At 29.1% G+C, this 72089-nt stretch overlaps 2 protein-coding genes across 2 annotated transcripts; both read right to left on the bottom strand.

Moving 5' to 3' along the window:
• Positions 1-35468: 35468 nt before the first annotated feature.
• Positions 35469-56734, bottom strand: LOC105846268 (lens fiber membrane intrinsic protein). The gene is made up of 3 exons (XM_065801829.1): positions 56404-56734; positions 36027-36158; positions 35469-35937 (listed from the first exon to the last, which is right to left on the bottom strand). The coding sequence occupies exons 1-3, from the start codon at positions 56588-56590 to the stop codon at positions 35765-35767; spliced, it is 492 nt and encodes a 163-aa protein (XP_065657901.1). The 5' UTR covers positions 56591-56734; the 3' UTR covers positions 35469-35764.
• On the bottom strand, positions 48548-49630 carry LOC136082462 (uncharacterized). Its single transcript, XM_065801828.1, has 2 exons — positions 49312-49630; positions 48548-49232 (listed from the first exon to the last, which is right to left on the bottom strand). Exon 2 carries the CDS (start codon positions 49182-49184, stop codon positions 48657-48659), a length of 528 nt encoding a protein of 175 aa, XP_065657900.1. The 5' UTR covers positions 49185-49232; positions 49312-49630; the 3' UTR covers positions 48548-48656.
• Positions 56735-72089: the final 15355 nt, after the last annotated feature.

Here is a 72089-nt window from a genome sequence, read left to right as displayed (position 1 = left end):
CTTTAATGAAACTTTCAGATGCTTCCAAGAAAAAATTGATAGCTTAGAAAGAGATGTTGAAGACCTTAAACGTGGCCTAAATTTTAACGGTGATCAACTTGAGACAAAGATAAGCAAAGTTGACAAAAAAATGGACGAAACTAAAACTTCGTTAATCGGAATCAAATCTTTTCAAGGAAAATTAGTCAGCGAATCTACCGAGAATAAAAGAAAAACAGTTGACTTAGAAGATCGAAATCGCCGAAACAATTTGCGAATTGTGGGTGTTGAAGAGGGACCCAATGAGACAAGCGAGGAGGTTTTAAAAAAACTGAAAACGCTGATTAAAGAGGATCTTCAAATAAATGAACCAATAACCATAGAAAGAACCCATTGGGTTGGAAAATTTGAAAACAAGCCGAGGACAATTAATTGCAAATTATTAAACTGGCAGGAAAAAGAAAACGTTCTGGCTAGGGCAAGAAATCTTAAGGGAAAAAATATTTTTATTAATGAAGACTTTAGTGAAGAAACTATGAGAATCCGCAAAGAATTATTTGCACAAGCAAAAGTGCATCGAATTCAAGGAAAATATGCGAAGGTAGTATACAACCGCCTGATCGTAAGAGAAATGCCGAGTGTAAGCAATGCGACGTCAAACAAAGATAAGTGAAAACAAAATTATTTTTATTGTTTTTATTTATTGACTTTATTATTACTTATTGACTTTGATTAAAAATTATTAAACGATCTAATAAGAAATGAGTTTAACTAACAAGAATAATATAACAATTAATATTGAAAACTTAGAGTCTCCAGTTTTAAACTTTTTGAGAGCTAACAAAAATGAATATAGTTTTTTGACTGAAATAAGTATTAGTTGTCTCGACAACTCATACTATAAACCTGACGAGTTTAATAGAGAAAAAAATAATAAAGATTTTAGTATCCTAAGGGGTCGTCCATAAAGTACGTACGCTCATCGGGGGGAGGGGGGAGGTCTTCAAAAAGCGTACGAAAGCGTATGGGAGGGGGGGGGGGGAGGGTTCAATTTAAAAGTACGTACTTCAATTTTCTAATTTATCACAATTAACCAGCTAATCAATAGAAAAGTTACATTCTGACTAAAGATTCTAGTTTGCCAACATAAAAAGATGTATGGTATATCGAGTAGAGGGTATAGTTTTCCTCTATGCACACACATGTATGGGCGCCCTCAGAATTTTTTGATGTTCCAGATAGGACACTTTCACAGATCGTGCAAACTCCTAACTTAAGTTTGTTTATACCTATGCCAAATGAGGAGGCCTTGCAAAATATCGGGATGGCAGAGGTTTGTGAATAAAAAGCCTTAAAATGCTTACCCTCCCGACCCCCAAAATAAGAGGGATGTAAATTTTGCATGGTCATAACTTTTTTGTAATTTACAATATTTTTCTACAAAAATTAAAATCTGTCGATAAATTTAAATTTAGTTTTAGATGTTAAAGTTAAAAATTTTGCTACATATTTCCCTCACGTTTGGGCAGGGAAGGGGGGAGGCAAACACTTTAGGGCTTATTGTTCCCAGGCCTCCGCCATCCAAATTTTTTGCAAGGCCACCTCATTTAGCATATTAACAAACTTAAGTTTGCACGATGTGTATAAGTCTTCTATCTGGAACATCAAAAAATTCTGAGGGGGCCCTTGCACACATGCCACCCCTTATATACTGGCCCTGAGTAAGACCTGAGGGCCGTAATTGATGCGACGGAGTCACCCCAAAAAAAACGTGTCAATGGCGTCTCAAAATCTTCCAAATTTGACCGCTAGGTTTTGCTAAAATAAAAAGCTTCTTTAATTAGCAAAAGGGCACAAAATTTGCTGTTGCCCTCTCCCACTGGGTTTTACCTTTTGTTTTCAATATTACTGATCTCACCTTAGACTCGTTTTTTACTTACTAAAGAGGGGTGCCTGAAAAAAACGTCCACCTTAAGTATAGTTTATTTACATTTGATTCGTTATTAAAACAAAAAAAGTTTTACATGGATTTCACCAGGAATCGAACTTGAATCTCCGACGACTATATCCGCTGCATTAACCTCTCGCCCAAATACGCAATTATCTTTATAAAATTTTAAATTTATATAACATATTATTTGCATATATACTTAAAGACGTTTTTAAAATGCGCAAACAAAGAGCTTTGGGGTCGTATAAAGTATCTAAGGTACCCTCCGTCTTTTTTTTTTTTAATTAAACTTTTTTATTAGGAAAAAAAAAATAAAAAAGGGAGGGGGGGATATTTGAAGGGGGGGGGGGTATTTGAGAAACGTACGTACTTTTAAGGGGGGGTGGGGACATAAAAGTACGCATGGCAACAGGGGGAGGGGGGGTCAAATTTCAAAATTTTTGGCGTACGTACTTTATGGACGACCCCTAAGTATAAACATAAGATCAATGAATAAAACCTTTGAGGCTTTTAAACATTTTTATTACTCTATAAACTATCTTTTTGATGTTATATGTATCTCAGAAACTTGGGAAGATGCAAAAATGCCTTTGTCAGAAAATTCTTTGTACAATTTATCATCATACAAAATAATAAGTCAACCACGTGTTGGAAGCAAGGGAGGCGGCGTTGCAGTCTTTATTCTTGACAAGTTTGTTTTTAAAGCAAAAAAAACTTTTTGTAAAGCAAACAAACATATTGAAACTTTGTGTATTGAAATTATAAATAAAACTGGTAAGCCTTTTTTAATCTCCTCGCTTTATCGACCACCATGCGGTAAGCAAATTAACTTTCATAATAGCCTTAGAGCAATTTTATCGCAAATGAGCATTCAGAATAAGCATATTTTTTTCGCTGGTGATTTAAACTTGGATGCTATGTGTTATGAAAAGTTTGTAAATACAAAAAACTTTTTCAATTTACTACTTGAATTTAACATTATATCTACCATTTTTAAGCCAACGCGTATTACAAAAACTATATCGCCCTCAATTGATAATATTTCAACTAATAACTTTTTAGATACTTATTTCGAATCTGGCATTTTTATTTCAGATTTCTCTGATCATTTTCCTATCTATCACGTTGCGCACGGAGTTTTATGTAACGACGGCAATAAAAAAGTATTTGTTACTAAAAGAAATCTTTGTATTAAAAGCCTAGATAAACTTAAAAAGAAGTTGTACGAAGAGCGATGGGAAGTTGTCTATTCCTCTGCAGACCCCGTTTGACAATTTTTTGAATACTTTTCAAAATGTTTATGACAATGTCTGCCCAAAATTAACCACTGAAATAAAAAATAAACAACTTAAAAACCCATGGATGACAAATAATTTTATATAAAATTTCTAAAATCTAAAAAGGAAATTGACGAAAATGCGTACAAATCATATAAAAAGTTTTATCAAAATAATTTAAAACAAGCGAAAATAAAGTACTATTCTAACCAGCTGGATAAAAACAAGTTTGATATCAAGAAAACTTGGACTATTATAAATGAAGTAACTGGAAGAGAGAAAAAGAAACTCTCTTGCTTACCAAAACTAGTAATTATTAACAACAAAACTATAACAAGTGAAAAAAATATATGTCAAGAATTTAACAAATATTTTGTTAATGTAGGCGCCTCTCTTGCATCTAATATTGTTCAGTCGACAGGTTTATCTCCCAAGTATTCATCAAACAAGTGTTTGATGAATACTTGGGAGATAAACCCGCGACTAGCATATCTAATGAAAAAATAAATAAACATGAGTTTAACAAAGCACTATTTGAACTAAAGCGTAACAAATCATGTGGATATGACGACATTACTAGTAATGTAGCTATCCATGTTATGGATAGTATAATAAAACCATTATTTTATTTAATAGCATTTTCATTTGAGATTAGTATATTTCCTGATAAATTAAAATTAGCTAAAATTCACCCAGTTTTTAAAAATGGTGATTGTTCTTCTGTTTCCAATTACCGCCTTACATCACTACTCCCTGTCTTTTCAAAAATATTTGAAAGGGTAATTTTTAATAGAATTTATGATTACATGACATTAAATACGCTTTTATACAAAAATTAATTTGGATTTCAGAGATACTGCTCTACTGAACACGCGATTATTGAACTTTCCAATAAAATATCTATGTGCTTTGATAAAGGGGAACAAGTACTTGGAGTATTTATTGATCTCTCTAAGGCATTCGATACCGTTGATCACGGAATTTTGCTTTCAAAGTTAAAGCATTACGGCATTAAAGGCCTAACATATAAGTGGGTTAAAAGTTATCTTTTTAATAAAAAACAGTTTGTTGTCCTGGAGGAGTCAGGAGCTCTTGATATTGATTGTGGAGTCCCACAGGGATCGATCTTGGGACCTTTATTATTTTTAATATATGTTAATGATATGAAAAAAGCTTCTCATAAAATATCGTCAATTATGTATGCAGACGATACAAATTTATTCTACAGCAATTCTGATGTAAAAATATTGTTCGAAACAATGAACACTGAACTGGAAAGCTTTAACCAATGGTTTATAGCTAATAAGGTATCATTAAATTGTGAAAAAACAAGTTTTACTCTCTTCCATAAAATAAGACAATCAACTAATCTTCCGTTAAAGTTGCCAAAACTGTCAATTAATAAAAAAAAAAAAAATCGAGTAAATTATACAAGATTTTTGGGAGTAATTTTTGATGAGAACCTATCATGGAAAAAACATATTAGTCTTATTGAAGCAAAAATATCTTCTGCTATAAGTGTATTATATAAATCTAGGGCCTTTCTTGATTATAAATCACGCAAAATGCTTTACTTCAGTCTTGTTCATTGTCATCTTTCTTACGCTAATATTGTTTGGGCTAATACACACAAAACTAAATTAATAAGATTACAGAGGCTACAAAACCACGCATGTAAAGCGGTTAACTATTTAAAAAGATTAGAAAACCTTTCCCCTGTAATAAATACATGAATGTGTTAAATATATCAAAACTTAATTCGCTTCAAATATTAAAATTTATGCATAAATATAAGAATAACTTGCTGCCAAAAGTATTTTCTGATATTTTTACATTGGCGTTTTCACAAAAATACAATCTTCGATCAAGTAGCAACCATAACTATCAATTGAGCAGAGTAAAATCGCAAGTGTCAAAATTCTCAATTATTAACCAAGGTCCGTCATTATGGAATCAATTAAAAAATAACAATATAAAAGATTTGAAAAGCACTTCCTCTTTTAAACGACAAATGAAATTGCATCTCCTTAACTTCTTATATATATACGAGTATGTTTATATATGTGTGTGAAAGTATGTTTGTATATGTGTTTGTGTATGTGTATGTATATATATGAGGATGTATATATAAGTTTTTATTCTTCACCTTGTATTTTTCAGAAAAAATATTTTATAGTAAATTTACTAAAGGCATGTGGGCTTTAAATGTTATTAAATGTTATTGTAAATCATGTTATTGAGTTTTATTCTTCACGTAGTATTTTTCAGAAAAAATGTTTTATTGTAAATTTACTAAAGCCATGTGGGCTTTAAATGTTATTGTAAAGGGGCTCTATGAAAAGATTGTGGTGACACCAGTCATCCGTATCTCCTTTGAGCCCCTGTCTGTTTTATATATATTCTTTGTGTAACGTAAAAGTTTCATCTCACATCCATTCTCTTAATGAGTCAGCAAGATTTGTTCCATGCGCAGCTCACACTTTAAATCTTGTTGGTGTTCATGCTGCTGAGGTTTCCCCACTCGTGATTACGTTTTTTGGAAAGGTTCAAGCCATCTTTAACTTTTTTTCAAGTTTCACGTCAAGATGGGAAAAACTGATGAAAACGTTGACCATCTCATTAAAGGGAACAGTGACACAAGATGGTCTGCCAAAAAAGAAGCAATCACACCATTGCACAGACAAATCAAAGACGTTCTTCAAGTTTTGGAATCCATAATCCACAATCCCATGACAAATGCTGTCACAGTTAGCAGTGCAAAAGAACTTCTCATTCAGATTGATTTTAGTTTTTTGTGTTTGTTGGGTTTCTGGTGTCAAATTCTTTCTCTAATTGACCGGGAAAACAAACTGCTTCAGTCAAAAACCCTTTCAATTGTCATTGCCGCAAATGGTTGAAGGCTTCCATTCAAAATTTTTGAGATGTTGGGGTGGATAACATTATCAAAGATGCCACAGAAAGAGCTAACCAGAGCGGAATTGATGGTGACTTTCCAATTAAGAGGAAGCGCAAAGTGAAGCGAATAGCACTTTATGAAGCTGAAGATGACTCTCACCTTCTCACAGCAGAAACAGAATTCGGATCTCAGTGCAACCTTGTGTTTGACAGCATTATTACACAAATGGAGTGGCGTTTTGAGGCTGATGTCTGCTGTATCCTCTGATTTTGGCTACCTCAGGGGGCATTCACTCTCTAAAAGTTCAGTGGATGAACTCAAGAAAAAAGCTGCAAATTTATCTCAAATTTACAAGGCAGATTTAGCTTCTTCCGATTTCCAGTCAGAAATGGCAAGCTTTAAAGATCAAGCTGCCGCAATGATGGACAACTTTGAAAAATCTAGCCCGATCGACATTTTACAGCTCATTCATAAATATTCTTTGACCGATGCTTATCCCAACACAACAATTGCTATTCGCATCTTCCTCACCATACCAGTCACAGTTGCTACGTGTGAGAGAAGTTTCAGTAAACTTAAGCTCATAAAACACTATATGAGGTCAACAATGGGCCAAGAACGTTTGTCTAGTTTGGCTAAAATTTCAATTGAAAATGAATTGGCAAACAACATTGATTTTGATGATGTCATTAGTGAATTTGCCTCAAGAAAAGCCAGAAAAGTGGCATTGAACTAAAGTTTGTGCTACCTTAATGACAAATTTTACTTATAACTTGATGTGATAAATTTTGTGATCAATAAATCATTTTTTTCGTTTAACTTTCTTCTTTTTTTTTCTTTAAGGAGGAGGAGGGGAAAGGGAGGGGAAGAGGAGGGGCGCAATTTTATTTTCTTGCCCGAAGCGCAAAATTGGCTCGGTACGGCCCTGCTGATATATATTTTTCTTATTAATGACTGATATATATTTTTCTTATTAGTGACTGATATATATATTTCTTATTAGTGACTAATATATATTTTTCTTATTAGTGACTGATATATATTTCACTTATTAGTGACTAATATATATTTTTCTTATTAATGACTGATATATATTTTTCTTATTAGTGACTGATATATATATTTCTTATTAGTGACTAATATATATTTTTCTTATTAGTGACTGATATATATTTTTCTTATTAGTAACTGATATATATTTTTCTTATTAATGACTGATATATATTTTTCTTATTAGTGACTGATATACATTTTTCTTATTAGTGACTGATATATATTTTTCTTATTAGTGACTGATATACATTTTTCTTATTAGTGACTGATATATATTTTTCTTATTAGTGACTGATATATATATTTTTGAATTTTTTTAAAAAGAAGTTATATAATAATTTTTTTTGTTGATAACAAATAAAAATTAACAAACGTCCTCAATTAAAACTCAAAAGCAATAAGAGGGTGGAGGGGGGGGAGGAGAGGGGAGGGGAGAGGGAGTTGGAAAAAAGATATTAGTTTTAGGCGTCTAACCCTGGTGTTTTATTAAAGATATAAAGTCAATTTAAAGTTATAAAGTGATAATCGTTAACTCAAAGCCATGATGAATTATTTTCTGTCCTAATTGAAATAAATAGACTAAACATATATATAAAAAAGTATATAAATGGTAGGTGTGAAACAGACCTGACGTGACCCGATTTTCGGGTCCAGACAGGTAGTTAAAATTAAAGAAAGAATGGTAAAAGTTTCAATTTCAAAATAATTATTCCAATTTAAAAAAACATCATCTGTTCAAAAAATAACTTGAGCCTTTCATAAAATGTACCATTTTTAATGTTTGTTTATTCGAAATTTCTTTGTTTTAAAACTTTCAGGAATATCGAAAAACCGCGTATTGCTCTGTTTACAAAACTTTATAGTTTATACTTTTTGGGTTGAATTTGGAGCGCCGCACAGTGACGTCACACAGTGGAAAATAATACAAAAACGTACCATAAATATTTTTGCTCAAATTTCAATTTCACTGCAGAAATTATATTTTAATTTTTTTTTATAATTTAATAGTTAATCTTTACTATAATGTAGAAATTTCAGCAAATTTTATGTAAAAAGATAATTTTTGAAGCCCAAGTGTTTCATATTTATGTAAATCTTCAATTGAAACTCATTTACTTCATCACTTTAAAAGTTTGCTTCATCGCTTTAAAAGTTATTTTCTATAAACCTTTTTATGAATAAATATAAAGTGTTATACATTTTTGAAAGCATCATGTTATGGAGATTTTAGAACAAATTCGTATTTTTAATTATATGGTTTTGTTTACTAATAATTAATTAAACTACAAAATAAGCTAGAAAATAAAAAATCTTAAAGTTTTCCAATATTTTTAGTAGTCACCCACGCTTCTCCACGTTTTATTTTTGTAATTGATTTGTGGCTTAGATGTCTATAAAATTAGTTTATTAAAAATCAGGTGCGGATACGTGCGGTTTCTAAAATTATAGATAAAAAAACGTTAAAGAAAACAGAAAACCGCTTTTTATCGTGGTTTCAGACTATATCTGTTTATAACAATAGTTTTGCGTAAGTTATTATGTCTATTTTTTATTGAGAATTAATTTTGATGGACATACATTCTATTATTGGTATTATTATTGGTAGTTGTAGATGAAATTAAAATCCAAATATACTCTTCACGGCCATCTATATAATTAACAATGATAGATGGAAAAGTGGCTTAGGTATTATCGGATACACCTTCTGCGTCTACATGTACAGTAGGTGGAGCTACACGACAAATGAACGATTTTACTAAAGTGTCTGTAGGCTCGAAAATGAAAGTTCGTATTAATACGGACTGTCCACACTACATGCCTGGATTCGGTGTATGGAAAAATACTACGTAGGGTTAACCGTCAACAAACCGAAACAAGAAATTGGTTATACCAATGATGGTTTCGTTGCAATAATGTTGCAATGATGGTAATACTGCTATACATTCTTTTATTATAATAATTTATTATTCCATCAGAGCCATACTGCTAAACATCTTCAACAGAGTAATTATAGACTGGCATTTTAATTATATAATTTAATTATATTATTTAAAAAAATTTAAAAATAAGATTATTTTTGTTTTTGAGTTTATACCTAACAAAGCTAAACAAGGCTACTTATTTAACGAACCTAACGGAAGCTTTACACCGTATGTGCGCATGCACGACGCTTGCGCAGAACTGACTGTCTACTTATTTAACGCGACACTAGGCCCAATTGACGCTCTTGAAAGCCGTGTAAAAAGTTTCAATGTTAGAAAAGATAAGAAAAATAGTTAAAAAAAGTCACTTTTCTAACTTAAACTAACTTTTTTTAACTCTATAAAGGAAATTTTTTTTGTTTAACTGTAACAAATTTCTAACGTACTCTGTAGAGGAGTTAATGCAGGTCAAAAAGGTCAAGAAAAGCTGAAGTAAAGACAGAAAGATCTAGAGAAGTTAAGCAAATGTTTATAAATAGATTTTTCAAATTTTATCAGAATATTCAGTACTGTATAATAATGAATGCAAAATACTGAATGCCGGTACTATTTATCAGAAAGATCACAGTAAGTGTTAAATCCTAAGGTTGGTAGCTGTTATTTTTATTTCAAGTTCTTTCGAAGTATTTCTAATAATATTATCTTTCTTATAAGGATCTCGTTAGGCTTTTCTTATTAAAGCTGATGCCAATGCTTCTGCGTAAAGTTAAACTTGACAACCTTTAACTAGACTTTTTAAATTAGTATAAATTTATTTTTTAAGTATTTTTTTCTTAGCGAGAAGAAAAAAATAAGGTCTTTACAATGAAATTCATTGTCAAGATCTCCGTTTACTAAACTAAAGTAAATTAAAAGGTGTTTAACTTATTTAAAATATTTTGATTTAATTTATGAAAACCTTTATAAAGTAAAAAATTATATTTTTAAAAGTTTTGAAATTTTAGGTGTTAATGTTTGGCTGTTGGCTCAATTTTTTTTTAAGGTAATATTAACATATTTTTGTATTGTACACCAAGATATATGGAAACTTTGTAGAATGTAACTTAAAATAAACTAATATCTGAATTATTATTCTGCAAAACAAAGCACATTTAAGCAAGAAAGTTATTTAACTTACCTATAAGAGTTGTCTTGCAAAATTCCTGCAACACACATATTTTTCAACTCATGAAAATCAAAAAAAAGACTTTTAGATGTAGCAAAATATAATTTTTTTTTGACATTTCTGCCTCTCCACAGTGGTTTGAAATAATCAAAAAGTGGCATTAATTCCAGATTTAATTTAGAATCCGATTATGCAATTCTGATTATGCAAGGTTGTTTCAAATAAGTCATATTCTCATGTTCTAAAAGAATTTTTCTTTTATGACCACTTGGTGCCTCCTAGCAGATGCTCAAAGTTGACATCTTTTAAAGAACAATTATTTAGTAAAAAAGCAATAATTTGGAATTTTTTTTTAATTCTTAAACCACACTTGTGAACTTCCATATATTATATATCAATTGGATGAATATTATACAGGCTTTCAGAGTTTAATGTAAAATATTTTTTATTTCAGAGTTTATATAAATTTTTATAAATTACATTTCATGTCACAAAAATGCAGAGAAAGACTTCTTAGATTAGGAAATATTAGCATACTTGAATGTGACTTGTATTAAATTCTGTATGTTTCTGTAAAAATCTGAATACATATGGATAAACTTTGACCCTTCTTCTTTTAATCCAATAGGCTTCGATGCTGTCCGGACCCGTCCAAGAACAAATATTTTCAGTCTAAAAATGTTTCTACTTAAATTGTTGTTTTGTTTTGTTTGTTTTTTACATAAAACATGACAGTCTTTTATTATTCCTGACAGTCCTTTATTATTCATGACAGTCAATATTATTCAGTCCTTAAAATCATGCTCCAATTTTATTTTTAATATATTTCTTAACATACATAAAATAATATTAGCAGATTAAAATAAAATCAAAAAAATTGATTTTTTTAAAAAGATACAAAAGAGGTTTTCCCCAAGTAAGGAGACTTGCGTAATAAGGAAAAATGTGCAAAATAGAAGCACTGATATCATTTAATAATAATAGTTTCGAATTATTTTAATTAAAAAGTAAATTTCATAGCTAAAGCTGAGCATTTATTTGCTATCGGATAAACTGATATCTGATATTGCTATCGGATAAACTGATATAAGCTTCTATATAAACAGGATCTGATTTTTGATAAACATCAATTTGGTCATGTAAAACCTTTCATTAACATCCTTACTTCTTGTGGAATTTTCAACCAGCAAAAGTTGCAACACCTCTTCTGGTAGTACTGATTTACACACAGATTTTAAACAACTTTTCAAAATAATCCTGGAAATATAAGGGTCTCATTTTTCTAAACCTTGGCAAAAACATCAGTTAAGTTGTTTATTCTTGAGGTTTTTCTTGCATGATCCTATTGTCTTTTCTATGACATTTGTGAAGACTTTCTCCAGCATTTTTGCCGAAAGTTCCAACTGGCAAAATTAATTCAGCCATGATTTGAGCTCCATAAGCTAAAACTTTATGAACTCAAGTAGGAATATTATACTATAAATATTTCTCATTGATAATTAAATCTGTTTGTGGAAAACAATATTCAAATTTGATTGGATTAATCAGAGTGTGACAAGACAAGCATGTAAATATTGTTCTTAAATGGGCAATAAGATTTATATCTATATCCATAATTTCTGAAAACAGTATTGGATCAGAAAAAGCTCGCTGTGCAGTATTGCCTTTATTAGATGGACCAGTGCCACCTGGATGGGGTTTGTCTATGTGTAAATTTAATTTTTCCCAAAATCTTTTTTGTATAAAACTTTTTTGAGCTTATACATAACCTTTATCTATTTTTCCTTATGCTTGTCATTGCCTAATATCAAATTTGTACGACAAATGAAGAAGATATTCCATGAAACGGATCCAGCAATGAAGTGGAATTACTCCAAAGAGTAAAAATACTTTCTCAGTGTTAAATAATTTGCTTGTGTAGTTTTCAATGAGACTCATTTCAGTAGGTGTTGCTTTACAAAGCGGACACAATTAATTAGACAGTGTTTCATGGGTTTCCGCTAAAACTTTTCTATGGATGGCTGTTAAAAATAAAGAGCTTTTGATATAAAGAACTTTTCCATTTTGTAGCCATATTATAATATCAGAAAGTTCATTCATTTATTGTTCAACAAAAAATTTTGTTTTGAGAATAATTCTTTACTTTCTTTGGCATACTTGGTCTGCAAAATTTAACAGAATTAGGAGTTAGGTTTGCCTATAACACATCCTAGTCATATGTTTGAAGTCTTTAGGGTACAATTGTAACAGAAAAAAGCAATCATCTGATGAACTTTCAAATAACTCATTGAACTTTTGATTGAATTGGGAAAAATTACTAGCTCTATCAAATCCCCAATTTACAACAAAAATCAACTCAATTAAGTCCTTTTCTTTATTAGTAATTTCAGATTATATTTTAACCTCATTGTATTTAAGGTTATATTAATAGTGGTCTTTAGGTTACCACAAATATATCTTTTTATGACAATAACATGCAATTTGATTGAAAATGACTGTCATGTTTATGTAAAAAACAAACAAAACAAAACAACAATTTAAGTAGAAACATTTTTAGACTGAAAATGTTTGTTATTGGGCGGGTCCGGGCGGCATCAAAACCTATATTGGATTAAAAGAAGAAGGGTCAAAGTTTATCCATATGTATTCAGATTTTTACAGAAACATACAGAATTTAATACAAGTCACATTCAAGTATGCTAATATCTCCTAGTCTAAAAAGTCTTTCTGCATTTTTATGACATGAAATGTAATTTATAAAAATTTACATAAACTCTAAGATATTTTACATTAAACTCTGAAAGCCTGTATAATATTCATCCAATTGATATATAATTTATGGAAGTTCATAAGTGTGGTTTACGAAATAAAATAAAACTTCCAAATTATTGCTTTTTTACTCAATAATTGTTCTTTAAAAGATGTCAACTTTAAGCATCTGGGAGGAAGTGCCAAGTGGTCTAAAAAGAAGAATTTTTTCAGAGCATGAAGATATGACTAATTTACAACAATCTTGCATAATCAGAACTTTTTATAGCAGATTTTCGCAAATCTGGAATTAATGGCACATGGATTATTTCAAACCACTGTGCACTCACACTATTCTTGAAACCTACTAGAAGAGGGCAACAAATCATTGTTAATTTTTCAGTAAAAATGATTAATGGTTGAATTTACTCTGTTAGTCAGATTTACTCTGGTAGGGAGGGTGGTCTATGTTATGCTGGTGTTGGTTCTTGGGCTGTGATGACCAAAAAAATTTGAAAAATTTTAACCAGAAATGTGACTTTTAGCATTATTTTGGTGAAGGAAAAATGGTTTATTTAAAAAGATAAGGAATGCCTGGAGCTGCTTACACTAGGTTGTAAAAGAGTGACTCACTTTTACTCATCTGTAACAGACAGGAAATTTTATTTAATTTAACACATTTTCAGTCCAGTTTTTTAAACCAGCAAAAAATAGTTTTTATGATTAAACGGTTTGAGGTAAAACAGTTGTCAGGCTACATAGTTAACAACTATTATTAGTACAACAATTATTGTTACATAATGATTATTTGTTATGTTATTTATTACATTATTGTTACATAATGATTTACATAAAACTATTGCTTAGTTATCATTTTTTAATAGTTTTAAAAGCTTTAGATTTGAACTTTGTAACAAAACAAATTAAATAATCAACAAAACTAAATGATCAACAAATAAATACAATCTTTTGTTAAGATTTTAACACATTTTAGGATTTTTATTTAAACACTTGAGAATTTATCACTTTTTGTTTTATCATTAACAAATAAGGTAAATTAATGTCGTTGTTTGTTTTTTTTGGCATTCAAAAAAGTGATTTTTTTTGAAGTAATATTTAAATATTTTTTGAAGTAATATTTAAAAAGATTTATGTGTCATTAATATAAATTTTTTTTCTTTAGTTTGCGGGGTTTTCCAGAAGAACAACTTCATAAAATTTATTATTTTTCGCAAGTTGTAATAAAAGTCAATCTTTGTATTATATGAAATGTTGCAAAGACCCAAATTACCAAGATAATTTAAAAGTCTGAGCAAATTTATTTGTGCGCTCTTATTTAAATGAGAGCGCAAAAATAAATTTGCATAGGATTATCTGAAGGATTACCAAAAAGTATGTTATTTGAAATATTTGCATAGATTAAAATGTTTGGAAAATTACTTACATTGATGAATTTTGTATCGTCACCATTTATCAGGTAATATTGTTTAATATTTGAAATATCACCAATTATTTATTATTGCTTAATATTTAAAATAATAAAGTACAGGTTACTAAAAAAGTTATTTTTAGAAAATGAATAGATTTTGTTTATTTTTGTCAATGATGAAGATAAAATTGTTCAAAATTGTGATAACAGTATTACGAGAAAATCTGTTTGTTTACTTTGATTAACTCTTAATGAAGATATACTTTATATTCAATATATAACATGCAATATTCAATACAATAACAATAATAATATAGTAAATTCTAATTCAATATTTAAAAGAAATCTTAAATTTGTTTTGACTATCCATAAATTTGACATTTTTTATTTTTTATTTTAGTACTTTTTTGTGTATTTTCAGCCCATTATCAATGGGTTATAACTAAACAATGACATTAAACCGTTAAGTTTCAATAGCAAAATTCAAAATCTTTGCATGAGAATACTTAGGAGGGTTCCAAGTGCTGTTTTTTCAGATTTGAAAAAATCAACTTTAAAGTTTTGTCTACTCATGAAAACTAATAAGAAGTTCCTGACAATATTTTGCCATAATGGTTGTTTATAATTTCTTATAATATAAATAAGTTTCAAAGGAAAAAGGTTAAATATTTTTTAATAGAAACAATACTTTTGGTTTCAGTTAGATCATTTAGTAAAATTTTTTCTTCTTGCTTTTCTTGTTGGCTTTCTTGTTGGAATTAAAAGATTCTATAAAAAATATTTGCGTTATATATACCAAAATTAAAAAAATGTTATATATACCAAATTAAAAATTATATATACCAAATTTATATACCAAATTATACCAAATTTAAAAAAAATTTATATATACCGTTATAATTTTATATATACCGTTATATTTTATATATACCGTTAATTTTATATAACCGTTATATAAAATTATATCGTTAATTTTATATATACCGTTAATTTTATACATAAATACCGTTAATTTTATATATACCGTTATATTTTATATATACCGTTAATTTTATATAACCGTTATATAAAATTATACCGTTAATTTTATATATACCGTTAATTTTATACATAAATACCGTTAATTTTATACATAAATACCGTTAATTTTATATATACCGTTATATATACCAAATTTAAAAAATAAGTAACACAAAAGACAAATTTAGAACGTTGCTGTTCTCAAGGGGAGTTGAATAGAATTTTAGTTTTTAACTTTTTTCATAATCTATTAATTTATATAAATCCCTTATTTGTATTCATTCTATATGAAGATAAAAATGTGATTTTTAAAATAAACTAATAATTTTGAACGTTATATTACGTTAAAGACTATAAATACTGAGTAGCCTATTGCTCTCCACCCCACCCCCCTCCTTTATCAACTTTTTTCCGCAACAAAAATCCCTACTACTTTACTTTTACTACTACTTTGACTATTTTAATAATGATGAGCAAAAATAAGAAAAATATTTGAAAAATGTTTAAAAATCTCTTTTAATTCATTCTTATTTTTTTCTGTCATGGCACTTGAACTTGTAAAAAATGTTTAGGCCTTACTTAGTATTTATTTTGATATCCTTGATTGTTTATTTTTCTATAATTTTCAGGTGGCTTTTCATTGGCTGTATGAAATATTTTTATTACTAACAAGAGGTGTGCATTTAATTTGGAGTGATGTTTTTTTTTAAATTGTATTTTTCTTAAAAATTTGTTAGCAACTTTTTAAAAATCTTTTAAGTCCTGCTTATACATTTAATTTCTGTTTACAGTGAACATTCGAGCATCCCTATCTCATTAATGAGTAAATTTTAGATAATTGCATTTATTTCTATTTGACACTGCGTGTTATCAACATTCTGAACTGATAAATGTCCTGGTACACTGTACTTCATTGTAATATCTTCAGCTAACCGCTGTTGAGTCAGAAAACCGATGGCAATTGTCATAATTGAGTTGCAGTTTTAAGAAACACAGCTACCACTCCAAGTAAATTAATGTTTAGCTTTAGGAAAGCTTTCTAAAACATCAACAAATTTTCAAGCCCACTTGCAAGGTTCTTACCTGTTTTATTTCTGGCCACACTACACAGTTCCACTTAACTGTTTTATTAAATTTAACATGTGCTGTCAGATTGTAAACAATTAGTTTTCTTTTGTAAAAAAAGGGCTACTAATTTCAGCCTTCGGAAACTGAATAACGATTTGCTGATTAAATCTAATGACATTATCCAGCTGATTGTTACGATCACATGCTTTTTTGTTGCGCATTACTATTTTTACCTGTAAATAGACTCGATGTATCTCTTCAATGCTTTTTTCAAGTCAATTTTTATTTAAGTTTTTTTAAGTATTTTTTATTTAAGTTTCACAAGCATCACATAATTTTTTGTTTTTTTGGTTTTTACTTAAATTAAAGTGAGAATTAAATGTGAAATGTTTTCTTGCTCACTACCACTACTGTGAATCAAAGTCTTTAAATTTTCGTGCTTACTACTTTTTTCGATATAGGGGTGATATATATTTTATGTTTAAATTTGAGGTATGGTACTTCTTGGTGAATAAATACTTACAATAGCAATTATCAACTGTCGGAAATAAACTTATTATATATATAAAATAAGTTAGTGAATTACCTTATTTTTAAATTCATATGAAACCTCTTGTTTAGCATATTCTCCTCTCATGTCTGCTTTTGAAGTCATGCTTTTTTTCATGCACATTGTAAATATCTTTTGACTAATACATAGTGTTGGTATAAAAAAAGTTTTGCAAACTCTGATTTCTTTATTTGCTAAAGCAAAAAAAAAATATTGAAAGGAATATTATCTTTTTGAAAAACCTATTTAGTCTGATAAGCAGTTATATTACGTCTTCTGTATCTTGAAATAAAAAACCTACTTAGTCTGACGAGAGTTACATATTACATCTTCTATATCTTGAAATAAAAAACCTTTTTAGTCTGACGAGCAGTTAAATTACATCTTCTATATCTTGAAATAAAAAACCTTTTTAGTCTGACGAGCAGTTTACGCCTTCTATATCTTGAAATAAAAAAGTTTTATCTATTATTGTTCATATTATAGTAAGAATGTTTAACAAAATTTCTCTGCTCAAAGGTAAGTTTTGCGTGGCATTTACACTTGCAGTCTTCTTTACACATTTCAGAAATTGTTTTAAGTGGAACTATATTTTGAGGATTGCTAACACAAGAATCACTATACTAGCATAATTTCCTACGCTTGTTCTCATTTTCTAACTTTCTGACTGTTTAGATCTTTTTTAGTTTTTTATTGCTTGTTTCAATAGGACCATCTTTAAAATCTATTAAAAAACATAAAATACTAAAGGTTGAATATTGATAAAATATGACCTTAACCATCATTGTCATAAATTAACTGATAGTAATAATTTATTATTGTTTATTAAATTAAATGTGATTTAAAAGTTTTTGAAGATGAAAAATAAACAAAAGATCCAAAATTAGAATTTTTCACCATAACTAAAATTTAGCTTTCTGTTGTTTATTCTTGTAGTTGAATTTTTAGTTTTTTATTTCTACAAATTTTATATTTTATATATAGGCCTATATCAGGGCCTATTGTAAGAAAAAAGCTTGGGTGGCAGTATCCCCTCGTTCCAGCGATCTTTAAAGTAAATAGGGGTTTTTTTCGCGAAAAAAAAACAATATTTGTCGTAAAAAACGTTAAAAAAAAAGAAAGAAATGGCCCTCCAATTTTAATTTTGGCGGCGCCCAAATACGGTCGACGCAGTCGAAAACGGTCTAGGATAACTGATATAGGCCATTTTAGTCATTTTTTCAGTCAATTTCTTAAAAATTATTTATTTGAAAAATTATTAAGGAAGGGGAAGTGCAATTGCCTTTCTGCCACTCTAGCCCACGGTTGCTATGGGCCTGCATTATGTTAAAATAATCACTATTTGTTTTTTTTTACAACTTTAATAAATTTACACATCGTTACGTTACAACTACATAATATAATGCAATGTAATAAATATAACATAATAATACTGCGTATAACGTAACATAATAAAAAGTGGTTTAAAAAGTTTAAATAAGTATATTTTATAAGTAAATTTTTTGTTACTCCACATATATACATGTTGTTGTAAAGAAAAACTCATAGAAGTCTATGTTGACTTATCATCGAGTACCTCTTTAATTAGTTAAATAAAGTCTATTTCATTTTTATCTATAGTCAAAAGTGGTTAAACAATATACAAGTTTTGTTTTTAAATTTAATACATGTCGATATAAATTTTTATATTAAGTATGAGTTGTTTTAATTTATTTTTCAAGGTGGCAGGATTATTTAATACTTCAAGTTCTCTATTTTTAAATATTATTTTGTTATATAGGTACGGACCCCTGTAGAAAATAGAGAGCCGTGAGAAATTTGTTGTTCTTTAGGCAATGTTAAGTTGCCTGTTGCTCTTGTTATGTATCTATTAGAGATCTAAAAAATGCGATGGGATTAGATCAAGTTTGTATTTAAGCATGATTAATACATTTTGGTAGATGTTGATTGATAAACTTTTAGTGCATTCAGGGTTTTTAGTAAAGGTGTTCAGCATTGGTGAGTTTATCTTTATTATAAACTAATCTTGATGCATGTTTTAGACTTATATAAATAGTACCCAATTTGGATTTGTGTGTACTTTTCCATATCATATTAAGATAACTTTGGATGTAAGAAAAATAAAGCGATTTGAGATTATGTTGGGACAACAGAGGATTAACTTTGTAGAGTACCCCAATTTTTTTTGAAATTTGGTTTGGTGTTCATTGTACTTATATGAGCTCTCCAAGATTTTCGTCAATAAGTATCCCAAGAAATTTAGTTGTTTCTGTTCTTTCAATGTTTACCTTATCTATTTTTAGTGAAGGATAGTTGGTATAATTTTTTTTGTTTTTTGAAATGAAACAATAGGTATTTTTTTTTTTTCTGTGTTTAGTGATAACTTATTTAATTTCAACCATATATTTAATCTTTTAATCTCTTCGTTCATTCATAAAGGTCTATGATTAAGTTGGAGGAATAAAATAAGTTTGTATCATCGGCAAACATAATTACATCAAGTTTTTTTCGAGGCTTTCGTAAAGTTGTTTATATATTGAAAAAGCAGAAGAGGTCCAAGAATGGAACCTTGGGGGACACCGTACTTAACTCTTTATATTTTGTAATAATATATTTAGATACCATACTCAACTCTTTATAATAATACTCTATTTATAATATTATATGTAAATAATGATGCTTAAATTGTGGGTTCACACATAATATAAAATATATATAATGATATTTACGATATAAATACCGGCATACAAATACATTATTATATTTTTATGCTGGTAATTATATCGGCAAAGAGTATATTAAATAATTATTATAGTAATATAACTTTTGAAAAAAGTCTGAAAATGCGGATGACTAAATAAGCGCAAAATTCATAAATGCGAACTGGCATATGTGCGCCAAAAAAATTTGCAAACATTGACATAAGTGCGTACTGGCAGAAGTGCAAAGCACTTGCAAAAACTGGTACAAGTGCGAATTGGCAAAAGTGCGAACTGGGATAAGTGCGCAGCAGTTACAGAAACTGCCATAAATGCCAATGTGCATAAATGCGCCAAAAAGAATTTACAAACATTCAAATTGGCATAAGTGCAAACGGGCTTCAGTCCGAAATTGGCATAAGTGTGCCGAATAAAGTTACAAATATTAGCATAGGTGCGAACTGTCATAGATGCGAAACAGTTGCAAAAACTTGCGTAAGTGTGAATTGCCATAAACGCGCCAAATAAAACTTCAAGCATGGTATAGGTACGAATTGGTATATGTGCAAAATTCCAACTTGCACTTTTGTTAAAATTTGAAATTTTATTCGGCCCACTTATAATAATTCGCGCTTATGCCATATCGGACTTATGTCGGTTTTTGTAACTGCTTCGCACTTATGCCAATGTTTACAAATTCTTTTTCTGCACTTATGCTAGTTCGCAACTGTGCCAGTTTTACCAACTGCTTTGCATTTATATCAGTTCGCACTTATGCAAATTGGCACTTATGTCAATGTTTGCAAATTCTTTTGGCGCACTAATGCCGATTTGCACAAATGCTAGTTCACACTTATGCCAGTTTTTACAATGCTTTGGAGTTATGCCAGTTCGCGCAAATTCGCGCTTAGTTAGCCTCCCGAGAAAATGTTCTTCATAAAATTCTCATGAATAAAGAAGCTTCCATTTCGAAATCAACCATTTTGATTTTTTGTGCAGGGGGGAACGCCAAGTACGCGGTATGGAGATACCTGTAGTGGATACCTGTTATGGAGCAGCAGGTAACTGGTATGGAGCAGCAGGTACCTGGTATGTGGATAGCTGGTATGGATACCTGGTGTGAATGCTTTTTATGAATACTTTGTATGGATACCTGACGCGATAGCTGGTATGGATACCTGTTAAAATACCTTGTCTGATGGCTGGTATGGAAAGATCATGCATGATCTTGTTGAAAGCATGGTTAGCTGTTATGGAAACCTGGCAAATTAAATGTTTTTTTTATTTATAACTTATAAAGTTTTATTACATATTTTTATCAAGTTTCCATTTATAAATTTTCTTTATTATTTGTCTTAATTATAATTAACTGTCTTTATTATTTGCCCAGCATTTCTTATTATTTGCCCAGCATTTATTACTTGTCTTTATTATAAATAAATTGTCTTTATTATTTGCCCAGCATTTCAAATGTTTGCGCGGCTTTGTAAATGTTTGTGTGAGTGTAAACCCTTTATTTATGCGTTTATTTGCGCAGCGTCTCAAAAGTTTGCTAGGTTGCTCGACGCTAAACAAAGAAAAAAATCTAGGAGGTTTACAAATTAAAAAGTAGCCGATGAGACAACGCAGGTGTATTAGCGTTAGACTTTAATTTTTGATTACAAATCAGTGTTTAGAAAAATATTGCGTTGGATGATAGGAAAAAATTATGAGTTCAAGAGTTTATCATGAGGAGGTCGTAGTGAAGGTAAACAGTGTAGAATTTGTAACATTAATGAAATTTAATGTCGAGTATAAATATTCGTTCAATCAAACGGTAGAAGGTGATTTGAAGGACTCATGCAGTTAAACGAGTCAAGAAAAAGAAGTGAAGCTAGAGGATAAAAGTGTTGAAACTGATAAGAACAATGTTGAAAGCGTAGTTTGTTAAACGAAAGTCGTCGATGCGGAAAAAACAAAGTCGATTGTCAAATCGATCAAATGACCGTCGACAGCACCTTGATTCAAAGCGATTGTAGCGATTGTAACGATCTGTTTCGACGACTAAAGTTTATAGAAACAAACAAGTGAAGCAAAATGAAAAGACACATTGTCAGTTTCAACAAATTTATTTCTAGACAAATTTAAAATCCCTGCTTTCAAAATGGTGCATATTTTTAAAAGATATTTTTTTCTGAGTTGGATTTTGCAAAAAACTCTTCCCTTCTTATGTCAGGTCATGTTATCCTGCTACTGGTAACATGTAACCCAGTACAATCTGCTTCATGTCCTTCTGCCTTGTATGATAGACCTTTTTAGGCAAAGGCTAGGAGATGCCAACTCCGATTTAAAACACCCCCTGCCTTGGGGCTCTTGATTGAGTAAAGGCTAGAGATGATGTCTCAATAAAAATACTCATCTTGGGTAGATGCTAAATGCATACTGTCTTGTAGAAGGCCTCCTAGGCAAAAACTTAAGGGGTAAACATATTCTATCTGTTGACCAGCCTCGCACACCTTCTTCATCTATTAGGCTGGCGCATATGTATTTTTATTGAATGATGATTTATGTTGAATGATGGATCTTCTTGACTCAATGCATGGGTTTTGCTTGTGTCTCTGTTTTTAAGACTAGACAACTTATTCTCTTATCTCCTAGAGATGATACAGCTTTAAAACTCAGTTTTATGGTTCTGATGCCGGCTGGTAGTCAGGTTTCCCGATCTCTGTGGTAGCTCTCAGAGAGGTTGATTCCATCAAAAGTTGAAAAATATCAAAGTATTAACAGTGCCATGTTGCGCATGGATGGTGTCCCTGTTTGTACTTTTGGTGTGCATTGCGAAGGCTACATTTGGAGCCCTTTGTTACGGCTTAGGATTTAATAATAGTAATGAGGCATTTGCTTGGGCTATTAAACAGTATTATCTATGCTTTGAGCCAAGTTCTTCAACAAATTTAAAAATGAATAAAGTACCAAAAACTATAAAACACAAAAAACCATCATCATCACCAAGTTCTCTAAACCATTCACTAATATTCGTTGTCTTCGAAGTAACTTTTCTTCTGTTGAGTCTTCTCTCTTGCAAAGTTTACGATACCTTCTTGCCCTTTGTGAGACTAATTTGAGTTCAGCTGCCTCATCTTGCGATCTTAGTGTTGATGGCTATCTTCCTTTAATTCGTAAAGACTCCAATAGTCACATGCTTGGCCTGGGCATTTACATTCGTGAGAATTCACCCATTAGTTGTAAAACTAGATTTGAATCCACAGACTATTCTTTCATATGCTTTTGTTTAGCATCACTTCACTCTATTGCCTTTTTCTTTATTCTATATTGCTCTCCTTCATCTCAAGACTGCACTCTTTTTGATGTTATTTCTGATTACATTGACCAAGCTCTCTCTCTTTATCCATCAGCTAATATAGTTGCTGTATGCTCACTTTAATGCTCACCACTCTGAATGGCTTGAGTCTAGTGTCAGTGATTCTGCAGGCATTAAAACCCACAACTTTTGCCTTTCCCAATCTCAAACTCAAATAGTCAACTTTCCAACTCGCTTTCCAGACAACCCGAATCATTTACCTTCTCTACTCGACTTATGTCTTGTTTCTGATCCTAGTCAGTGCTCAGTTTCTTTACATTCACCCTTAGGTGCTTCTGATCACAGTTTGATCTCTCTATAACTAATATCACATTCTTCTTCATCACCTGAATCCCCCTATTATCGTGCCTCTTACAACTACCTTATTTCTGGCCCTTGTGTAGTAATCTTTTGTCTTCCTGTCGACAAATGTGCTTCTTACATAACTTCGTGGATTCAGGCTGGCATGGAATCTTTTGTTCCCTCTCGACGATTCCAGGTCAAGCCTCACTCTTCTCCATGGTTTTCCTCACACTGTGCTGCTGCGATTGCCAATCGAAGCCGCTACTTCTATATCTATCAGCAAAACAATTTTCCAGAAAACAGACGTCTGTTTATTACTGCTTAAAACGATTGTAAAAAGGTTTTACCTAATGTTTTAGCCCACTATTCCCAGGTCATGAAATTTCGTTTCTCATCTCAAAAATTAGGCTCTTGTGACTTCTGTTTTCCAGCCTGCTGGAAAGCGGCATCTGTTATCCCTATTTTCAAAAATTCTGGAGAGCGATCTGATTCGTCCACCTACCGTCCTATTAGTCTTCTTCGTATCATAAGCAAGGTTTTTGAATCTGTATTTTACAAACACTTACTTTCTCATCTTGAATCTAATAACTTATTTTCTGACCATCAATATGGATTTCGATCTTCTCGTTCTACAGTTGATTTGCTAACAGTAATAACCGATAGGTTTTATCGTGCATTAGATAAAGGTGGAGAGGTTAAAGCCATCGCTCTTGACATTTCAAAAGCTTTTGACAAAGTTTGGCATGGTGGTCTTTTCCATAAGCTTTCTTCTTATGGTGTATCTGACAACATCTTTAAGATTATCGAATCCTTCCTTTCCAATCGTAGTATAGAAGTTGTCCTCGATGGACAGAAACGAGATTTCAGCACTCTTCTTCTTATTCTGTAACTTCAGGGGTTCCTCAAGGTTCTATCTTTGGCCCTATGCTCTTTTTAATTTACATTAACGATCTTCCAGATATTCTCACATCTAAGGTGGCATTGTTTGCTGATAATACTACCGTCTATTCTTGCCGTGATAAGAAACCAACACTCTCTGATTACTTGGTGGGGGCATTTGAGCTCGAAAAGGATCTCCCTTCTGCTACAGCATTTAGCTCAAAGTGGCTGGTAAACTTTAATTCAGATAAAACTCAATTTTTTTCAACCAATCGTTATCGCAATAAGCTAGTTTTTCCTATATTTATGAACGGTGATGTACTCGATGAGTCATTTACTCTTCATCTTCTAGGATTAACTCTTACTTCCGATCTTTCTTGGAAACCATATATCAAATCAGTTGCAAAATTAGCATCTGCTAAGGCTGCATCTATTTCTTACTTCAGATTCTATTCTCTATCTCTATAAATCCTAAATCCGGCTTGTATCGAATACTGTTGCCATATCTGGGGCGGATCTTCTAACGATGCCCTTTCTCTTTTAGACAAGGTGCAAAAACGCATTGTAAACATAGTTGGACCTGCTTTTGCAGCCAACCAATTATCACATCGTCGCAATGTTGCTTCTCTTTCTTTTTTCTACAAATACTATAATGGGCACTGCTCTAAAGAGCTAGCATTTCTTGTGCCATCTACTAAAATTCATTCTTGTGTTACTCATAGTTCAATTAAGTCTCATCCTTTTTCTGTAACTGCTCCTAAGTGCTCCAAAAACTCTTATTCGTCTAGTTTTTTTCCTCGAACATCAGCTCTTTGGAATTCGCTTCCTTCATCTTGCTTTCCTGATTCATATAATTTGCAATCCTTTAAGTCGTCTGTCAATCGTTATCTTGCTCTACATCTTGATCTTTTCTCTTCCAGTAATTTTTAACTTTAATTAATGGCAGAGTATTGTAGAGCTACAAAATGAGGTCTTCTAAAGCTTATATACATGACCACATACATATATATACATATGAAGACCACACGGGTAAAACCACAGATGTCACATTTTTCTCATTTTGAGAAAAATGAAATTTAGTGTTTATTGACATTAGATATCTGTTTATTAATAATATATTTAACTAAAAGTATATTTTTATGACATTGTAGTCCTAAAACAATAGAGGGGAGACCGCGGCTAGTTGGCCGCAGGGGTAAGTTGACGTACTGCGTTTATCTTCTGAGCCTTTAATCAGAAAGTGACAAAAATTACACAGAACCTTCCTAATAGACCATTTCATCATTCATTATAGTATTGTCAGGATTCGCGCATGTGCATGGAAGATATGAAGATTTATGCTCTTTTTGGACAAAAACGTAACTTTTGGAACTTCGCTTCCTATTTACTTTACAAAGAAAATAGTAAGTCGTATGAAAAATAAATTATTGTAAAAGTTCCAGTTACAATTGGTTTACTATATCCAGTCAGACTTTTTTCAAAGTTGCCGTTTTTTAGGATCTATAGACTATGTATTGAAAAAAAGGCTTTCGGGCTAAGTTGACAAAATTTTCACGAGGTAATTTGGCTCATAGCATTTAATATGGAAAAAAAAAATTTTTTTTATAAAATTAATTTTTTTTTTAATTTTTAACAATATTCAAAAAATTAATTCTTACAATCTAATTAAAAAAAAAAAAATTTTAGGTTTTTTTTTCATAGATAAAAAGTGGGCCACTGTTTTGGCTGTTATACGGACTAATATTCGGTACCATCTAAAAGTAATATTAAATTTTGGGATAAAATTGTAGCCAAAATTATTAGTAAAAAAATTTCTGTTAACTTTGCACTCAAAGTACAGTAATAATCATTTTTATAGTTTGCGCCAACTTACCCCGTGGTGGGGCAAGTTGGGGCAATTTTATTTTTATTTTTGAGAGCCCGGAAAGGCCCCAAAAATTTGTTTTTGCAAATGAATGCAAATTTTATAAGTTACCCACATTATACTCTTTAAGACTACACTTTATTATTTTCAAAAAAATGTACTACTAGGGCTACAAATATTATAGAGCAAAAACCGAGCCAACTTGCCCCGGTCTCCCCTATAAATGCAGTCTTACTACTAAATACGGGAATAATTTATTCACAGTGTTCTTTAGAAAACAAGACTCCCATTTTGGACATCTGTGATTATTCTGTTGTAAATTCATCAACACATAAACCACGTTAGCGAGTAACCTTTGAGAGCACTTATTTTTTTAAAGGTAGATAGTAGCACATTGTAATATACAACCACAACGTACTAAGTGTGTGATGGGATGTTAAAGCCTTCCCCCCTCCCTTCTTTTCATCAAAAAAAAATTCAAATAAAATAGTATATGAAAGATTTTTTTCACTTTATACAAAATAGCATTGCAACGTTATCTCATCCCCAGCCTCATCTATTTACCATAGATGATTCCATGATGTTTGTATTCCATCACTTTATATCAAGTTTGTATAAACCATACAAAAACCACTTGTAGACAAAGCATTTGTATAAACCATACAAAAAACAATTGTAGACAAAGCGTTTGTATAAACCATACAAAAACAATTGTAAACAAACCGTTAATAAGAATGTGTTTCTTTAGTTTCAAAGAAAAATAAAATGAATTGTTCAAAAATAAAATAGTATCAAATAGTATCAAATAATATCAAATAATGTTTTATTTTGTCCACTTAGAAAATGTTTGACTTCAATAAGTCTTTAAATTTTTAACAAAAAAGAGGCAACAGAGCTATGTATGCTTGTTTCAGGTACTTCGATCTTTGATCAAAAAATATGGGATGTAAGACACATAAAATTAAATATTTCTAGTTTTCCATATAATTAAATTTTAACTAGCCTTCAATAATTCAATTTCTCTTAGAGAAATGTCTTTTAGAGAAAATGTCTTAAATAAACAAACAACCAAGAAGTTTGGCTTTGAAACTCTGCAAATTTCAGAAATCTTTCTTGTATCATGTTTATATATAGTATTACAATTGTTCTGGTTTTTTATAAAATCGTCTATTGTTTCTGTCAGAAACTTTTTATTCGCAATGGCAATTTTTCTGTCACATTCTATAGATGTGTCTTACCTATTCAGAACATGACAGAGCTGGTCATGAAACAGTAATGCTGTCAAGTTTTTCAGTTTTATGAACTAGATAATAAAATCAATCTAAGACTTTTCATTTTTTATTTTGCCTAGCTCATAAATTGCAAATCAATTTGATATTCTCTGCATTTGAGATAATTGGTAATTTAAAATCATGCAGCATAGAGCATACATCGTCAGACCATCTGTTTCTAACAGTTTCATCAATAAAAAAAAATAATTTTTGAATTGAAACAGCAGAATCAAAATCAGAATGTTATTGAGTCTATTTTTTACTTTGTGAGAATACATAAGGTAAATCTAATGAATTAAAAAAAAGAGTTAGAATATTCTATAGAAATATAGAATAAAAGAAAAGAATTCTTCTATAGAAATTTTTTGTCATTATAAAAAAAACTTTTTCCTAAAGATAAAAGTTCATGTGACTTTCGTTTTTCTTATCATCGGTTCAGTTATAAATAACTTGGACAACTGTGTTTTTTATCCGGTAAACGTTGGACAATAGTGGTTGTTTCAAAGTTGCCCTTTTTTTAAATGACCGGAGAACTTTAAAACCAGGCTTGTGGAGCCGATCCAGAGCCGTGGAGCCTAGGAGCGGCTGTTTTTTGGTGAAGCCGGAGCCGCAACAATTGAGCGGCTCTCGGCGCTCAAGATAAACATAATAAAAATGAATATTTTAGCGATTTTTTACTCAACAAAATACAATCCTTTATTAGCATTTCTAAATATGCTTTATTAAAAAAAAAAAAAAGTAAATTATATATGGAAACATTTTTACAGTATTACATACATTCCCTTATATTATATTTTTATATTTATATTATGCTGTTAAATATTTGATGAGCGATTTAATGATCAAAGATTATTTTTATCTTAAAAATACTAAACCATGCGATCGTTGACGAATTTCGTTTTAAAACTTATCACTAACACATTTTGAAACTTTTTTCTTTGTGGCGTAATTACATTAAGTAATGATAGTATTAATTAAAAACATCAACAAACGAGTCAAAGTATTTCTCTTAACTAAAATATCATCGAAACAGTTAGAAAAACGGAAAAAAAAACTGCACAAATATCTACAAAATCCTTGTGCATTGTTACTTTCAATTGCTAAAGCTTCTGAATCTAGAAAAACTACTGTTTATACGGTCATAAAATAATACAAGAACTCTCTATTTATCAAACGAGCATAAAGATCGGTAAGAAAGAGTGGTTTTAATGATAACAAAGTAGCAATTAATATTTGACGATCACTTACGCTAAATCTCAGCTTGTCGAACGGAAAACGAGCTCAAAGGTATAAATATTATAGTTTTTTGCTCAGGAAAGTTAAGAACTTCAACAATTTTAAGTCTTATTGAGCCATTAAATATCCAAACTGACAGATAAGCTTAGAAAATTTAGTGCCCAGGATGATAGTATATTTATGGCAAAGGTAAATTTCTTTTATAAACAATGTAACTCTTATGTTGAACTGTGGGGAAATAGTTTTGGTTGGGCTGAGACATTTCCATTGATTGGACTTGATCACGTACTGAAATGGGGGGATATTGAACATTCTGTTAAAAATTAATATTTATAATATATTTGCATCAAAAAAAGAAAAGTAGAGTTCATTGAAAATCCAAATCGCTTATGTTAACAAATGGATTTAATTATTCAAGCATGTTTTATCTCTGATTCCTACAATTTTTTCAAGAAAGAAACAACTCATGAATCAAAAAAAATCAAAAAGAAAAGTTCAAAAAAGTGAACTTCTCACCTCTTCTCCTTATGTTAAGTAACATCTATGATTAGCATGAAAAGTTTTTTAAACTCACTCTATTAATAAAAGAAATAAATCCGAAAAAAAGTTTAAAAAAAATATAATATACATATATGAAACAATTTCTTTGTAAAGGCGAATTAGCTCAAAACTTCTTAAGGAAATTCACTCTTTTAAAAAGCACTGATTCATATATATATATATATATATATATATATATATATATATATATATATATATATATATATATATATATATATATATATATATATATATATATATATATATATATATATATTCTTTGTTGTCAATCACAGCCTTGCATCTTCGAGGCATAGATTCGATCAGGTGATCAATGAAACTTTGTGGAATCGCTGCCCAGGCCTTTTGGATTTGTTCAAACAGTTGATCCTTATTACGAACACCTTCACGATTAATTCTGCGTTTGACAATCTCCCACAGGTTCTAGATAGGGTTGAGATCCGGAGATTGAGGCGGCCAATCCATCACCGATAGGTGGTTGTCTTCAAATTACTGCTTGACTACTTTTGCAGTGTGTTTCGGATCGTTGTCTTGCTAAAAAAACCAATTTTATTGGCATATTCCATTCAGCATGAGGTAACATAACATCTTTCAGGCTCTAATTGCTTTTGTATCTCGACTGATAATATCCAGGGATCCTTCTTGACGGATCTGATGATCATATAATCCTCTCTAGAAGTGGTGGAACGCGGTCTTCCACCTTTGTTATCTGCTGCCAACTTCCCCGTAGAACGATATTTGGAACATAGTCTTGATAGGGTCCATTGTTTCACGCGATATTTATCAAAAATACTTTTTTGTGACATTTCACTTACGTAATCGCCAATGATTTTCTCTCTTAGTTCCAATTCAAGACTGTTGGGAGCCATTTTTGCACTTGAAGTCATAAAAATAATAAAAATAAATAATCACGCTTCTCAAGGCTTACCGTGTTACATTTACCTTGTGATAATACTATAATGCTCTTTGTAACACAACGTCTTGGTTGATGTTCTTCGATAAAACACTTTGATAAAACTCACTTCAATAAACTGTCTTGATAATACTGACTGATTGACTTCCATATACTGACTGAATTACATGTTGATTTACATGTCTCTTATATAGTAAAATGAACATGTGTGAACCTGTTGTGGAAGATTCTATATGCTTCTTTCCGATGCTTCTGGAAGCTTCTGAATGCGTCTGGATGCTTCTGAATATTTCTGGATATTTCTGGATGCTACTGGATGCTTCCAGATGCTATTTCTGGAAACTTCTGGAAGCTTCTGCATGCTTCTGGAAACTTCTGGAAACTTCTGGATACTTCCTTTAATTATTAAAAAACTTCCGTGACGTTGACACGGACCAGACTTAAGAAAATGAAACAAACCAAAAAAGTTGCTCTTGCTTTGTCCGCTGCAAAATGGCACTTGTCAACGAAATTCTGCCTGTGTGCTGTCACCTGTCAGCTGATTGCTCATGTTATGGCTTGCTATGACTCCAGACTCCTGAACTGTTTGCTGTGGTAGTATAGTTCGTTTCGTTTTTAAAACATGTAAAATTAGGAACACTTTTTAGCATTGTTCGATGTTGGTTGCAAATGTTTTGTCCAATACTGTATATATATATATATATATATATATATATATATATATATATATATATATATATATATATATATATATATATATATATATATATATATATATATATATATATATATATATATATATATATATATATATATATACTTATATTACATATATATATATACATATTTTATATCACACATGTATATATATATATATATATATATATATATATATATATAATATATATATATATATATATACATTTTGTAAAAGTCTAATTTTGTAAAATAATTCTTTATGGCGAAATACATACATACATACATACAATATATATACTTATATCATTTATATACACGTATATATATATATATATATATATATATATATATATATATATATATATACAAAACAAATATTAATATTATTGTAATGTTTGGTCATTTAAAAATATGTTTATATTATATTTATTACTGAGAGCATGCATTAGGGAAAAAATTTACTTTCCTCTTAGTTTTTAGAAATTTTTTCTGCGAAATATCATTTCCAACGGGTACAGAACATTCCTTGGAGGTCTTAAGAACATCGTATTAATTTGCGACGTATATAAGACGTTATATAGACGTCTTACGGGTGTTTGTGCCCGATAGGAAGCAAAATGATTTATTGATAGTTTCAAGTCAATGCTGTCAGCAAGCTCACATTTAATAAAAATTATTGTCAATACAAAAAGGTATTGTTTTGTCATTGTTGATCACAAATAGTTTTTGATCTTTAGTCTACTGAAACTTTCTTTTAGCAGATGTTAAAGAAAAATCCAAGTAGATTTTGTAGAGTATAGACAAGTTCGGAAAACATGGTGTCATCTATTTCTTGATTAAGAATGGATGTACTTCTTTCATTTGTAGTTCCATCATCATTGCTGGAAATATTGTTGCATACACATCTTTAAAAGTAGGGCCGGCGCGAGTAGGTTTTAAGTGGGAAAGCGATGTCATATGTGTTTTTACTAAAAGAATTTTGTAATGAGAAACATTTTATGGGGGCGCCAGTTTAGCAGCTTAGGGGTATTTAAATATATTTATAGCAAGATTTGATTGGGAAAAGCACTGTTCAGCTAACTGAAATAAAAATGCTTATTTAAGTAATTTTTAGTAATTTTAAGATTTTTTTTCCGATGAGCAATATATAAAATTTTGAAAAACTTAGATATAAAGTTTTCCAAATTAAATTTTTTTACATCTAAAATTAAAACCTGGCTTTGTATAAACACTTTGTATAATATCGATTTTGTAAAACATGTTATGATGGAAACGCACTATGTTGGAGACATGTTATGATGAAAACATCCTATGATTGAAAATCTTAAACTCTTTCTTAGATCAAAAGTCTGAAAAACTTGATGGGATCAAATAATTTCGCCATAAAATTTAAAATATAAATTGGTAGAGGATTGGATTCGAACAACTTTTATTCATGTTTTTTTTTACCCCACCTAATCTCCATGACAACTGGCTTATTTATATAGCAACAAGATTTTTTGTTAAAAAATAAATATATATTAATCAATCAAAAGCTTACTTCAAATGAAGTAAAAATACAAAAACACTTTTATTTTTTACAATTTCTGTGTTTTAATAATGGAAATTATGAAACGATTTTTTTCAAAAGTATTTATTAGTTAGCTTTATGTTAATTGTATTGTTTAAAAGTACATTATTTTCATAAAATTAATTGCACATTAAAAAAAAAATGCGGTCAAAGAGATTTCCAACTCAACATTTTTGTTTAAATAATAAATTTAACTCTTACAATCATCTCAGAAAATAAAATAATAATTTATATATTTTTCCTTGACAACAGTCTCAACAAACTTTGTTTACATCGAGGTTGAATAAGTTTATTACAGTTTTCTGATAATGGAAAAGTTGTCAATAAATTTCTTTAATAAAGTTCTGCGTATTTTGAGCCCTGTTACACGCACTCAGATATATATCGATGATGTTAACACAAAAGAACCAACCTCTAAAAAGTTTGTATTAAGAAAAACCACAAAATTGTTTGGTTCTCAGCGGCAGTTCTAGGATTTTTTGTGGGTGATGCGAAATTTTTATTTAACCTTCACCGCGCAGTAAGACGTTAAAGTTTTGTTTATTTTAAAAGAGGAAGTGGAGGAAGTTGCTGTCTTGATGTAATAAATAATAAACTTACGTATTTTTGTATGGATGTTTTTGAGCCGAGATAACATTTTATTTCTGTATACAATGTGATATATTATAACAATTTTTAAATTTTGCAAATAATATAAAACTATAACTACGAAAATTAAAAAAAGAATTTTTGTATCAGAGAACTTGTTTGCTTTTCAACAACATTTTTTGTTGTTATTGAGCCATCTATTGAATACTGAAAAATTACAAAAGTTGTCTAGGTAGTTCCTTATATTTTGGCAGTTTCTTATATTATGGAGCAACTGATGCTGCTTTGATTAGCACATTTCTACTATCAACAATTTTGATTGGTTACAAAAAAACTTATTAATGTTAAATCAAACGTCTTTATATATTTTAGAAAAATCATTCGAAAGCGCAGTGGGCCAGAATTCACTTTTATTGGACAAAACCAGTAAAAAACAGTAGTCAACTGTTTTTTTTTTAATTTTTCTAAAAACCAATTTTAGTTATATATACAAAAAACTTAAGTATTTAAGAGGGTTACATTGATTATGTTGCTACTGTAACAGGAAATGAAGGTGATTTCAAATCCAGTAATGCAACATACTATTTGAGCATTCTCAAAAAACTCGGTCCCAGTGTTTCCATCCCTCGATGTACCTAAAACAACCAACTTAGGGACATCAATAACAAGTCCAATTTGTTCTTTGATTTGTTCTTGTATTGTTTTCTTTTTTAATTTAACAGAAATCTTGTGCTCTACTGATCTAGCTTGATGTTTGCTAATACCGAGTTTGTACGATATGTGTAGGACACATTCCATGCAACGTATCCAAGCATTTAATGTTGATAGACCATACTTTAAACCATCGCCAGGCAGTAAACGCGTCTTAGTAAGAAGGTCAATTTTATTCATTTCAGTAGTCATGGCACCACACAAAAAAAGAGATTTTAAAAATAGTAATTATTTGATGCTTAGAGAAACACAAAGAAATTTATTGAATTAAAAGAAATTTTGTTTTTATTGAAAAAAAAAAAATACTTCCTTGTTAACAGTTTAAAATGCCGACCGCATAATATTTATACCAAAATATATACATTTTATAAAACATGGATGTTTAAACTATAAGAATGTCATTTTTTTTTACTTTTGTCCACCACCTGGCCCACTGTGGAAAGGTTTAATTATCTTTGAATATTTCTAATTATCTACATGAAAATATTAAAAGATAATAATCTTTAAATATTTGATTAATCAAGTCTAGCTAATCATTTAATGATTAAGAAATTCATTCATTCATTCATTCATTGCTATGAATCATCTAAAAGTTTAAACAATTGAATCAGTTGCTCTAAAACATTGGTAATGCTGGATTAAGAGGGTGGGGTGGGGTAGGGGCTATAGCCCTGGGTCTCGCTGCTTTGGTGGTCCCGATTCGAAATAAAAGATTTTTTAAAATAAACTCTGAAAAACAAATACTTTCATTAATGACATGGAAAAGAGCCTCCTGCTTTAAAATAGTCCCGATCTTTAAAAAGCCTTAATCCGCCACTGAACATACAAGACATTCATAAAGTACGTAAAGTTTGAAGTTAAATAATATTCTACTTCTGTTTTTACAACTTGAATAAAAGTACAACGTAGCAAAAACGTAGATAACGTAAAGGTTAAATAGGGATGCACTTAAATTCAGTGATACAAAGAGATCACTAAATTTAATTCAAGGTAATGCCACTGATGCTAGAGGTATTTGTTGTCTGAATCAAACAAATGATAATAATATATGTATGTATGTATGTATGTATGTATGTATGTATGTATGTATATATGTATGTATGTATGTATGTATGTATGTATGTATGTATGTATGTATGTATGTATGTATGTATGTATGTATGTATGTATGTATGTATGTATGTATGTATGTATGCATGTATGTATGTATGTATGTATGTATGTATGTATGTATGTATGTATGTATGTATGTATGTATGTATGTATGTATGTATGTATGTATGTATGTATGTATGTATGTATGTATGTATGTATGTATGTATGTATGTATGTATGTATGTATGTATGTATGTATGTATGTATGTATGTATGTATGTATGTATGTATGTATGTATGTATGTATGTCTTTGTACGTTTTGGTCATTAAGTCTCTAAAATTTTTAAAAAATCTTGCATTAAAATGTTTTCAATGATTATCAGTAATCTTTATTTCCTTTTGATGCTTGGACTAACACATCAAAAAAATTAAGGACACTTTTGTGTTTTTAGTTAGAATTCAAAACATTATGTAAAATTATATTTTATAACTTTTTTCAAAAAACATCTTAAAGATGTTAACAAATAGAAATCTTATGACGAACTTCAAACGTATACACTTACGTTATCAATTAAAACGTCTTATTGAGGTTTTAATTGCTAACATAAGTACAAAATTATTATTTACCATTATTATTTAACAGACGTTACCATTATTATTTAATACCATTATTATTTAACAGACGTTTAGTAAGCGTTTTTTACAGGCAAGATAATCAAATAGCCAAATAATCGTAAGTTTACCTCTCTATAATTTTGAAAAATGTTTTCTCATTTTCTCATTTTTATTTTCAAGGTTTAAAACTTTTCTGTTTATAAATGTTTTTAAATCTATCTATATATTTATCAATAGATAGATTAATGTCTTTTTCAATATTTTTCTTTAGATTAATGTTGTCTTAGCTTCCTTCAATATTCTTCGTTAAAAGCAAAATCTTTATCATGTAATACCATCTTATATCGAGGTATTTTCCAAATTAATAATTGTTAACTAATTCAAACGGGTTCAAACTCTCTGAAAAACAAAGAAGTCCAGCTGCAAATGCTAAAATTACTGAAATCCACCCAACGGCGTAAGACCAACCAAAGGTATATTCTCGAGCGCTTACTTGATTTGTATACAAACTTATTCCAATAAGTAAACAAAAAGCTGTCAAAGCAAAAATGAAACAACTAAATTTAAAAAAAAGAACAAAAAAAACTAAATACAAAAACTTTGCATTAAAATACATTAAGCACCTGAAGTATTAAGAATTCCTCCTAGTAACTTCATAGTGAACATTTTATTAACATGTAGTACGTAAAATATAAAAGCCAGCGAATACCCCAAACAGCCCAAAGTCATAAAAGTTTGCGTTGTTTTTAAGGTACCTAAAACGGTAAAATATATTTTAAAAAGTTTGTTGTTTTACGAACCAGCATATTAGTTTAATGTATTATGTGCCAGCTTATAGTTTCATAACATAAATAATAATCATTACTATAACATAATACAGTTGGAGAACAATAAAGTTGGCAAACATTTTTTCACAATATATGATTTTAAAACAAATATCAAAATCTTCTATTTTGGGTAGAAGTCATTTAAAATAAGATTTTTTTTAACAGCCAGTAAATTTTTTTGACTGAATGCATTCAGGGCCGTCCCAAAGAGGTCTTCCATGAAAGGACGGGGTGGTGTTGTACGCGTGTTTTGCCAACTAGAGACACCTAAATAAAAAGGTCTTTAATATTTGCAATTTGCCAACTATAGTTCAAAACTTGTTCAATGTGCCAACTCAAATGCTAAAATGACAGCTTGGGGGCCGGGGGGGGCGGAGTTAGGACACCCTCTACACCCCCCACTCTCGAACGGCTCTGAATGCGTTTGAGTACTAGATTAACTCAAACCAAAACTTATTACAAATAACTCAAACTACATTTACCAACAAACAACTCAAATTACAGTTGCCTACAAACAACTCAAGTTACAGTTACCATCAGTAACTCAAGTTACAGTTACCATCAAACAACTCAAACTACAGTTGCCTACAAACGACTCAAATTACAGTTTACCATAAAACAAAAAAAGCATCCTACAAACAACTCAAACTAAAAAAAGCTTTTTACAAACAACATCAACAAATAGTTATAGAGTTATCAATACAGCTTTGTATATGTACTTTACCGGTCAATTTTTTTTACCTTTTTTATTAAAAAATTATTCTTTAATTTATACAGTGAATGGAATAGGAGATAGTTATATAAATAACTCCATAAGTTTAAATTGTAGGCAATTTTGAAAAGCCCTATTGTTATATTTTTGTTTGTTTGTCTTACATTATTTAATTTACTATTTATATATATATATATATATATATATATATATATATATATATATATATATATATAATTTAATTTTATATATATATATATACTATTTTTAATTTGTCATACTTAACCTTTCTCGATGCTTAGTACATGACCTAAAACATCGCTAAATATAAAAAAGATTTCTACATAACAAAAACAAACAAACAATAAAAGATCATTCACTGATTATATAAAAAAAAATCAAAATATTGCCAACATGGGTTGCTGCCCCAGGTTTTGGGTAGACACCCCTGGTTGGAAGAGCTAGTAAACCTTGGCTGGTAATCTTTTTATTGGTGGTATTACAGTTAGAAAAAAACTCTTGGTCTGCAATACAGTTTAATTTCAATAATGGAATCCTGTTTAAAGAAATTGCTACAACTCTGTCATAATACTATATTTGAATAAAAAAATCGGCATTAAAACTGCCTGTCCCAAAATAATGCGTGGAACAATGGACCTGAATGAAAAAATGGTACTGAAATTGATTATGCCTTTGAATCTTAAAACTTTCCGCCTATATAACTGTCAATGATTACTTTATAATTTGATATTACAATGTTCTAGCATATATATAGTAAACTTAAGCATAAATATTACAAGGCTAGGTTATTAGGTTTTTATGGCAATGAGTGTAGCAAAAAACCAGTATATTTATTGCAATGAACAATGTTTTTTATTTTATATTTTTTATTTTAAATAACACATTTTAAATAACACATTTTAAATAACACATTTTATATGACATTTTTTTTATATGCGTATTATGCTGGTAATATTTTATTATTTATAAAAAAAGATTTATTGATCTTATTTCAAATACCGTTCGTGAAACATGTTGGCATCTTTCTTATAATCTTTACTATGATGACGAAAATATTAGTGTAATTTACGAAAGGAAAATAAGCTCACATTTCAAACTCCACGTCCTGGAAGTGATTAGCAAAGTGTTTTCGCTTATCACTTCCTTATAATTCAACTGCATTATTCTCTTAACTAACTCCTCTTTCATTTAACTACCTCCTCTTTCATTCAACTACCTCTTTCATTCAACTACCTCATCTTTCATTCAACTACCTCCTTTTTCATTTATTTACCTCCTCTTTCATTTAACTACCTTAGTTTATATGAAAAGTTAATTCCAAAAGATTCGTCTGCTGCTGAATTTTTACATTTTAATTATAGCTGGTGAATAACATCAAACAAAAAAATCAAAACATTAAAATAGCACCATTGGTTTTGCAATTGAAGGATAAAAAACTTGAGTTCTAACTCTACTTTTTGCAAATTAATAGTAGGCAAAAAATGCAGTTGAAGACATGTTACTTTTCGAAAACACTTTGTTAAAACATTATAAAAATCTATTATGGCTCTTTAATAGACAGAATGCCTTCTTATGACTACCCGGTGGGCACGCGTCATTCGGAGGATGTCCACGGGACGTCCGTAAGACCGGGTACTATAAAGAGCGAGGCAAGACAACGAATGTCTTAAATTTTTGGTTTTCTACTTAGTGGGAGCATCAACTGGCATTTACCCAACATCAACCAAACTACTGGCTCTCCAAACCGTTTGAACGAACGTTTTTAATTAGGCAGAATATGGCAAGATTACAGTTTCTTCATTTTGCACCGTGTAGATGAACTATGATTATGATGCTGGAGATGTTGCGCTGGATTAGTTAAGTATTCTTTACTGTTATTTGCAATTTAAGAAGAAAAGCAACTATCGCAAAGCAGATTCGAAAGTGGTCAATTTAAGATAAATAGTTGAGAATAAATGAAGTAAAAGAACAAAATTCGATTTTCCATGTTACAATATAAGTATTTTTTATAAAAAATTTATAAATCCAAATTAAAATCCAAGAAAAAAATCCAAACATAAAACTGTTTAACTCTAGCGTGGCTTACTGTAAAATGCGCATTTTCTAACAGCTGTTTTTTCATAATTTCAATAGAATTTAATATGCTGATATAAGTTTTTTACTAAGATAAAAAATAAACCGTAAGCTTATTTCCGGTGTCATGAAATAAATTAACCCCCATAATAAATTAACTCCCGTTGCGTAAAAAATTACCAGGGGAGTTAATCTATTTCGAAATAGATTAACTCCCGTTGAAATAAATTAACCCCTGTCGGCAAAACAAATCAACTCCCCATAATATATTAACTTCCTTGGAATAACTTATACGAATTACAAAAAAAGTTTTAACTTGATGTTTTCCAAATGTGTTGTTTTTAAATCTGTTAATTAGTTATTGATATGGATATAAATTATATTTCTACTATTATAATATCATATATCAATAGTGGCAATGAATATATATATATATATATATATATATATATATATATATATATATATATATATATATATATATATACATAGGGGAAGTGGGGGCATAACAGCCCTCGTAACGTTTAGATTAATGGACTATGAAAATAAAAACGGCATGCGTTTTTTTAACAGTGTATTTCGATAAACACATCATTAAGCTTTAAATTGCTGCTGTAATAAAGAAAAAAATAAAACGGTTTTTGAAAACGTTATAACACAAAAATTACACTTAGTAAAAAAAACGGTTGTGCCCCTATAGAGAGGCACAACTGCACCCTAAAAAAAAAATATATATATATATATAATTAATTAGTAAAAAACACTTATCTAAATTTTAACTTATACTCGGAGTTTAACAATTGCTGTATAATCAGGATTAGTTCTCTTCATCAGGAAGATAACTCTTCCTTATTATCCAGCATTGGTGAAACTCCGAGTAGAAGATAAAAGTTAGATAAGTGTTTTTTACTAATTAATTAATTATTGCTCTGTTCTTTAAGAACATTGAGCACTCTATTTGTAAAATACACTAACATAATTTACATTATATATATATATATATATATATATATATATATATGTATATATATATATATATGTATGTATATGTATATGTATATATATATATATATATATATATATATATATATATATATATATATATATATATATATATATATATATATATATATATATATATATATATATATATATATATATATGTATGTATATATATTTAGGGAAGTGGGGTCATAACAGCCCCCATAAGCTTTAGATTAATGAAATATGAAAATTAAAACGACCTGTGTTTTTTTATCAGTGTTTTTCAACAAACAACAACAAAAAAAAAGCTTTTAATTTTAGCAATATAGAAAAAAACACAACAGTTTTTGAAAATGTTATTAAACAAAAATCCCAAAAATAGCTGGGGTATACTTTTCGTGGTACAATTTCTGCAGGTGTATCATTTTTTGTTTCTACAGTCTTGTTGACTGTTTTTTTTAGTTTTTATAACCATCTTTTTTGCCAGTTCCTCTTTATATGGTGAACTGGTGAGTATAGCTGTTTTACCCTTTGGCATCGTTTGCGAGTTTGCTGAGTTTTCTTATTTGAAATACTTACAATTTTTGCAGATGAAGCAATTGTGAAAGAAGCCATAGATGTCGAAGACGAAGTTTCTGATTCAGAGCAAGATGTCAGGGATAATTCTTGCAGTGAAATAGTTTGTGTTTGAGACTTGATAGTTAGATTTGGTGTTGCTGAATCCATCTCAGGAAATGACCTGTTGGTTGCTTCTGAAGGCTCAAACATCCAATCATCAAAAACTTCAGGATTAAGTGGACTTATTCCAGTCTTTCTAAAACAATTTACAGCTGTCAACATGTTTGCAGATTTCATAAAAGCTATTCCAAATAGTTCTGGAATCTGATATTTGGTCACAACTCTAGGATAATGTGTACGCAGCCAAATTCGAACTTCGTTAGAATAGTTGCTCCTAAATGGTGCCATGAAGGAGATATCTAGTGGCTGCAGATGGTGTGAACAATGTGGTGGAAAGCAAATAACAGTAACACAATTTTCACATGCTTTCATTATGAACTCCATATTTTTTGTATGTGTTGCATGACCATCTAATAATAGCAGTACAGGTCTTTTTTTGGATGGCATTACAAAGGACAGAAAATGGTCAAACCACTTCAAAAATATATCTGTTTGCATCCAACCACTAGGGTGATATGATGCAATAATACCCGGAGGAGCTTTTTGATAATATTAACATTCTTGGGAGCTCTAACATGGGGGGAAATAATCAAGGGGGCACGTATATAACAGAGGCACTCATACACATTTTGATTGTTATGATTTTCCCTCGTTCAGCTGATGTTAGAGTTCCAACTTGTTTTTTCCCATCTTAGCAACTACTTTTGACACTTTTTTTGGTTCTGAAGAAATTAACGTTAACATTATATATATTATTTGGAGTTATGTTATTTTCATCTATGCTTTTAGTCAATAGTTCAAAAATTTTATTCACAGCAGGTCGGTTAAATCCTATTGCTCTAGCTCCAGAATTTCCCTCTGGCATACGCAAAGAAATAACAGGATTGCGTTTTAAAAAGCTTTCTGCCCACTGGTAGCCTGCCATTCCTGTTTTTTTGTTAAAGCTATGTGACATCTTGTTCTTTTCAGCTAGCTGAAATGCCAAATCTCTCAAATCTTTCATTGTAACTGGAAACAAGCAACTTTCTAGAAAAATTAGGTGTTTAGCTAACTCTTACTCTTGTTCAAGGTTAGAAACTGATTTAAAATTTCCAAGTTTTTTTACTGAACAACTACTTAGTTCTAAACTCCCTTGCTGAAGTCTTTTTATTCTGTCTCGCAGTGTCGTTGTTGGGATATAAAACATTAACGATGCCTTCTTATGCCCCATTTCCTTCTTTATTACTGATTCAATAGCTGCTTTCATTAAATTTTCTTCCCAGGATTGTCGATGAGTTAGACGTTTGTATTTTCTAACCATATTAGGTAACTGTATGCACAAAATAATAATTTCTCTATCAAAGAAAAAATATAATAACAATATATAAATATACAATATGTATCTATTTATCTATCTATATATATATATATATATATATATATATATATAGAGAGAGAGAGAGAGAGAGAGAGAGAGAGAGAGAGAGAGAGAGTGGGGGGAGAGAAAGAGAGAGAGAGAGAGAGAGAGAGAGAGAGAGAGAGAGAGAGAGAGAGAGAGAGAGAGAGAGAGAGAGAGAGAGAGAGAGAGAGAGAGAGAGAGAGAGAGAGAGAGAGAGTATATACTATAGTATAGATATAAACTCTATAACCTTAGACATTATTATTAGCAAAAGAGAATGGTTTTGAAGTATTAGTATTAAAACAATAGTAATAGTAGATCAAAACAATAGTTATAGTATTGCACGAACTTCTATTAATACTATTATTCTACTAATATTATTATTCTACTAATACTATTGTTTTGATCTCCTTTTTATATATAATATAAAGGCTTGTCAAAAATAAACTTTGTTATAAAGTAATTTTATTCAACGCTCACTAAATATTTATATATTATATATTTTAATATATATATAATACGAAATATATTTTAAGAAAATTTTAAAATAGAATACTTACACAATATTGTAGATATAATTGTAAGTTAAATTATTTAAAACGCGTATTATAGGGGGTTAATTTATTTCAGTGGGGGTGAGAAATACTTAAGCCCCCGGTTAATCCATTTCGCTATATTTTAAAATAATTTAACTCCCGGGGTTCATTTATTTCGAAATAGATTAACCGGGGAGTTAAAATGTTTTAACCGGAAGTTAACTTTTTGGGGAGTTAATCTATTTTGCGTCACCGGCATAGCAAGATTTACTTATTCGACGGTTTTTAAAGCCCATTTACACTAAAGGTTTTTTGATTTTATCCGTGATGAAATAATTATTTCCTAATTTTTAAGGCCGATTTTCACTGATTTTTTTTTAAGATTTGAGATTTAAACCTTTTGTTAATAACAAGTAAAAGTTAACAAACGTCCTAATACGCTTAAGGTGGGAAAATTTTCCAAAAATTAATTCAACAATCCCCCCCCCCCCCTCCTCCTTGTATTAAGGACTCAAGAATAGAGTTTTTAAAACTTCAATGATCTGAGTATGTGCTATTTTAAAGGAGTATATTTTCATATAAAAGAAAGCTATTTTCAAATTAAGGATTATCCCCTTCCCCTCATTTTTTTCTTACAACCACCCCTGAGACTGGAGGAGGAAGTTTTTATGAGAGAAAGAGAGGGAGAGGGGGTTTAGATGGTTCAAATTGTAAATAATATATTGAGATGAAAAATTACTTCTTTTTTTTAAAGTAATACAACATAGCTTTTCAGAAGAAAAAAAAAATAAGCCAGGGGGGCTGTTTATATATACAGTAGAATCCCGTTAACTCGTACTCTGAAGGGGTATATATTTATTGTTCGACTTAGCGAATGTCTGAATTAAGCAAAGCTCTCGTTAAGTCGAACTTTTTCAAAATGTCCGACTTATTGCGATTTCGAGACTTATCGAATGTTCTTTGATATATAAATATTATGTACATATGTATAGAACAATATGTAAAATTATGTGAAATATATGATTTTGTATATATAGTATATAATATAAACAAAAAAAGTCCGTTCTTCTTGCATTTCTTCTCCAACTACTTCAATGATATCTTGAACAATATCTTCATCTGTAATGACTCTTTCCATAACCGAAACGTCATCATCAATTGTTAACATATCTTCGTAAGTAAAATCTTCCGGAACTTCTCATCAGGCTGACGTAACATGGGCGGTGCAATTTTCAATAGCCAATGCTACCTAACGGCTTTATAATGCAAATTTTCTGTCGTTTTCTCTTTTTTTGGAAGTGCTTTTTAAAACAAATCGAACTCATCTGCATTGAATATATCATACGAGTTATAAGGAGACAATATTGTTGGCAAAGTTGTTTCCCTCCAAGGAGCAGTCATTAGTAACATCTACACTTTCACCTATAAAACATAAGAAAAGCAACTTTAAAATCAGCATAAATTTTATTAGCTATGGTTTAGGACATTATTTTATTAGCTATGGTTTAGGACATTATTTTATTAGCTATGGTTTAGGACATTATTTTATTAGCTATGGTTTAGGACATTATTTTATTAGCTATGGTTTAGGACATTATTTTATTAGCTATGGTTTAGGACATTATTTTATTAGCTATGGTTTAGGACATTATTTTATTAGCTATGGTTTAGGACATTATTTTATTAGCTATGGTTTAGGACATTATTTTATTAGCTATGGTTTAGGACATTATTTTATTAGCTATGGTTTAGGACATTATTTTATTAGCTATGGTTTAGGACATTATTTTATTAGCTATGGTTTAGGACATTATTTTATTAGCTATGGTTTAGGACATTATTTTATTAGCTATGGTTTAGGACATTATTTTATTAGCTATGGTTTAGGACATTATTTTATTAGCTATGGTTTAGGACATTATTTTATTAGCTATGGTTTAGGACATTATTTTATTAGCTATGGTTTAGGACATTATTTTATTAGCTATGGTTTAGGACATTATTTTATTAGCTATGGTTTAGGACATTATTTTATTAGCTATGGTTTAGGACTTTATTTGCTTCTCATGCAGTGCGTGGTAATAAGCCAAAACGTGGTAATGGCCTTAAAAAAATTGAAACAAAAGAATTGATAATTTATTTTTATATGATGCAACGCAATGAAATATGATGCAATGCAATGAAATATGATGCAATGCAATGAAATATGGGCGATGGAATGAGAGTTTCATGCTTATTATTATTTTTTAGACAAATGACTGAAAAAAATGTAAATATCAATGAAAAAATAAAATGATTAAAAACCTGATATTGTTTTAAACGATACATTGTTCGTTTTTTTCCACCATCTATCTAACCATTCATCGGATGCCTAAAAGTTGTCACAATCAAGTTCTTTTGCAAAATGCAATGCTTTGACTTTGAAAATGTTTCCAGGCACAGGAATTTTTTGGTGTCGAGTATTTAAGAGCCACATATAACATGCTTTATCCAAATCTTTATTTAGGGAGACACACATCCACGCTCTTTTTGCAGAAGTTTTATTTTTTTTTGACTTCTAAATATTTTTTTTTGACTTCTAAATATGCGTTTTTTTTCTTTTAACTATTCAGACCAATGTTTTGGAATACTTTTTTTTTTTAATTGTTTTTTGAAAATTTCTTTAATATATGTTTGCAATGTTTGCTTTGGAATATTTCTTTAATATATGTTTGCAATGTTTGCTTTGGAATATTTCTTTAATATGATTCTCCTTTGACAGATGATTTTCCTTTGTCGAGTTCTTTTAGCATTTTGTATTTTTCTGTTATAATTCTACTTGACAGCTTTCTTTTAGCAACCTTCGACATTTTTAGGAAATAAAACTTAATCGAAGTATAACTGAATCGAAGATAGCAACGAAAATGTTTAGTTCGTTAAAAGGTAATTAATTTTCAAACGTTCTAAGTTTTGAATTCTAATTGGATGACTTAGCGCCAAACCAGCCTATACAACGAAAATGTTGAAATGAGACAATTGACGCAAAGTTTAAAAGTCTTTATCGCTTTTTTTAATAAGAGAAAGCAATCGAAATGTTTAAGCACGGTTTCTTTTGAGGTTTTTGCTAAAGCATTCATTTTAAGTAAAATTTTGGATGCTTTTGTGAGCCTATGAAAAAACCATGCTACTTTATTCTATAGCGTACTGAGTTATTTTACTTAAATTTATTTTAGTTAATCCTAACTTAACAGTGGTTGCTATGGCAGCCATGTTGGGAGTGAGTTAGTAATAAAAAAATACATATATTAATTTATGTGATTAATGATTTTGTGTTATGAGATTTACGATTTTGCAGTTATACGAATGTTATGTGATTTATAATTGTATGTATGCAAATCTTATGAAATTAATTTCTGGTATCGATTGTCAACTTGACTTGTTTGCTATTGATTTGCATTATTTATACTTTTGATTTTGCCTTTTTATTTTATTTTATTGTTGTTGTTGTTGTTTTACATTGGCTATAAAATTCTTTTATTTTTGTAAAAAATAGCAATGAAGTAAAAAGTCTTCAAAGGCTTTATAAACCCACCCTCGGCGCCGCCTCTTCTATATCATACTATAAAATATTTTGACTGCATTTTGCAACCCATAGAGAAAATCATATAATAAAGTAAAATAAAAACATTTAAAAGGTTTTTATACTATTAAATAACTTTTCCATTATGGCATTGAAATGCCTACAAATGGGAGACTCGCTTAAGCATGACCTTTAAATAATGTTGTTAGATTGTTGATTTAATTAAGTTTAAACAAATAATTGAAAAATTAAAAATGAAGATTTTGAAAAAAGAATAAAAAACAGAACTTTTTAAGATTTTCAAAAAGGTATTAAAATTTTATTAGATTGTTGTTGTGTTTAAATTGATTTTTTTTTTTACCAGTTTTTAATACTTTTTATCTTTGTTTCAAAAAGTTAATACTTTGACTCTTTTAAAGTAAAGCTAATAGTTTACTTAGTAATTGGTCAGCTTTACGTGAATTTAACTTTATGAGTTTTAGTGAAATTTTTATTCACGTGAAACTAAGCAATTTACTCAGTAATTGTTCAGCTTTACGTGATTAAAAACTTTAGGAAAATTGATCAAATTTCTATTTTTGTAAAGCTGACCAAATACTGAGTAAAAGCAATTGCACATTTTTGTTCACCCGACCTAATAAAAAAAAGCTGTGTCAACAACTTGCTGTTTAAGTATATTTTATAGTGCTTTGTTGACTATTATAGGTAACTTAGACCTATTAACATTTATCAAACGGCTATTAACAATTAGGACAGCATTTTACAAGTTTGGACGCATAGAAATATTGGCTTAAGCGGAGCCTAGTCGATTATGTAAACAAATTTTAACTAAGTTTGATGAACCTTAGTTAAAAATTATTGTTTAAATTGTTTGAATTTTAGATTGCTTAATGGGATAAGTTAAAAAAAACACTTTAATTTTTAAACATTCGACCTTTTTCTTATTTGATCCTGATTTTCTAAATGTAAACCAATGAAATGTTGTTTTTTCAAATCGACAGTTTCTTTAATCAACAAAAAACACTTATTTAGATTGCGTGAAAATTTATATACTGAAAACTTGATCTTGAATTTAAAAGTTCTAAAGTTCTAAAACTTAAATATTTTAAGTTTTAAAACTATATTTGCTTGTGTGTTCAGAAAAAATCAGTCAATACCTAAAAATAGTTGGTATATATAAACATAGTATCTAAAAATAAATTCACCTAATAAAAAGATATACTAGAAATGTAAAAACCGTGTTAAGTTTTATATACTAAAAAAAAAAGCTAAAAAATTTAAGAAAAGCAGTAAAGTATTAGATTTTGATAAATTATAAATATATATATATATATATATATATATATATATATATATATATATATATATATATATATATATATATATATATATATATATATATATATATATAGGGGAGAGCGGGGAGAAGTGGGACACGAATTTTTTTTTTCAGGGTAATTTAATATCTTTTTTATTTGATGTATGAACTGAACCAAACTAGTCTTAACAAATAAAGCAGTTTTTGGGGCACCCCCTAAGATTGACAGAATGTTTTAATAAAGTATATATTTCTTGGTTTAAAAGGAACCCTGCTATTGGGGTAAAGTGGGACAAGTGTAGGAGAAGTGGGACAAGTGTGCGGGAGAAGCGGGACATTTGGGGGAGATGTGGGACTATATAAAAACAACTCCAAATCTAGTTAAATATTAATTTGAGCAAACTTTGATTTTAAAGTTAAGTTTAGTTTAAATAAAACGCGGCAGAGGAGTAATGGTAGAGCGCTTGGATTGTAAGAGAGAGGTTAGACTCCCACCACATCCGGGGTGGCCACATAAAATTTTTATAAGAAAAAGAGGATATTAGAGGATTTTAGAGGAGATTTTGCATTTAATTTAGAGGAATTTCTTGCAAAACTACAAAATTTTGAATAAAAATAGAGGATTTACAGGTTTAACGTCCATGTTTCCACATAACTGGGGTTTGGACAAGGGTCAACAATGACATTTTTTATGTTAGATGACACGGATTCGTTAAAAATAATTTTTTACGACCCAATTCTTATTTCAGATGTAACCCAGTTTTGCAGACCATGAATTTTGAACATTATACTACCATCAAGAAATAAAAAAATAAAAAAGAGGAGTTAAAGAGGAGATTTGATCACATTTTTAACTTCTTAGAGGATAATAAAGGATTTTAGAATAGGTTTTTGAAAAAAAAGGACATTAGAGGATTTTAGCCACCCTGATGGCCTTGTTCATAAAGGTTCGTGTTTCCGAGTTAAAGGGTTGAGAGAGGGTTGTAACCTCAATAAAAAAAAATATTTAAAAATGCGTAGCCTCCTCGACTGAAGTGGCCCCTCCTCGACTGAAGTGGCCTTGGAGAGATGAAAAATAGAAAAAAAATCAATTTATCAATGCCTTTTTCAATCAAATTAAGATGACATTTTAAGAATTAAAATTTCTGTGTTAAAAAAAGAAAAAAGTTATTTTACATTTAAGATGCCAAAGTTCACTTGGAAAATGATTTCAGCTTTTGTTCTTGATGTTGTTCCAGCAAGCGGTTGAGGCAGGACTGCTTTTATATCATCAATATTCACACTGCGAATGTCATTAATTCTAGATTTGACAAATTTAGAAGTTTTTTTATTCTGGCATTTCAGGAAGCTGACCTCAGCATCAAAATTTGAGTCTATTTCTTTCTGCACTATGCCTACATAATAAGAAATGGTGTTTTTACTACAAACCTCGCAAAGAACATAATCACTGACACTCACATTTTGAATAACGCTAAAAGAAACTGTTTCCGATTCTTCTTCAAACTCTAGTGAGTAACAATTAGCAGAAACATCATTTGTTAATTTGTTGAAATCTACATCAAGGTCACTGTTCGATTTCCGTAAAATGTTTTTCCTCACATTTTTGGATTTTAGAAGGACAATTTTTTTACCTTTTTGTTTGTTTAATACTTCATTTTTTATTCTTAAAATCTCTGGTGTTGATGTGGCTATCATACACTTTCCCTTTTTACGTCCACGTCTTAAAATCTTACGAGAAGGTGCCTGCAAAATGTATATTATATTATTATATAATTATAGAATTTAAAGAAAACCTAAACTAAGAATATTTAGTTTAAATTACCTTTGGATAACCTCGTACAATCTCAGGAGAAAATACAGTTAAGTTTTCTTTTACTGCTTCATGTTGCACACCCAAACCTGATATATCTGAAAGAATAGCACTTGTATTATATTTCTCGCATGAACCTTCGTTGCATGGTTCTTGAGGCACATCTCTATCTGTAACAACTGCTTCATGTTGCACATCCAAACCTGAGATATCTGAAGGAGTAGCAGTTGTAATCGATTTCTCACACGAGCCTTCACTGCATGGTTCTTGAGCCACATCTCTATCTGTTACAACTGATGGTAAAAAAATATCATCCCCATATACATGTCTATCATAAGGTTAAATTCCTGTCTCACGAAATCCTGTCATAACATTTGTTGGTGTGGAAGATTTTTTCCATGCTTGTTGAATGAGACTGGCCATCTCATAAATTGTAATGGCTTGCCCTGGATTGCTAAGCATCCAGCTATTGGCAGCTGCATTAAAATATATTTTAATTGGACCAAAAACAGACCTATCTAAAGGTTCTGTCTTATGTGAAGTATGTGGTGGCAAAGTCATCATACAAACATGGTTCTTTTTTGCATATTCAAGTGACTGTAGTGAAAGGTGGCTTTCATGATTATCTATAATCAATAAAACTTTGTGATCGGCTGTTGGGTGAGCAAACTTAACAAAATGTTTTAAAACATCTATAAATATTTCAGCATTCATCCATCCAGATTGATTGGCTAATCAAATAGAACCTTCTGGTGCTCCTCTCATTAGTGAGTTTCTAAATAATTTTCTCGGAAAAGCAATAACAGGGGGTATTGCTACACCAGCTGCGGAGACAATGCAACACACTGTTACTAATTCACCTCTTTCTCTAGATGTTATTTGCCCAATTTGCTTCGATCCCTTTGATGCAATGACACGAGGAGTTTTTTGCACAGTAGTAAAACCTGTCTCATCAAGATTAAAAATTTTAAATGATGTTGCTTTAGACTCTGATATACCTTCTTGTAATTTGTTAAAGAAAATATCAATAGTATACCGATTAAATGCCGATGCTCTTGCAATTGAAGTTGTCTCTGGTTTTCTAACAGATAGTTTTGGGTTTCTTTTTAAAAATCCTGTTAACCAATCTAAACCAGCCTTTTTTTGCTCTATCCAATGCAAGGGACATTTTATTTTGTTTGCTTGAACCATCAAAAACTAGAGCTCTTACTTGAACTGGTGTAAGGCCATATAACAAATCAGAACATGACTTTAGATAAGTGCTCAGTGTTTCTTCTTGTGCAACAGAGAAAATCATAGAATGTTTATAATTTGGTTGAAGATTAGCAGCTAGGTATTGACACTTTTTTTTATACACCTATGAAGTGCCAGCCGAATATGCTGCCTCTCTATGGCTTATCCCATTTTCCACTTCGGCTACAGCAACTTTCAAAATGTTTTCTGAAACATGTGGAGATTCACTTTTTCTGTTATAAACTCTAGGCATGACCTGAAATTTAAAAGAAATTAGGTTTTATAAAAAATATTTATTTTTTATGGTATTAAGGTCACTGTTATTACTATATCTTATATCAGACTATTATTATTGATTAAAAAAACTTTTATGCATGCCTTTTGCTTTCCATATGCTTTCAAACTATTGATGTAAAAAGAGTTCTAAATTTGCTCCAAACAATAATGATGAATCAAACCAAATTTATCTTTAATGAATCTCTTTTTCCAAATTTTGTTTTAAATCAACTGAATAAGAACTAAAACTAAAATTAAATATTTCAATAAAGTGTCTCAATATTTTTATTTTGAAAACTATAAAAAATCGTAGCTAAAATATTCTAGTATTTTTCGCAATAAAATAACGCATAACTGTAAAGAAGAAGTGGGACAGCGGCTTTTTTCTTTGTCCCGCTTCACCCCTATGTAGAGAAGACGAAATAAAACTAAAATTACAGCCACATAGTTAAAGCTGAAATACAAATTTAATTATTAAATGTTAGATGATAAGTGCATTTCCCTGTAAAATAGAAAAAAAGTGCAACAACAGTCAAAAATAAATACATACATGAGTTACTAGACTGTCAGGAAAAGTACTTTTTTGGGGTACTTTCAAAAAAAAAGGGTTTTCACCGCGAGCAGATACGTTTACATTAAATAACAGTAATTAGGCGCTGCTGCGAAATAAAACTATAGGGGTGTCCCACTTCTCCCGCGTCCCACTTCTCCCCACTCTCCCCTATATATATAAGTGAAAAGTATTTGTTGTCATATGAAAGTCATTTACATAAACAAAAACATGACACATTTAATTGAGACTTCCTTTTTTAAAAAAAATGTTACAATGGTAACTCATAGTTACAATATAGCAATTTAATTTTTCTATTATCTAACTTTCTACAGTTACATAAAAAAATTTGATAAAAGCATTAAACATAGCACTACTGATGAAAATAGTGAAAGGCCTCTAGTGCTTTTTTATCATTTATATATTTATTTAAAAGAAATAAATCTTTTTTCAAATTTCAAAAATTCTATTATTGTTTTTTTTACTTGGCATACCTTTTTCCATTATATTGTTTATTATCAATTTGGTAGTTATTTTGTTATATATATATATATATATATATATATATATATATATATATATATATATATATATATATATATTAAAAAGAAAACATCAAACAATACGAATTCTCTTAATACAAATAATAATTTATTTTGAGAAATTTTCACTGGGTTATGGATATTTGGTTATGGTTATGGGTATTTGGTTATGGTTATGGATACCAGCATCATCAGCTCGTAAAATATTACAAAGTTTTTGAACGTTGAAAAACAGTTCAGACCATATATAGTAGCATATTTACTAGCCTATTTTTTCTTTTTATATTGCTCGTACTTATATTTTTTATCATTTTACTTTATATTTTGTTATCTACTTATTTTATTGTTTTTGTATGGCGCGATAATTTTAGCCATGGTTGCCTTTAATGAACCAGCGGATCGATATTGACTTGTTTACACATAGACCATTGTTTTATCATTTGTTTAGTATGACTAGAGCGTGAGTTATTGTTCACCTAATCCCTGAGTCCTAAAATTTTCTTCCTCCTACAAAATAGTCTTTACATTCATTTATGATTCTCACCCAATGACATCACCTACAATCTACTTCTATTTTCACATCTCCCAGATCTACGTGACTGGACGGCTCCGTTGGTCACTTTTTGCGACCATTGTGTCGCATAAACAAACATAAAACTGTTTTTTAACGTTCAAAAATTTTGTAATATTTTACGAGCTGATGATGCTGGTATCCATAACCAAGTGAAAATTTCTCAAAATAAATTATTATTTGTATTAAGAGAATTCGTATTGTTTGATGTTTTCTTATTAATATAACATACACTCTTATACACGATGTCTACACTGAAATCATATATATATATATATATATATATATATATATATATATATATATATATATATATATATATATATATATATATATATATATATATATATATATATATATATATATATATATATATATACATATACAGGGCCGTGCCGATCTAACTTTGCGTGTTGATAAAAGATGTCAACAAAAATCAAGGATATCGACCACTTCATGTTTTATCAAAATTATTGCCTGACTGGACAAACGTTCTTGCTCTATAGTTGATCTCGTGTAGTTTTTATAAACTTAAGTTTACTGAACCTTTCTTTACGAGTAGCAACTTTGACTGGTATGGTGAGGATGATGCGAATAGCAATTGCCGCGTTAGGATAAGCATCAGTCAATGAATATTTATAATGAGCTGCAAAATGTCGGTTAGGCTAAACTTTTTAAAGTTTCTCATCATTACAGCAATTTGATATTTAAAACATGCAAATTCTGACTGAAAATGAGAACAATCTTAATCTGTCTCGTAAATCTCAGATAAACTATTGGCTTTTGTCTTTGTAATTATATTAAGTTAAATGTTACAGTGTTCCGTGACGTAAAGTGGTTTGTTATTAAAGTGCGTTTATTTGATAACTGTTGTTAATATGTTTGTACGGTTTTGTATGTAATTGTTAATGTGTTTATATGGTTAATGTGAAATTGTAAATATGCTAATGTTGGTTCTAATGGTAATATTTGAGATATATAATTTAGTATAAATTGTGATTATAATTTTGTAAGAGACAGGTTTTCATTGAGTAAAGAAAAGAAAACATCTTGACTTAATGTTACATTTCTGCGAGAAAACTACAGTCTTAAGTGCATCCACTGAGTTTGAAGAGAGTGAATGCCCACAGAGGAAGTCAAAATTGGTGAATACAGCAGACTCTCTACATCTCTCAAAATTCTAAATCGAAGCCAATTTGTGAAGATTTATTGCACAGAGCGAAATTGCATCAAAATTTCTCTCGACGTTTTCATCTCTCCTTTGATAAATCTCTGCAGATCAGAATCCATGGTCTTTCTTTCTTTAAGTTTTATTTTTAGAGTTTTTTGATCAGAATATCTTTGGTGTTCATTTCACGTTTAGGAATTCTTGTGATTAGTTTTTTCCAGTCACAAAATCCTATCGAAATTTCTGAAAAATTGTTGGTTTTCGTTGTTAAAATAACAAAGAACAAAAACAAGTAACGAATCTTTTTTATTACTGTACAACAACCAATAGCAAACAAATTTAATCACCATTGACAACCGTTGTAATGAACGTTTTTACACGAACTTGTACTAAAGTGTCGCATACTGTTGTCAAAATCACTTAGCGTGTATGGGAAACATTCTCTTTTTTCTTGCTCTAGCCCATACCGAATCAAACAACATCTTATTTTTTCCGTTACTTTAACCTATGTTGCTGTTTCTCTGTGTTAAAAGTTTTCTGTTGAAATTGGTAGAAAATATGATATTTCTGAACAAAGCTCATTTTAATTCATTTCAGCTTGGTCAGAAATGCGAAAGTTTCTATTTATCATTGTTGTTTCTAAATCATTTGTGCAAAATTATTTTTGACTTTGGCTGATGAAAATCTCCTCTTCAATTAGTTCGAAATGATGATTTGAATTAAAGTTATTAATTTCAGCTGTTTAAAAAACTTAATCTGTTGAGTTATTTCTAAATCATTTGTGCAAAATTATTTTTGACTTTGGCTGATGAAAATCTCCTCTTCAATTAGTTCGAAATAATGATTTGAATTAAAGTTATTAATTTCAGCTGTTTAAAAAACTTAATCTGTTGAATTATCATTAAGTTCAACGCAAATATTATCTTAAATAGTATATTTTTCCACTGCAAAGTTTATTACCAACCACTTCTTGAAACAATTTTGTAGTTTCTCATTATTTTCAAGACGCTCTTTTCTTTCTTGATAATTTCAGCGCCAGATAATTTTTTGGCGAAAAATCATTATTTAATCAAAAATTTGTTCAAAATTTATCAAATATGGTTTTACTAAGTTTTAGAAACCAATGATTACGTTTTTTGCAATCTAAAAATTAATACTTATGTATCATATGTTTTCCTTTTTCTTTTAACGAGTTTTTTTTAGATGATATTGTAAAAACATTTTAACGTTTTTTTATCTGATGATGGGACTGTCTCAAAGAATAAAAAATATAAACAAAATTATTATTAAATGCCCTGCATTTAAAGAAGATAATTTCAAAATTAATATATCAACTATGTTATTGCTAAAGGGCATTCTTCTGTTCAGCTGTTCAGTAAATTTTACAAGTTGAAGATTATGTATGGAGGCGCAACATTCAACATCAATGAAACGCCGTAAAAATTTGTTTTATTTATACTCACTTTATTTTATTTATTTTTTGTGGAATTTTTAGCCCTCCTAAGTTTGGCGCCTGGGGCCGCTGAATGGTTAGCCCCACCCTTAGTATGGACCTGTATATATATACATACATATATATATATATATATATATATATATATATATATATATATATATATATATATATATATATATATATATATATATATATATATATATATATATATATATATATATATATATATATGTATAAGTTTTAAATTTCATAAAATAATCTCTTAGCGTTTAAAAATTAGGATCACAAGAAATTTGTACCCTCTCAATTTGAGCATTAAAACTTTAAAAAACTATTTCATATTTGTAGAGTCGGGTTTGAAAGCCTGGAATCTTTCAAATGCTTATGGCTTTCAAATTCGGAGTCTTTTTTGGAACTCCTCATCCCAGTTCATAGACCAAAATGCAAGTTGTCTTAAGTACCTTTATTTTCGTATATTTTTATTTCAGTCGTTAATGTTAAATCTTAATAACAAAATCGTTTTTTATTAGAAAAGAAACAAATTCATGAAAATTTTATTTAATTAAATATTAGATTTTGTTTTCAATATTTTAGATATTATAAACAACTTTAATATTTATGCCAATGAAAACGATTTTTAAAATTTTTTTAATATTTTGAATAGAATTTTAAAGAATCGCGTTTTCGAAAGAAGATTGATAAAATATTAGTTTTTAGTTTCAGTTTTTACATGATTTCAGTATTAAGTTAGAGTACTTTCCTTTTGAAATCTATATTTTTCTGCAATATTTAATCAGGGTATTTCTTTTATTTATTTATTTTTCTGTTTAAAAATAGTTATAATAGCCGGAAAAATATGAGCATCTTTAGTTATCATCTATAATCATCGTTAATTTGAATAAAATTAATATGTTTATGTGTTTGTGTGTGTATTTGTGTGTACACACACACACACACACACACACACACACACACACACACACACACACACACACACACACACACACATATGTGTGTGTATATATATATATTTGTGTGTGTGTGTGTTTCTTAACATCTTAAAACTTCCTTTTTTTAAATGCTGTTGCTTATATAATACGGGTTTTAGTACCGTTACTATTGAGGCTTGGTGACAAAGCTAACTTATGCCTTCTTCTTGCACCAGCTAATTGATTAGCCACTTTTTTATATTGTTGTACGTTGTAAACATTTGTACACGGCGAAAAAAATAAACTAAACTAATATATATATATATATATATATATATATATATATATATATATATATATATATATATATACTTTATACCTGTTCTTTGTCTGCTAACACATATGAAGTTATAAGAACTTGCACATATTTTCCACAAGCCCAATTGGTAGGAGCCATTTTGTGTTATGTGTTCCCAGGAGTTTCCTATATTTGATAAAAAACTGAAAATACCACCAACGACCATCAGCACTATAGTTACTTCACCTTTTACTTTCTTAGACAACATTGATTCGCAACAAACCAATTAAAAAGCTTTTAATAAATCTTTTTCAATGCTCTTCTTCAAATTTCATTTCTATTGATGATTTTTCGCTATAAAAGATAATGTCAATAAGAGATAAATATGAAACAATATTTGAAACCAACTTTTTTTTTTAATTTTTACTGCACAAATTAGTTATAAATGTGGTTTAATACAAATTATCGCACTATTTGACGTATTCTTTTATGATTTTATTGTTCAAGGTTTTTATTAGAAATTATCCATTAATGCTCGAACCATTGTTTAAAAAATTAGATTCAAGTGTATTGTTCTTATAACAATTGCAAAACGATGGGAAAGCTTTTGAGGAGCTTTAAACGATCTTTTAAAGTAGTTTGATTTTTTTTCAAAAACATGGTCAGCTTGATCGCATAAACAAAACATAGATTGTCGATAAAATGAAGTTTCAAATAAAAAAAAAAAAAAAACGAAAACCAATCAATATAGGTTGTTAAAATAACCGAGCAGACAGCTTAAATGGTAATTATGCTTTAAATTAGAGTCGTTACCCGGTCGGTACCCGGAAGAACTTTGGGTTTATTTAAAAAAAATTAATCTCCATTAAATATTTAGAAATTTTTACTTTTTAATTTGAATATAAAAAATTACAACTAAAGTTGTATAGTTATACAATTTTGTTTATATTATAAAAAACATAACTAAAGAAATTTGCAAAAGTTTTCAAAATTTTAACTTTAGATTAGATTGTATTTATTAGAAAAAATAATACAAGTTCTAAAAGATACGCAGATACATATTGATAAGCATTTACAGCGCGTTCCAAAAAAAATAAGTTATGTAAAAGCGTACTACATTGAATAAATAATTTATATACAACTAATTAATAAGATATGTAGTCAACGCCGACGTAACTTTTCAAAATTGATTGAGTTAGTTTTACTCTTTAAGATGTTGATTTTATTGGCATTAACAACATCGAAAGGAAACTGATTCCAAACGTAACCAACTCGGTAAGAGAAACTAAATTTGAGAATATCTAGTCCACAATGTTGTTTGTACATTATATATAAGTCATCGCGTGTTGTTTTTGTTGTCAATAAAAAATAATATAGATTTATTAATTAAGACAAAGTTATGCAGAATTTTGTAGCAAGTCGATAAATCATGTTTACTCGCCTTAACTCAAGCGACTCCAAATCAAGCAACTGAAGTCGGTTATCGTAGGTTAAATTGCTTAAGTTCAGGAATTTTTTTGTGAAACGATTCTGCACGTTCTCAACTACCTTTATTAGTTCAAAATGATATGGCGACTAAGCTGGAGAGCAATCTTCAAATATAGGCCTAATATATTTATTGAAGGCTTTTACTAACATACTATGACTGCAAGACTTGAAGCGTTTTAAAGTAAGGTATGCTCTGGTATTAGTGGCATATACAACGTTTAAAATATGCTTTTTATAGTTCAGTTGAAAATCCCGAATGACACTGAGATCTTTCGGAATAGAAGACCAAGCTAAAATATGATCTCCTAACTTACAGTTAAAGTTAACAAATTTTCTTGATAAAGCAGGCGCAATCCTATAAACAAAACACTTACTGGTAGAAATAGACAGTAGCCATGTTTCTAATTAATAATAATAATTAAGCATAGTTAATTCTAATAATTAATAATATTGAAGCATAACTGATAATAATTATGCGTAATTATTATTAATTAAGCATAATTATTATTAATTAAGCATAATTAATAATAATTAAGCATAATTATTAATAATTACGCATAATTATTAATAATTACGCATAATTATTAATAATTAAGCATAATTATTAATAATTAACCATAATTATTAATAATTAACCATAATTATTAATTATTAACCATAATTATTAATAATTTAGCATAATTATTAAAAATTAGGCATAATTATTATTAATTAAGCATAATTAAAAAATAATTAGGCATAATTATTATTAATTAAGCCTAATTATTACTACGATATTTCTTACTGCTCGATCGTTTTATAAAAATACTTACGAAAACTTAGACTTAAGTAAATAGCCTTTTAAAATTAAGTAATTATGACAGCTGCTCTTTCAAAAATTGTTTTTTTATTTTTCATATGGTTTTCCTATAATAAGAAATTATAATTTATAAAGAAACGTTCTCATAAAAAAAAATTATAATAATTTTATTTTTTTTATTAAAAAAAATAAAATTAATAAAAAAATCAAATAAATCAAAAATTAAGAAAAATGGAATTCGATGTTCATTTAGAAAAAAAAATTAATCAATTATCTTGTTTAAAAATCTTACTTTTTATTAACAACTTAAAGAAGCCTAACAATTTTACCGTATTACTTTTTCCTTTTTGAAAAGGGTTCCTTAGTTTTGTTCTGCGATATGCTATTCCATATTTAGAATACTTGCTACTAATTCTTGGCTATTTAAAAATATTCCATTTTTTTATTCTAAGAGAATAGATTTTAAATCTTAATATCAAAAAAATTTAATGATAAATCTTAAATTTATCATTAAAGGTTTTGGAAATCTGTTGAAAATGCAGTTATTATATTTATACGTAATAATTAAGTGTTGGTAATAATGATTTCATTTATATTCATCATTTGCATGTCTTTCATTAATGGTTTTGCTTTAATTAAAAGATAATTTTTTCGAAAAAAACCCTTCATTTATTGAAAGTTTTTGAATGTTTTATAACATAAATCAAAGGTCTGGAAAAGTGCTTTTTGTTCGAATTAACTATATTACTATATTCAATTAACTATATTACTAGTCATCAAAACTTTATTCTTTTTTAAATAAGAAAAGGCCATACTCTTAAAGAAAAAATTGCTATCTTGTAGTACTGTGCCATTTAAAGATTTAAGATATTTTTGAAACGAATTTGGTGTGGTTATTATATTTTCAGCAAAGTTTGGTCCAATGTTTTATAAAATATTTAACTCATTCGAGAGTTTTACGGAATAATATAAATTTCTGTTTTATTGATATTTATTCTTTTAGGTAGTATAGCCTATTTATTTTATTTTATTCCCATTATATTGTTAATTTTACGTCCGATGTGTTTTTTTTCATCGAATTTGTTTTTTTTTTGCTTTTTTTTAAATAATATTTAACTTTCTTGAAAAGAAGTTAAATATTATTTAAAAAAAAGAGCATTTTTATTTTTGTGTATATTTTATCAATATTTTTACTTCTGTTTTTAAAAATCTATTAAAGAGTTTTTTTTTATTTTTTAGGCATTTCGTAGAGTTTTTATCCATCCAAAATTTTAGTAGTTTTTTTTAGTTATTTTTAATTCGTATGGGCACATTTCGTTATAGATATCAAGAAATATTTGATATCTATAACGAAATGTGATTCCACGTCTCTTACTCAAGTTTGTTGGAAAGAATATTTTTATTAAATGTTAAAAGATTGCGTTTTTTAAAGTTATAACTTTAGGATTTCCTTTGCATACGACTTTGAAAGGATTTAATTTAACATATATTGGGAAGTGATCACTAATATCAGTCTCAAATGACGTCTCTATATAATTGTTAAGAAATATATTAGGGGCTGTCTATTAATTATTTCAACAAATGATGGAGAGTTTGAAAATTTTTGACAATTGTTGACAAGGGGGAGGGGTATGTGAAAACATTTTAACGTCAATATTGTTACTTTTTTTATATAAATTTAATTACTTTAAAAAAAGGGAAATTAGGCAGCGTTTACAGTCCTGTGTTACATACCCAGCCGGCACAACTCAAAAAAAATTTACGCTTGGTTTCTGTTACGTATATTAATATAATATTGAAAAAAAGATGTTGGTAGCTCCATAAAAGCTGAAAACACTTGAAATTGTAACTTTCGGCTCTTCCGCCTCATAAGGTTGCCGATCCCTGGTTTATACAGTTTGTTAAATTTATTTTTTGTTATACAAGACTCTGTTAGCTTTCACTGTGAATTCGGATTCGCTCTAATGTTAAAGTGAAAAGAATTTTTTTAACTTGAAATATGTTCATAATTTAAAAGTGGTAACATTTTTGTGAACCCTTTAATCTTATTTTTGTTTAGGGCTTTTGTGCATTTATAATCTCAATGTTTATTGAGATAATTTTAAATGGTTACTACTATTTGTATTTTTAAATGGTTACTACCCTGAACGAAAAGTTGAAACCCGGACTATTGAACGATACGATTTCAAATCCTGCCACCACCAACTCAGCGCTTGAGTAGTACTCCGTTACGCAAAAATGTTGGTCAATGACGGACGCTACTTTGGATTAGTCCTAATGACTATTTGTGGTTGTTCCTATGCTAAGCCAACAATATATTCGGATATAAGAACATTGTATAGAAAAATATAGCATAAAAATTTAAATAAATATATTTATTTATACATTTGTTTAAAATATGTTCATAAGTTAAAGTTTGAATAAATTTTTTTTCTTGAAAATTATACTTTTAGTCACTTTTTTTTTTGTAAACTAGTCTTTTTAAAAGTTTTGAAAGAAAAATTAGATTTTGGCTTAATTTTAATAGGAATATCTCTGGAAGTTAGGCAATTTGTCATTATAACTACAATCAACTGTATTTTCATGCCAAGTCTCAGTAGCAGATATGACGTCTAACGTGTAATTTATAATATTTAAAAAGTCTTTAAACTTATCAAAGTTTTGATTAATACTCGTACTATTATGTATTACTATGTGTAATATAGAAAATGGTTTTGTTAATTTTTTTTTTCTCTTAAATTCATAAGGGTCAAAATACATTAAATTCATTAAATTTTATTAAAATCCTTTGAACTTCTTAAAAAAATTTTTCGTTATTTATTAAATTATCTTCAAAAGGGTCAAAGTTATTATTTTCAAAATCTATAATTTAAATAAAATATATAAGAATTTAGCTATAAATGTATCAATAAATTATTTAAATTTATATGCAATAATTAGCGGCTAGCATCTAATTAAAACGCTGTTAAATTTTTTGCGTTTTAAAAAAAATATCGAAATCATTTTAACAACGCCAATTTGTGGCGCAAAATATTGGTGCCAAAATAATAAGATTAATTTTTTCATAAACAAAAAATTGTTAGCTAAAAATCTAATCTATTTTTGTTTAAATGTAATGCATAGAAACATTTAGTTTTGACTTTATTTATAGATGCCATTTTTGTGTGATGCTCAAATTACCCAGTGTTTTTTATTGAAATTTAAAAAATTGAAAATTTATAGTCCAAAAATCGCAGAGGTTTTAAGTACTTTTTGAATAAAAACAAAACACAGTAAAAAATTTTAACATTTTAACAATACTAAATATTTTTTTGTTATTTAAATTCAAAAACTTTGAAATTTTATTGTTCAAAGCTTTGAGGTTTGAAATTGAAAAAATAACAAACTAATTGCTGATGTTGTTGCGGAAAGCATTTTAGTACTGTAGCCAATCCCATAAATTTTTTTCGTCAAACAATTTTTATGCGGAGTGGCGTAGTGGCCATATGCGGAGTATGGCCATATGCGGAGTATTTTTACATTAAAAAAATTTTATTTTTTATTTTTACTTGATAGAAACGTATTAATGTGATTCAAAAATATATATACACATTTTTTATGTGGCTTAAAAACCCTAGAGTAGGCATCAAACCACAGATAAGTGAAGGATTCAGCATTTTTTGATGTTTGAGATCCAACAGACATGGCACAAACTTAAAACTGTCAGTATTTGTCATGATATTTGTCACTGTACGTTTATACTTATGAAAAATAATGATGCTTTGCAAAATATTGCAAGGATTGGAGGCTGGAAACAAAAAAAGCCTTAAATTTTCATTTTTTATGGTCATAATTTTAGAACGCGATTGAAAAACAATACTTAAAATTTATCGATGAATTTAGTTAAGAATAGCAAAAAAATTATTTCATCAACTTGTTGCTCTCTCGTTTGGGGCAGGGGGAATAAAATTTAAAGGTTGTTTTGTTTCTAGCCTCCAATTATTGCAACTTTTTAAAAAGCATCATTATTTGACATAAGTGTGAACATACAAATACTTGGATTTTGCTCCATGTTAGCTATTTCAAATGCCAAAAAATGCTGGATCCATCACTGCCACAGATCTCTTGTTTCTAAAACAAATTCGCTTCAGAATTCAGCATTTAAGCACTGCAAATGAGCTATAATTATTTATATACCTAAAAATTTTCAGCTTTAGGCAAATATCTCACGAAAATATGTAAAAAAATAATTTTTAAATGTACTTTTAGGGTTCAGAGTTTGCAGTTAGGTATCGGATCAAAACTCAATTTATTAGCCATTCAATAATTAGAAAGTGAGGAAGCAGTCGCCGTAGCTGCTCCATAAATCCACTCTTCTTCTTTTTTAATGGTTTTTTACAAGAACTCTTTATTTGAAGTAGTTTCTGAAGCTTCTCCAAGCTTATCACACGCTCTACATTATCTTGAATAAAGTAAACACAGCAAAATTGAATTTTTTATTACGAAATATTTTTCTTAAAACAAGAAATATGTTTCTTGTTTTAAGAAATAAATATCCTACCAACTTATTTTTAAAAAACAAGAAATATATTTCTTGTTTTGAGAAAAAAATTTCTTAAACTCAATAGATTTACGTTTTTGCTGTGAGTTCTGATGAGTTGTCAGCAGCTTTGAAAGATTTTAAAAGTTTTGGAATTCATTGTATCCAAAATGTTTGAGGGAGCCTCATCCGTTGACATTTTTTTCAGAATATGACTTAGAATATCTAAAATTAACCAGTAGTCTGGTGAAATATACAACTGAAGACCTAGTGGCTATTCTTTATCAATAAAAACTGCTTTCAAAAGGATTTCAGCTTTGGTTCTATCCGTTTTTACATCTATTCGGACATCTCTTTTTTTTTTTAATATAGAACTGTTTACCATATTTATATTTTGATATCGGTCAAAAGATGCTAACGCCAGCACCAAGCACCTCTAAGATTTTTCCATGATTTGATATTCACCTCTGAGACAGGCTCAGTACACATCTACCAATAGTCTTGTTGATCTTAAAAATGTAAATTAAAAATGATTTAATGTAGATAAAACAAGGTTAAGAATGACATTGCTATATACTTATTACATTTATTTTTGACAAGATAAAATCAAAGTTATTTTCTTTGTATTTTACATCTGATTTTAAACCATTTTGCAAACCATTAATTTTAAGCAATTTGTTACTTTATTACATAGATTATTTTTAAATAAAAAGACTAAAATATCAAAACTTACGAAATTAAGTTTTACTTTAAAAATTGCAGAATCAGAAATGTCGCAGGTCAAAAACCACTAGAGAGAGAAATTTAGTCACCCATTCTATTGATCTCTTTGACTATTTTATTACTCAGAATAAAAACCTGCTTAATTCTAGAGAAATGCAACTTAAATTTCATGAAATTCAAGGTGTGTGAAACAGTTCCATATTTGTTAATTTTCACCTTAAGATCTGATTTTTCTCCACAAATTCACAATATTCTCTGCACTTCTCAAAAGTCTAAATGTAAATAATTTTAAAATTAGAAACTTATGCATTTTGTTTTGGCAAAAAAGTATTTTAAAGTGAAGCAGTTTTATCTTTACTTTACTATTTTTTAACTTTTTATGGTTTTATGATACAAATACGTTATTCTCCAGCTTAACGGTTTTATTTACGGCTACGGCTGAATGACATGATAGCAGGAGGTTAACAAGAAAAATGGTCGGTCAGGAAACTTATCTAATTTTGTACAAGCCCCTTTTAGATAGCCAGGGCTTAAAGAGGGTGAACTGTATGAAATAAAAAGCAATTGACAAACTTCTAATTGCTGTGTATTGGGCCTCAACGTTATCGTGTTTAAAAACCATGTTTTTTAAATTTCATAACGAGTTTGTGCGTTTTTAAAATACCTCCAGTTAACAAAAATAATAGTAATAAAAAATGCGCACAATCGGTATAGATAAAAAAGCTTCTATCACTTATAATGACGTTATTAAATAGGTAATGATTTGTAAAGTTCTATTCGCGCCGATGTTTGAAAATGCCTGTAAAAACTCAAAAAATGTAAAAATGTTAAACTTTAAAAGAGGGTCGCGAGTATAAATAGTCTTCCAAAATAAATAAAAAAACTTCATTTTGAAAATAATACCTTGGAAATATTTACGACACTCCGCGTATTAAAACTTGTTCATGAGGGTCAAAATGGGAATGGCTATAATTCAAATTAAATGTATACTGAAATAGAATTTACATTTCATGGAATATTTACATATAGTACAAGTACTAATTTAAAGTAAACACCATAATAAGAAACTAAAACACCAAACTAAAAAACAAAAAACACAAAAAAACACAAAAAGAACACACACACACAAAAAAAACTAAAAAAAAAACTAAAACAGTACAATACTTAAACGAAAAACTTTTGGAATAATAATTAAGTAAGAAGTTTGATAGTTTCGGATATAATTCAAATTTCTTTTATACATCTATCTAGAATAAAGACTTTTATATACCTAATTAAAATATAGCAAAAAAAGAGAAGTAGATTATAATAATATACAGTAACAACCTTGTAAATAATGTAGTAATATAAGTATCGGTAATAATAATAGGCAATAATAATAAAAACTCCAGTTATTGGAAATAATAATCAAAATAATAATAATACAAATGATAAAGATAACAATTCTATTAATAATAATAATAATAATAATAATAGTAATAATGTTAATAGTAATAATAACAACAATAGCAACAATAATAATAATAACAATATTAAAAAATAGCAATATTTTGATCTTTTAATGATAAGTTTTGGTAATAACGAATCATTATATTTCAAAAATTAATTCTAATTGTAAGGTTGGTATTTTTTTAATTCATTAATGTTGTTTTTTTGAGCTAATGTTGTTTTTTTGAGCTAATTAAAAGAGCTCATATTACAAAGTGGTCTGGGTAATATGAGTACTTTTGCTACTTTTTAAAAACCTCTGTGTTTTTAAGAATAAATTTTGGGTGTTCAAATATCTAAGTGAATCATGAGTAGGGATCCCAAAAATTGTTTATTTGCAAAATTTGTGGATCCAGCATAATTATTTTTGAAAATATTCCAATTTTTGCTAAACGTGCTCAAATAGCCCTAATCTACCCTACAGTCACTTACAAAATCTTTTACTTGTGAGAGGTAACTTTCATAAAATTTTTTATTAAATAAATTTAATTACGTCTTATAGCTCATACTACATTATATAAACATCAAACATCAAAGCCAAACAGTTCTGATAACTAGTAATGTCCTCTGTAGTGACAAAGCAGAGTAACACTAGCGTGTCTGCTCATGTCCACTGTAATAACAAAGCGAAATAACACTGGTATGTCTGCTTAGAATTAATGATCTCTTTTTAGAGTATATGTAAGTATAATTATCAACTAAAACACAAATTTAGTCTTGGATTCTAAATAAACTCAAACTTACTTCTGAAGTGAAAATTAATTCCAAGGGGGGAGGAAGGGGTTACGGAAAGAAGTTAATAATGGGAGATATTTATAAAAAATAAACCTATAAACAACTTGAAAAATAAAATAAAGCAAAAAAGTTGGAGGATTTTTTGAATTTTTTGAATTTTTGAATATACGTAAATAACCCTTAAAATGGATAAGATATTTTAAAAGTTTTTAATATATTTACTGCAATTTTTAACAAACGACATTGATCTTTCGAAAGAAACCAATAGTTTAATATCAGCAAGACATTGAGAAAAGGCAATGAGCAGGACATCATGAGCAGGACATCAGTAAGATATTGAGCTTTTTTATTTCTCTTCTTCGTCTTATTTTATTTTAAATTCAAATACCAGCAACAAAAAAAACATTCAAAAACCTGAAAGCATTACCAAAAAGTTTAAACTTCAAATTTAGTATTAATCTGTTTAACAGAAACCTAAGTGCTCAAGAACTTACTTTAAACCCAAAACTTTTAAAAAACTGGATTTTTTTCCTTATTAGATTGTAGATCAAATAAATCAATTGAAGGAGAAGCGGAAAGCAGAAAGCGGACCTTCCAGTGGCGTGTTCATTTCATACTTAATTGATTTAATTTACGTCATGTCGTAAAATAAATATAGAAAACCTCAACATAAACAATGCAGATTGAGAGGTATTATCTGTTAAAATTATCAACCAAAAAGCAAAAATAATGTTTATAAATACTCTCTCTCTTTCTCTCTCTCTCTCTCTCTCTCTCTCTCTCTCTCTCTCTCTCTCTCTCTCTCTCTCTCTCTCTCTCTCTCTCTCTCTTCCGTGAAGGATGAATCTAAATTACTACACAAAATTTGATCGGCTCTAACCACAGTAAAATCAAACAAAAGTTCTGGTCATGATAATATCAATGCCAGTATTTTGGAAGCTATATTTAATACAGTTCGATAACCTTTATTCATAATCTTTATGCTTAACCACAAGTATTACTTAATAATTAGCAAGAATAGTCCTTGTAAACAAAATGGTGACAGTTCTATAACACGTAACTATAAGGCTATATCCATATTATCTTGCTTCTCAAAGCAGCTAATTATGCATTCCAGATTATATTAGTATCTGAATAAACATAATATTTTATAAAACAAACAATTTGGTTTTTGAGAACGCAATCGGACTTATCACACAATAATCAATCTGATTGATCAAATATCGGATGGTTTTAAAAACAAAAAAATTTACTTTAAGTCTGTTTGTTAGTTTAACAAAGACCTTCTATACAGTCATTCAAAATGTTATACAAACTAGAAGTCTGTGAGTTATGTTACTTAAACAATAAAAAATAAGGAGAAACGGTGTTCCGCAGGTAAAAAAAAGTCTGGTAAATTTGCGGTGACATCCTAAGATAAACTAGTCATTTGCGATTGGACTGTGAAGAAACGAGGTGCTGTCTCCACAAACACTATATAAGTACCAATATATTTTTGTTTTATCCAATTTTGGTTAGATTTTTTGAGTTTTTTTATTTTAAAATAGACGATAATTTATTAATAAAAATTTGCGATGAAAATGTCACTGTTTGTTATAATGTCAAAGTCAGTAAATATTTTAACCTAAAGTAATTAAAAAGCTAATACTATTCAACTTCTGGTTCTGAAGTTTATCTTTTACACAATAAAAACACATTTTCAATTTTAAATTAATTAATAATATTCGAAGTATAAACAAATACTTTCAAAGTTTTAAACACTTAATTCACGAAATAAGTCACAATTTCAAAATAGTTTGTCATACAGAAACCTGGTGTAAATACGACAAACATGATTTACAATTTACACTCATAAATTACGAAACAATTCACCTATCACGAAATTTCAGTACTGGTGAAGGTGTTTCTACCCTTCATTGTACAACTTTTATCCATTAATTCCAATGGAATTAATGGATAAAAGTTGTGGCATTAACAGTTATGTTTTTAGAATTTTAGTTAATAATTTTATACAAATTTTTCATTAACATTGAGGTTATAATGTGGTATAAAATTAATGGAATTCCATTAATTTTATACCACATAATAACCTCAATGTTAATATAAAATTTGAATAAAATTTTTAACTAAATTCTAAAAACATAACTGTTAATGCTACTGATAAAAAACCAGCAGGTAACTTGAAAAATTTTAAAACTTGCTAATGCTCTTTTTTAACGAAAGTTAACAAAACACAAAAGCATGTTTCCTTTGTCGATGACCAGTATACTAATCTTTTGAACCATACTACAGAGGTCTAAAATGCCATAAATACTCGCCAAAATAACGATTTTAAAAAGATTGAAGGTTTAAATCTTCTCCTACCCCCATAATATTGACTTTTTTGAATATAGTGGTTGCTATGGAAACCATTTCACCCAAGAATTATGTTAAATGTGACTATTTGCAAAAGTAAAGAATAATTGGAATTTATTTTACAAGGATTGAATATTATGAAATTAGGAAACATAAAATCTAAAATAAAATTTTGTGAAATACAAAGTTATATTGCCAGTATAATACCAAACAATAAACTTTTAGTTTTCCAAAAAACTTGAAGTATTTTTTTCTGAATCAAGTTCTAAGAAATGTAAGGAAATCTGGAGATTTTATCTTTGACATTATCATTGTCTTCTGAGCTGGCTACAATATTTATTGCAGATGTTGGCAATGCTATTTAAACTTGTGGGGGTGACAACAAGGCTATAAGTTTTGAGGGTAAGGTTAATTTTTCCGGCGCTTTAGGAGATAATGGTAATTATCTATAATAAGAACAAGATTTTTAAGTTTTAATTTTAAAGAAAATATATTGTCAGGAAGAGTAACTAAGGTGTATTTCGGAATTTTTTAGATAAATAGGGGCCTCGATAAAAGATAGAGAATACACGGCTTTATAGTCTCAGTTTCGTTCCGTAAATTATCACAAAATCGTTTAGTAAGATAAATATTTCGAACTTAAGTTAGTGATAAATTTGGCTGGGAAAGATATTTAGTGTTAAAAAAAATTTATATCAAAGATTTTATATCAAAGTAATATCAATGTGTCATATTCTGCAACTCAACTTTTTTCTCAAATCTTATCAAATTCTAGAAATGTTTACTTTTCTAAACAATTTTGAGATAATTTGCGGAACAGAACTGAGACTATAAATCCATATATTGAGAGTTTTTTTGCTTTTTTCGGGTACGATAAAGTTATCAGTTGCTCTTGTGTTAAACTTATTGGTAATTGAATGAAAGAAGTTTTCTGTAAATCGTGAAGGAACTAATCTCAATTTTGTATTTTAGCATAAATAGTATATTATCTCTATTAGCATAGAGATTAATTTGATTAATGTTTAGCGCTTTTATTTCTTTTAGTAGAGGTTTAGCATGTGTAAGTTTGTTTTGATGATATATTATTCTAGAAGCATGTTTCTGCCGTCGATAAAGAGACATTAATTTTGTCTTGTGTATGCTTCCCCAAGCGATGTTAGCGTATGTAAGATGACTATATATTAACGAAAAGTAAAGAATTTTTAATGTGCACATTAACAGCACATATGGACATTCGCTAAGAGGTGCGCTAGCAACTTAACAGTCGTCTGGAAATTGTGGCAAGAATGTTAGTTTGATTTGTGCTGTTTCAACAATGGGAGTGCTGGCTTATGAAATAAAAACTGGAGGCTGGAATGCAGATTCATTTTGTACTTTCATCACTACAATATTGGCACCAGCGATTAGGAATGCAAATGTGGAAGCGCCGGTGTTTGATATGAACAATTGTAAATTCCACTGGGGTCTTCCTGTTAGATGTAAGATGACTATGTATAAACAAAAAGTTAAAAATTTTTAAGTTTTTTTGTGATAAAAATGGCTTAGTTTTGAAAAGTAAACCCAGATTTTTAGATATTTGAGTGTTGATGTGAGCAGTCCATGAAATATTTCTGTTTATAACCACTCCAATAAATTTAATTGTTTGGGTTTTTTCAATATTGTTGAAATTGATACTAAGAGAGGGAAGAATTGATGGAGTTGCCTTTTTTTGTTGCTTTGAGTAAGATAAGGTATTTAGTTTTTTGTACGTTTATTGATAACTTATTAGCACTGAACCATGTTTAATGTTGTTGAAGCTCAAGGTTGACAGTCAAAAAGGTCATCGATAGAAGAAGGTAAATAAAACAGATTTGTGTCATCTGCAAACATTATGCAATTAAGAATTGTAGAGGCTTTAGGAAGGTCATTAATGTATATAAGGAATAACAAAGGGGCAAGAATTGATCTTTGTGGAATACAACATTTTATTTTTAATAGCTTTAAATTAGAAATATCGTCAGTTACGACACATTGCTGCCTATCATTTAAATAACTGGTGAACCATTTAATAGTTTTATTTTTTATACCATATTTTTTCATTTTTTCAATCAGAATTTTATGGTTGACCGTATCGAAAGTTTTTGTCAGACCAATAAAGACTTCCAATACAAACTGTTCTTTATCAAAAGATGAGCTGATGCTGTTAATGAGGTCTATGATTGCATGTTCCGTTGAATAATTTGTTAGAAAACCGTACTGATATTTACCTAAAATTTTGTTTTCTGTTAGATACTTGTAGAGTCTATTATAGATTATTCGTTACAGAAGCTTGGAAAATACAGAAAGAATTGAGATAGGTCTATGATTGGTGATGTCGTGTCTCCAGTTTTAAGTATTAGTACAAATTTTTGCTATTTTTAATTTTTCTGGGACAACTCCTGTTTGAATTGAGTTAAAAATCTTAAAAAGAGGATCTTTTATAAAGAGTAAGATATTTATTACTACATTACTGGAAATATCATCGATGCCAGGAGCTTTGTTTTTTTAAATGATTTTTTTGCTTCTTCGAGTTCCTCTAACTTAAGATTATTTTCAGGAAGTAAGCTAGTATGGTCAATAAAATAGTTATTAAATGATTTGTTTGAATTATTTATTGTCATGCTAGGTTTGGGCCAATATTTACAAAAAGTGAATATTTAGAATATATAGAATAAAATATTTAAAAAAATATTTAGAAAAAAGTGGGGAGCACGTGCCCCCGGCGTCGTTGGCCCTGCACTATCTATGGCCGTAATTGATGTTGAAGTGACTCGTGTGGGTTTATTTATTAATGAGAGTATACCGTGCTGAAAAATTATCAAAGAAGGTTTTTGTGTTGGCGTGTTCATTGCATTTTAAACAGTCTTTGTTCAAGTCTCTTATGCAAAATAATTTTTTATTTCACTGATGGTTTTAATAAAAACTTGATTCAAATAGTCAAAAAATATAATAAAATTGCCATCAGGTGGTCTGTAACAAGTAGTTACTAGAATCTTTTTCTTTTTGTGAATAATTATTTGAATTGTAAGAGTCTCACAGTCTGCATTAGAAAATGAAATTTCATTTCTAATCATTTTTTTCTAAATCATCCTGATTATACACTATAATTCCTCCTCCTCTCTAAGTATTTTTTTTTTTTTCAAAAAAAATCATTTTGTATTTCAAAATATGAAAATTTGAATTTGTTTGTGAAAATTCGTCAGTACACCATGCTTCTATAAGACAAACCATGCTGAATAATTAATTACATTCTAAAAGAAAGAATTTTAATTTGTTAATATTTGTGTTAATAATTCTTATGTTTATGTGTATAGCCGAAAAATCTTCATTACATGTATTAATTTGGGTTCTTAAGGTATCAATATCAAAATATTCTGTATTACAACATTTTTCGTTAAATATTTTTTAATTAACGTGATAAAGGTCATGCGATAATATATTATTTGCGGTTTTAAAATTATCGTAGTAAGACTTTTAAAGTTAATTGATTCGAGAGCCATTATGTCAGTTTAATAACTTTCTAATTACAAAAATTGCGGCTTTACAGCTCGCCGATTTCTTTGTTTACAAAGTTCTTTAACGATTATTTTATCATACTTTAATAATAGCGTATTTACCTTCTTTGCGAAATCTTTTAACATC

This window comes from Hydra vulgaris, chromosome 07, assembly GCF_038396675.1.
Source record: "Hydra vulgaris chromosome 07, alternate assembly HydraT2T_AEP".
Classification (NCBI taxonomy): Eukaryota; Metazoa; Cnidaria; class Hydrozoa; order Anthoathecata; family Hydridae; genus Hydra; species Hydra vulgaris.
The sequence above is the reverse complement of the archived record's forward strand: the minus strand, read 5'-3'. Positions and strand labels throughout refer to the sequence as shown.

Bases quoted from the DNA above. Each gene is read 5' to 3' on its own strand.
- LOC136082462 (XM_065801828.1), bottom strand. From the start codon at position 49,184: ATGATAGCCACATCAACACCAGAGATTTTAAGAATAAAAAATGAAGTA.
- LOC105846268 (XM_065801829.1), bottom strand. From the start codon at position 56,590: ATGTTGTCTAAGAAAGTAAAAGGTGAAGTAACTATAGTGCTGATGGTC. The intron at 36,159-56,403 runs GTATAAAGTATA...TTACCGTTTTAG, and splicing joins TGTTAGCAGACAAAGAACAG to GTACCTTAAAAACAACGCAA. The intron at 35,938-36,026 runs GTGCTTAATGTA...TTGCTTTGACAG, and splicing joins AGGAATTCTTAATACTTCAG to CTTTTTGTTTACTTATTGGA.